The 72,089-nt window shown below is 44.7% G+C and overlaps 1 protein-coding gene across 1 annotated transcript; it reads right to left on the bottom strand.

Annotated features, from left to right (window-relative positions):
• Window positions 1-16,655: 16,655 nt before the first annotated feature.
• LOC125551431 (RNA-binding protein CP29B, chloroplastic) lies at window positions 16,656-19,946 on the bottom strand. Its single transcript, XM_048714680.2, has 4 exons — window positions 19,552-19,946; window positions 17,750-17,851; window positions 17,110-17,436; window positions 16,656-17,010 (listed from the first exon to the last, which is right to left on the bottom strand). Exons 1-4 carry the CDS (start codon window positions 19,855-19,857, stop codon window positions 16,945-16,947), a joined length of 801 nt encoding a protein of 266 aa, XP_048570637.1. The 5' UTR covers window positions 19,858-19,946; the 3' UTR covers window positions 16,656-16,944.
• Between the last annotated feature and the right edge of the window lie 52,143 nt (window positions 19,947-72,089).

The following is a 72,089-nucleotide window of genomic DNA, read 5'->3' as shown; positions in this document are numbered from 1 at the left end:
AAGTGGTAACAGATAGTTTTGTGATAAGGTAAATTGTAACGAGCAACAAGTAACAAAAGTAAATAAAGTGCAGCAAGGTGGCCCAATCCTTTTTGTAGCAAAGGACAAGCCGGACAAATTCTTATATAAGGAAAAGAGCTCCCGAGGACACATGGGAATATCGTCAAGCTAGTTTTCATCACGCTCATATGATTCGCGTTCGGTACTTTGATAATTTGATATGTGGGTGGACCAGTGCTTGGGTGCTGTTCTTACTTGAACAAGCATCCCACTTATGATTAACCTCTGTTGCAAGCATCCGCAACTACAACAAAAGTATTAAGGTAAACCTAACCATAGCATGAAACATATGGATCCAAATCAGCCCCTTACGAAGCAACGCATAAACTAGGGTTTAAGCTTCTATCACTCTAGCAACCCATCATCTACTTATTACTTCCCAATGCCTTCCTCTAGGCCCAAATAATGGTGAAGTGTTATGTAGTCGACGTTCACATAACACCACTAGAGGTTAGACAACATACATCTCATCAAAATATTGAACGAATACCAAATTCACATGACTACTAATAGCAAGACTTCTCACGTGTCCTCAGGAACAAACGTAACTACTCACAAAGCATATTCATGTTCATAATCAGAGGGGTAATAGTATGCATAAAGGATCTGAACATATGATCTTCCACCAAGTAAACCAACTAGCATCAACTACAAGGAGTAATCAACACTACTAGCAACCTACTAGCACCAATCCCGGACTTAGAGACAAGAATTGGATACAAGAGATGAACTAGGGTTTGGAGATGAGATGGTGCTGGTGAAGATGTTGATAGAGATTGCCCTCTCCCGATGAGAGGAGCGTTGGTGATGACGATGGTGATGATTTCCCCCTCCCGGAGGGAAGTGTCCCCGGCAGAACAGCTCTGCCGGAGCCCTAGATTGGTTCCGCCAAGGTTCCGCCTCGTGGCGGCGGAGTCTCGTCCCGAAAGGTTGCTTTTGATTTTTTTTCTCATCGAAAGACTTCATATAGGAGAAGATGGGCGTCGGAGAGCCACCAGGGGGCCCATGAGGTAGGGGGCGCGCCCAGGGGGAGGGGCGCGCCCCCCACCCTCGTGAGCAGGGTGTGGGCCCCCTGGCCTTCATCTTTGGCGATGATTTTTCTTTATTTATTTTAAGATATTCCGTGGAGTTTCAGGACTTTTGGAGTTGCGCAGAATAGGTCTCCAATATTTGCTCCTTTTCCAGCCAGAATTCCAGCTGCCGGCATTCCCCCTCTTCATGGTAAACCTTGTAAAATAAGAGAGAATAGCCATAAGTATTGTGACATAATGTGAAATAACAGCCCATAATGCAATAAATATTAACATAAAAGCATGACGCAAAATGGACGTATCAACTCCCCCAAGCTTAGACCTCGCTTGTCCTCAAGTGAAAAGCCAATAACAATAAATATGTCCTCATGTTTAGAGGTAGAGGTGTTGATAAAAATAAAATACGGACATGAAGGCATCATGATTGTTTCATAACAGCAACATATATAGATTTGTCATATGATTACTTATGTTCAAGTGATGATCTTTTCACAATGCAAAATTATGAATCAGAAACCTTATTAGGCGCTAACAAATTATAACCTCGGTCATTGAAGCAATTGCAATTTATCATAACATCGGAAGGAGTCTATGTCAGAGCTTAAAAGCATGTCCACATACTCAACTATCACTTAGTCCTTCATAATTGCTAACACTCACGCAATACTTGTGGTTATGAAGTTTCAATCAAACACAGAGAAAGATTGGGGCTTATAATTCTGCCTCCAAACTTATTCACCTTTGGGTGATGTCAACAATAATAGTTCATGCTAACGTACATCCAATTGGATATATATATCAGGATCACCCCACCATGAAGTGCTTGCCAAAGGATAAAATGAAAAAGGGAAAGGTGAAGATTACCTTGACTCTTGCATAAGATAGAGGATAATAATAAAAGATAGGCCCTTCGCAGAGGGAAGCAGAGGTTGCCATGCGCTTTTATGGTTGGATGCACAAAATCTTAATGCAAAAGAACGTCACTTTATATTACCCCTTGTATGTGAACCTTTATTATGCAGTCCGTCGCTTTTATTGCGTCCACAACAAGTTCGTACAAAGCTTATTTCTCTGCACTAATAAGTCATGCATATTTAAAGAGCAATTTTTATTGCTTGCACCGATGACAACTTACTTGAAGGATCTTACTCAATCCATAGGTAGATATGGTGGACTCTCATGGCTAAACTGGTTTAAGGGTATTTGGAAGCACAAGTAGTATCTCTACTTGGTGCTGAGAATTTGGCAAGCATGAGGGGAAAAAGCAAGCTCAACATGTTTGAATGATCCATGACAATATACTTTAACTGAGATGCGAGAAAACATAACCCATTACGTTGTCTTCCTTGTCCAACATCAACTCTTTAGCATGTCATACTTAATGAGTGCTCCCAATTATGAAAGATGTCAATGATAGTATATCTATATGTGAAACCTCTCTCTCCTTATTACTTCCTATTAATTGCCATGATGACTAAAGCTATATTTGCCAACTCCTAACAACTTTTTAATCATCATACTCTTTCTATGTGAAGTCATTACTCTCAATAAGATCAATATGAACTCTTTGTTTCTTTTTATTCTTTCTTTTATTCACTCAAGATCATGGCAAAATAATCAAGTCCTTGACTCAACACTAATCTTTATTATATATAGCTCACGGACTAGATTGCATAGAGGGATCATAAAGCAAACTTCAAAACTAGATCATGCCGTGACTTTATTCTACTAAATCAAGATACTACTAATAGGATCGAACTAAGAAAAACGGTAAAGATAGGAGTTGTGATGGTGATACGATACCGGGGCACCTCCCCCAAGCTTGGCAGTTGCCAAGGGGAGTGCCCATACCCATGTGATGAGGTCTCCTTCTTTGTTGTTGGAGGTGGAGGTGTTGTTGATGACGCAAGCTTGTTGTCCCCTTCCATGGCATAGGCTCACCCTCATAGAAGGATGATCGAGTCTCCGTAATTCTCAAATCTGCAACGGAAACAGCTCGAAATGAAAACAGGGGATATTTGCGTGATACGGGGGTCAAAACCTTCGGGAGAATATATAATGAATTTTTACTGACCAAAATACGTATCGTGCAGGAAAATGGAGTCCGGAGGGCACACGAGGTGCTCACGAGGTAGGGGGCGCGCCCAGAGGGGTAGGGCGCGCCCTCCACCCTCGTGGAGAGCTCGTGTCCTCCCTGTACTGCTACCTATTTTTCTATTTTTCTAAATATTCCAAAACGGAGAAATATTGCCTTAAAAATTGTTTTGGAGTCGGTTTACTTACCGTACCACATACCTATTCCTTTTCGGAGTCTGGAACGTTCTGGAAAGTGTCCCTTATGTATTCCTCCGGGGTTACGGTTTCAATAACATTGGTTTCAACATTTATAGGATTACCTGAGATATAGTGCTTGATTCTTTGACCGTTTACCACCTTCGGATTTGTGCCTTCGAAATTGTTGATTTTTATGGCACCGGAACGATAGACCTCCTCGATAACGTAGGGACCTTCCCATTTAGAGAGAAGTTTTCCTGCAAAAAATCTTAAACGAGAGTTGTATAGCAATACATAATCGCCTACATTAAACTCACGCTTTTGTATCCTTTTGTCATGCCATCTTTTAACTTTTTCTTTAAACAACTTGGCATTTTCATAGGCTTGGGTTCTCCATTCATCAAGTGAGCTAATATCAAATAACCTCTTCTCACCGGCAAGTTTGAAATCATAGTTAAGCTCTTTAATAGCCCAATATGCATTATGTTCTAGTTCGAGAGGTAAGTGACATGCTTTTCCATAAACCATTTTATACGGAGACATACCCATAGGATTCTTATATGCAGTTCTATATGCCCATAATGCATCATCAAGTTTCTTGGACCAATTCTTTCTAGACCTATTAACAGTCTTTTGCAAAATTAATTTGAGCTCTCTATTACTCAATTCTACTTGACCACTAGACTGTGGGTGATAAGGAGATGCAATTCTATGATTAACGTCATATTTGGCAAGCATTTTACGGAAAGCACCATGAATAAAGTGTGAACCACCATCAGTCATTAAATATCTAGGGACTCCAAACCTCGGAAAAATAACTTCCTTAAGCATTTTAATAGAAGTGTTATGATCAGCACTACTAGTTGGAATAGCTTCTACCCACTTAGTAATGTAATCAACAGCAACTAAAGTATGAGTGTATCCATTGGAGGCAGGAAAAGGTCCCATATAATCAAAGCCCCAAACATCAAATGGTTCAATAACAAGTGAATAATTCATAGGCATTTCTTGACGTCTACTAATATTACCAATTCTTTGACATTCATCACAAGATAAAACAAACTTACGGGCATCCTTGAAGAGAGTAGGCCAATAAAAACCAGATTGCAATACCTTATGTGTAGTTCTATCTCCAGCATGGTGTCCTCCATAAGCTTCGGAGTGACACTTGCGTATGATCTGTTCCTGTTCATTCTCAGGTACACAACGTCTAATAACACCATCTACTCCTTCTTTATAAAGATGTGGGTCATCCCAAAAGTAATGTCTCAAATCATAAAAGAACTTTTTCTTTTGTTGGTATGTGAAGCTAGGTGGTATAAATTTAGCAATAATATAATTAGCATAATCAGCATACCATGGAGTGCTACGAGAAGTGCTTATGACATTTAATTGTTCATCAGGAAAGCTATGATCAATAGGTAGTGGGTCATCAAGAACATTCTCTAACCTAGATAAGTTGTTTGCAACTGGGTTCTCAGCTCCTTTTCTATCAACAATATGCAAATCAAATTCTTGCAGCAAGAGAACCCATCTAATAAGTCTAGGTTTAGCATCTTTCTTTTCCATAAGATATTTAATAGTAGCATGATCAGTGTGAATAGTTACTTTAGAATCAACAATATAGGGTCTGAATTTATCACAAGCAAACACAACTGCTAAAAGTTCCTTTTCGGTAGTATCATAATTTCTTTGAGCATTGTCTAGAGTCTTACTAGCATAATGGATAACATTTAATTTCTTATCAACTCTTTGCCCTAGAACAGCACCTACAACATAATCACTAGCATCACACATAATTTCAAAGGGTAAATTCCAATCAGGTGGCTGAACAATAGGTGCAGAGACTAATGCTTTCTTAAGTATTTCAAATGCTTCTACACAATCATCATCAAAGAAAAATGGTACATCTTTTTGTAATAAGTTAGTCAGAGGCCGAGAAATTTTTGAGAAGTCCTTAATGAACCTCCTATAAAATCCGGCGTGACCAAGGAAACTTCTTATACCTTTGATGTCCTTGGGACATGGCATCTTTTCAATAGCGTCAACCTTGGCTTTATCAACTTCAATACCTCTTTCAGAAACTTTGTGCCCTAAGACAATACCTTCATTAACCATAAAGTGGCACTTTTCCCAATTCAAGACAAGATTAGTTTCTTCACATCTCTGCAAAACTCGATCAAGATTGCTCAAGCAATCATCAAAAGAGGAACCATAGACGGAAAAGTCGTCCATGAAAACCTCACAACTCTTTTCACAAAAATCAGAGAATATAGCCATCATGCATCTTTGAAAGGTAGCAGGTGCATTACATAAACCAAAAGGCATACATCTATAAGCAAAAGTACCAAAAGGGCATGTAAAAGTAGTCTTTGATTGATCTTTAGCCGACACAGGTATTTGAGAGAAACCAGGATAACCATCTAGGAAGCAATAATGTGTATGTTTGCATAATCTTTCTAGCATTTGATCAATAAAAGGTAAGGGGTAATGATCTCTCTTAGTGGCTTTATTTAATTTGCGGAAATCAATTACCATCCTATAACCTGTAATAATTCTTTGAGGAATCAATTCATCTTTATCATTAGGGACAACAGTAATACCTCCCTTCTTAGGGACACAATGGACAGGACTTACCCACTGACTATCAGCAACGGGATAAATTATACCTGCCTCCAGAAGCTTGAGTATTTCCTTCCTTACCACTTCTTTCATTTTAGGATTCAAACATCGTTGAGGATCACATACTGGTTTAGCATCCGCTTCCAAATTTATTTTATGCTGACATAGAGTGGGACTAATGCCCTTAAGATCATCAAGAGTATATCCAATAGCGGCATGGTGCTTCTTCAGAGTTTTCAATAATCTTTCTTCTTCATGCTCTGAAAGGTTAGTACTAATAATAACAGGATATATTTTCTTTTCATCAAGATAAGCATAGTTAAGATTATCAGGCAACGGTTTAAGCTCAAAAACGGGATCACCCTTGGGTGGAGGAGGATCCCCTGGGATCTCAACAGGCAAATTGTGTTTCAGAATAGGTTCCTGTTTAAAGAATATTTCACCTATTTCCTTTCTTTCATTCATAAACATATCATTTTCATGGTATAGCAAATAGTGTTCTAAAGGATCACTAGGAGGTACAGCAATAGAAGCAAAACCAATAATTTCATCCTTAGTAGGCAATTCTTCCTCACGATGTTGTTTACTGAATTTAGAGAAATTAAACTCATGAACCATATCATCCAAGCCAACAGTAACAACATTCTTTTTGCAGTCTATCATAGCATTAACAGTATTCAAGAAGGGTCTACCAAAAATAATGGGACAAAAGCTATCTTGTGGAGAACCAAGAACAAGAAAGTCAGCGGGGTATTTGGTTTTCCCACACAAGACTTCAACATCTCTAACAATTCCCATTGCAGATATAGTATCTCTATTGGCAAGTTTAATTGTAACATCAATATCTTCTAACTCAGCAGGTGCGATATCATGCATAATTTCTTTATATAAGTCAATGGGTATAACACTAGCACTAGCACCCATATCACATAAGCCATGATAACAATGATCTCCTATTTTAACAGAAATAACAGGCACGCCTACCACAGGTCTATGTTTATCTCTATCACAGGGTTTAGCAATTCTAGCAGTTTCACCAGAGAATTCAATGACATGCCCATCAATATTATCAGACAAGAGATCTTTAACAATAGCAATATTAGGTTCTACTTTGACTTGCTCAGGAGGTGTATAAGTTCTAGTATTGCTTTTACGAACAACAGTTGAAGCTTTAGTATGATCCTTTACTCTAGTAGGGAAAGGTGGTTTCTCAACATAAGAGGTGGGAACAATAGGATCATTATAAGTGATGGTCTTTTCTTCAACTTTAATAGGTGCATCTACTTTTACTTCTATGGGAGGATGATATTTAAACCACTTCTCCTTGGGGAGATCAACATAAGTAGCAAAAGATTCACAGAAAGAAGCTACTATCTCAGAGTCAAGTCCATATTTAGTGCTAAACTTACGGAAAATATCGGTATCCATAAAAGATTTAACACAATCAAACTTAGGTGTCATACCTGACTCCTTACCTTCGTCAAGGTCCCAATCTTCAGAGTTGCATTTAATTCTATCCAATAAATTCCATCTGAATTCAATAGTCTTCATCATAAAAGAGCCAGCACAAGAAGTATCGAGCATGGTGCGATTGTTATCAGAAAGCCGAGCATAAAAATTCTGGAGAATTGTCAATTTTGAGAGCTCATGATTGGGGCATGAATATAACATTGATTTAAGCCTCCCCCAAGCTTGAGCGATGCTTTCTCCTTCGCGAGGCCAAAAATTATATATATAATTGCGATCACGATGAACAAGATGCATAGGGTAATACTTTTGATGAAATTCCAATTTCATTCTTTTATAGTTCCATGATCTCGTATCATCACATAGCCTATACCATGTCGATGCGTCTCCCTCCAAAGATAAAGGGAAAGCCTTCTTCTTAACGACATCATCGGGTATACCTGCAAGCTTAAATAATCCACAAATATCATCCAAATAGCGTAGATGCTCGTCGGGATGCTTTGTGTCATCTCCTGTAAAAGTATTAGCCAGCAGTTTTTCCATAATACCCGAAGGAAATGCAAAAGGAGTTTCATTTTCAATAGGTTCAGTAGGTTGAGGAGCAACTCTTTGCTCTACTGTACGGGGTGAAGATACCCCGAACAAGCCCCTCAGAGATTCAGTTTCCTTAGTAACAAGTCACAGAAAATTTCAGCACAATATAAATTTTTCCTTACCAAATTCCACCTACCAAAGGCGCTACACTCCCCGGCAACGGCGCCAGAAAAAAGTCTTGATGACCCACAATTATAGGGGATCTATCGTAGTCCTTTCGATAAGTAAGAGTGTCGAACCCAACGAGGAGCAGAAGGAAATGATAAGCGGTTTTCAGCAAGGTATTCTCTGCAAGTACTGAAATAAGTGGTAACAGATAGTTTTGTGATAAGGTAAATTGTAACGATCAACAAGTAACAAAAGTAAATAAGGTGCAGCAAGGTGGCCCAATCCTTTTTGTAGCAAAGGACAAGCCGGACAAATTCTTATATAAGGAAAAGAGCTCCCGAGGACACATGGGAATATCATCAAGCTAGTTTTCATCACGCTCATATGATTCGCGTTCGGTACTTTGATAATTTGATATGTGGGTGGACCAGTGCTTGGGTGCTGTTCTTACTTGAACAAGCATCCCACTTATGATTAACCTCTGTTGCAAGCATCCGCAACTACAACAAAAGTATTAAGGTAAACCTAACCATAGCATGAAACATATGGATCCAAATCAGCCCCTTACGAAGCAACGCATAAACTAGGGTTTAAGCTTCTGTCACTCTAGCAACCCATCATCTACTTATTACTTCCCAATGCCTTCCTCTAGGCCCAAATAATGGTGAAGTGTTATGTAGTCGACGTTCACATAACACCACTAGAGGTTAGACAACATACATCTCATCAAAATATCGAACGAATACCAAATTCACATGACTACTAATAGAAAACTTCTCCCGTGTCCTCAGGAACAAACGTAACTACTCACAAAGCATATTCATGTTCATAATCAGAGGGGTAATAGTATGCATAAAGGATCTGAACATATGATCTTCCACCAAGTAAACCAACTAGCATCAACTACAAGGAGTAATCAACACTACTAGCAACCTACTAGCACCAATCCCGGACTTAGAGACAAGAATTGGATACAAGAGATGAACTAGGGTTTGGAGATGAGATGGTGCTGGTGAAGATGTTGATGGAGATTGCCCTCTCCCGATGAGAGGAGCGTTGGTGATGACGATGGTGATGATTTCCCCCTCCCGGAGGGAAGTGTCCCCGACAGAACAGCTCTACCGGAGCCCTAGATTGGTTCCGCCAAGGTTCTGCCTCGTGGCGGCGGAGTCTCGTCCTGAAAGGTTGCTTTTGATTTTTTTTCTCATCGAAAGACTTCATATAGGAGAAGATGGGCGTCGGAGAGCCACCAGGGGGCCCACGAGGTAGGGGGGCGCGCCCCCCACCCTCATAAGCAGGGTGTGGGCCCCCTGGCCTTCATCTTTGGCGACGATTTTTCATTATTTATTTTAAGATATTCCGTGGAGTTTTAGGACATTTGGAGTTGCGCAGAATAGGTCTCCAATATTTGCTCCTTTTCCAGCCAGAATTCCAGCTGCCGGCATTCCCCCTCTTCATGGTAAACCTTGTAAAATAAGAGAGAATAGCCATAAGTATTGTGACATAACGTGAAATAACAACCCATAATGCAATAAATATTAACATAAAAGCATGATGCAAAATGGACGTATCAAGATCACTGGAACTGATTTCTATGATGAACTACTTTCAAATTCGGGAGAAGGTATAATTACCTCATCAAGTTCTATATTCCTCCCACTCACTTCTTTCAAGAGAAACTCCTCTAGAAAGGTTCCATTCTTGGCAACAAAAATCTTGCCTTCGGATCTGTGGTAGAAGGTGTACCCAATTGTTTCCTTAGGGTATCCTATCAAGACGCACTTTTCAGATTTGGGTTCGAGCTTATTAGGCTGAAGCCTTTTGACATAAGTGTAGCAACCCCCAAACTTTAAAAAATGACAGGTTAGGTTTCTTGCCAAACCATAGTTCATACGGTGTCATCTCAACGGATTTATACGGTGCCCTATTTAACGTGAATGCAGCTGTCTCTAATGCATAACCCCGAAACGATAGTGGTAAATCGGTAAGAGACATCATAGATCGCACCATATCTATAAAGTACGGTTACGATGTTCAGACACACCATTTCGCTGTGGTGTTCCAGGTGGCGTGAGTTGTGAAACTATTCCACATTGTTTTAAATGAAGGACACACGCGTAACTCAAATATTCGCCTCCACGATCAGATCGTAGAAACTTTATTTTCTTGTTACGATGATTCTCCACTTCACTCTGAAATTCTTTGAACTTTTCAAATGTTTCAGACTTGTGTTTCATTTAGTAGATATACCCATATCTACTCAAATCATCTGTGAAGGTTAGAAAATAACGATACCCACTATGTGCCTCAACACTCATCGGATCGCATACATCGGTATGTATTATTTCCAATAAGTCATTGGCTCGCTCCATTGTTCCGGAGAACGGAGTTTTAGTAATCTTGCCCATGAGGCATGGTTCTCAAGTATCAAATGATTCATAATCAAGTGATTCCAAAAGCCCATCTGCATGGAGTTTCTTCATGCGCTTTACACCAATATGACCTAAACGGCAGTGCCACAAATATGTTGCACAATCATTATCAACTTTGCATCTTATGGCATCAATATTATGAATATGTGTATCACCACAATCCAGATTCAACAAAAATAGACCACTCTTCACGGGTGCATGACCATAAAAGATATTACTCATATAAATAGAAAAACCATTATTCTCTGGTTTAAATGAATAACCGTCTCGCACTAAACAAGATCTAGATATAATGTTCATGCTCAACGCTGGCACCAAATAACAATTATTTAGGTCTAAAACTAATCCCGAAGGTAGATGTAGAGGTAGCGTGCCTATGGAGATCACATCGACCTAGGAACCATTCCTGACGCGCATCGTCACCTCGTCCTTAGCCAATCTTCGTTTAATCCGTAGCTCCTATTTTGAGTTACAAATATGAGCAACCGAACAATATCAAATACCCAGGCGCTACTACGAGCATTAGTAAGGTACACATCAATAACATGTATATCAAATATACCTTTGTTCAGTTTGCCATCCTTCTTATCCGCCAAATACTTGGGGCAGTTCCGCTTCAAGTGTCCAGTTCATTTGAAGTAGAAGCACTCAGTTTCAGGCTTAGGTCTAGCTTTGGGCTTCTTCCCGGGAGTGGCAACTTGCTTGCCATTCTTCTTGAAGTTCCCTTTCTTTCCCTTGCCCTTTTTTCTTGAAACTAGTGGTCTTGTTAACCATCAACACTTGATGCTCCTTCTTGATTTCTACCTCCACAGCTTTGAGCATTGCGATGAGCTCAGGCATTGTCTTCTCCATCCCTTCCATATTATATTAATCACGAAGCCTTTGTAGCTTGGTGGCAGTGATTGGAGAATTCTGTCAATAACACTATCATCTGGAAGATTAACTCCCAGCTGAGTCATGTGATTATGATATCCAGACATTCTGAGTATGTGTTCACTGACAGAACTGTTCTCCTCCATCTTGCAGCTATAGAACTTGTTGGAGACTTCATATCTCTCAACTCGGGAATTTGCTTGAAATATTAACTTCAACTCCTGGAACATCTCATATGCTCCAGGACGTTCAAAACGTCTTTGAAATCCTGATTCTAAGCCGTGAAGCATGGCACACTGAACTATCAAGTAGTCATCAGATCGAGCTTGCCAGACATTCAAAACATCAGCATCTGCTCCTGCAGCAGGCCTTTCACCTAGCGGTGCATCAAGGACATAATTCTTCTGTGCAACAATGAGGATAATCCTCAAGTTACGGACCCAGTCCGTGTAGTTGCTACCATCATCTTTCAACTTAGCTTTCTCTTGGAACGCATTAAAATTCAGGCGAACGGTAGCACGGGCCATTGATCTACAACATAGATATGCAAATAATATACTAAGTTCATGATAAATTAAGTTCAATTAATCAAATTACTTAAGAACTCCAACTTAGATAGACATCCCTCAAGTCATCTAAATGATATGTGATCCAAATCAACTAAACCATGTCCGATCATCACGTGAGATGGAGTAGTCAGCAATGGTGAACATCTCTATGTTAATCATATCTAGTATATGATTCATGTTCGACCTTTAGGTCTCTAGTGTTTCGAGGCCATGTCTGTACATGCTAGGCTCGTCAAGTTTAACCCGAGCATTCTGCATATGCAAAACTATCTTGCACCCGTTGTATGTGAACGTAGAGTCCATCACACCCGATCATCATGTGGTGTCTCAACACGATGAACTATCGCAACGGTGCATACTCAGGGAGAACACTTATACCTTGAAATTTAGTTAAGGGATCATCTTATAATGCTACTACCGTACTAAGAAAAATAAGATGCATAAAAGATAAATATCACATGTAATCAAAATATGTGACATGATATGGCCATCATCATCTTGTGCTTTTGATCTCCATCTCCAAAGCATTGTCATGATCTCCATCGTCACCGGCTCGACACCTTGATCTTCATCGTAGCGTCGTGGTTGTCTCACCAACTATTGCTTCTACAACCATTGCTAACACGTATTGATAAAGTAAAACAATTACATGACGTTTGCATTTCATACAATAAAGAGATAACCATAAGGCTCCTGCCGGTTGTTGGATATCTTACAAAACATGATCATCTCATACAATAACGTTTATTACATCATGTCTTGACCATATCACATCAGAACATGCCTTGCAAAAACAAGTTAGACGTCCTCTAGTTTGTTGTTGCAAGTTTTACGTGGCTGCTACGGGCTTCTAGCAAGAACCGTTCTTACCTACGCATCAAAACCACAATGGTGTTTCGTCAAGTTTATTGTTTTAACCTTCTTCAAGGACCGGCCATAGTCAAATTTGATTCAACTAAAGTAGGAGAACAGACACCCGACAGCCACCTTTATGCAAAACTAGTTGCATGTCTGTCGGTGGAACTGGTCTCATGTGCGTGGACATGTAAGGTTGGCCGAGGCCGCTTCATCCCACAATACCGCCAAATCAAAATAAGACGTTGGTGGTTAAGTAGTATAACTATCACTGCCCACCACTCTTTGTGTTCTACTCGTGCATATCATCTACGCATAGATCTGGCTCGGATGCCACTATTGGGAAACCTTGCATGGAAAAACAAAAAAAATCTACGCACACGCAATGATCTATCCATGGAGATGCATAGCAACAAGGGGGAGAGTGTGTCTACGTACCCTCGTAGAATGAAAGCGGAAGCGTTTGACAACGCGGTTGATGTAGTCGAACTTCTTCTAGCTCCGACCAATCAAGCACCGAACGTACGACACCTCGGAGTTCTGCACACGTTCAGCTCGGTGACGTCCCTCATCTTCTTGATCCAGCAAGACATCGAGGAAGTAGATGAGTTCCGTCAGCATGACGGTGCGGTGACAGTGATGGTGAAGTGATCCGCGTAGGGCTTCGCCTAAGCACCGCGAGAATATGACCGGGAGGTGTAAACTATGGAGGGGGCGCCGCACACTGCTAACAATTGATGATGTATATTCTAGGCCCCCTCCCCACATATACATAGGTGGGAGGGGAGGAGAGGCAGCCAGGGGGCGCCCCAAGTAGGATCCGAATCCTACTTGGGGTTTCCCCAAGTGGCGCCCCCTTTCTTTTTTTCACTGAAGAAAGGGAAGGGGGAAGAGAGAAAGGAAGGGGGCCGAACCCTCATTTTTCCTTCTCCAATTAGGCCACACGCCATAGGGGGGCGCGCCACCCCTTGTGGGCTGGTGTGCTCCCCTCTCATGGCCCATATATTCCCCCTGAGGGTTCCGGTAACCCCTACGGTACTCCGATAAATACCTGATACACTCCGGAACACTTCTGTTGTCCGAATACTATCGTCCTATATATCAGTGTTTGCCTCTCGACCATTTTGAGACTCCTCATCATGTCTGTGATCCCATCCGGGACTCCAAACAACATTCGGTCACCAAATCACATAACTCATATAATACAATATCGTCATCAAACGTTAAGCGTGCGGACCCTACGAGTTTGAGAACTATGTAGACATAACCGAGACACCTCTTCGGTCAATAACCAATAGTGGAACCTTGATGCTCATATTGGCTCCTACATATTCTACGAAGATCTTTGTCGGTCGAACTGTTATGACAACATACGTTATTCCCTTTGTCTATCGGTATGTTACTTGCCCGAGATTCGATCGTCGGTATCTGCATACCTAGTTCAATCTCGTTACCGGCAAGTCTCTTTACTCGTTCCGTAATACATCACCTCGTGACCAGCTCCTTAGTCGTTTGCTTGCAAGCTTATGACGTGTATTACCAAGAGGGCCTAGAGATACCTCTCCGGTATTCAAAGTGACAAATATTAATCTCGATCTATGCCAACTCAACAAACACCTTCAGAGATACCTGTAGAGCATCTTGATGATCACACAGTTACGTTGTGACGTTTGACAGCACACAAGGCATTCCTCCAGTATTCGGGAGTTGCATAATCTCATAGTCGAAGGAATATGTACTTGATATGAAGAAAGCAATAGCAATAAAACTGAACAATCATTATGCTAAGATAACGGATGGGTCTTGTCCATCACATCATTCTCCTAATGATGTGATCCCGCTATCAAATGACAACTCATGTCCATGGTTAGAAAACCTTAACCATCTTTGATCAATGAGCTAGTCAAGTAGAGGCTCACTAGGGATATAGTGTTTGTCTATGTGTTCACACATGTATTATGGTTTCCAATCAATACAATTCTAGCATGAATAATAAACATTTATCATGAATAAGGAAATTTAAAATAACAACTTTATTATTGCCTCTAGGGCATATTTCTTCAGTAACTAAGGATTTAATTCACCACTAGGCGGAAGTGGTATTGCTAGGATGGTTTCAAGAACATCATGGTTTATACCCTCTGAATGTAAGTGGAATGCCGCCCAGGTTGAAAAAGATTAGACAGACTTAGTGACTAGTAGCTTCCATGTACGGCCACTGGCTAAATGGGCTTTGGGTTAGTTGATCATTTGCAGAAACCTTACCCTGATGTGCCAGTAGATGTAGATATGATAATTGGGATGGGCCTCCTATGGGACTAGGTGACTGTTTCTGAAAGACTTCGTCTGAATCTTCGGATTGGGTCTAGTGGGTAAAGCGTACTAAACTCGGCAGAGTGTTAAAAATTAATTAAGATTAACCATGCCTCCGGTTATGGGCAAATTTGAGCCACTATGCCATTACAGTTGTTGGATGATCTTGACAAATGTGACACTTAATAAATTTGTGGGAAACTTAATAATGGGTAGGTTGGAGTTGGACTTGCCAATTCAACCTAGTAACAAATAAATTAAATGAAAATTGACTATTAGGTAGTTACGAGGACAAAATCAGCTTCCTGCAAAAATAACTATCAAGGCTTTCTTTTGTTATACTATGCAAATACATATAGGTCTGCTTTATTATTACCCCTATGTAACTTGCCAATACATTCAAAGTATTGACCTATACGGCTGCAACGTCTCATGTTGCAGGATTTTCAGACGAAGAGTAAGGTACCGTTAGGGTCGCGAGTCTGCACTCAGCATCGCCAGTGGGCTATGATGGGACTCGTCGTTATTTTCTGCTACTTTTCGTTGTTTGATTAAATAAAACTAGCTATGTGCTATGCAGATTGTTTTATTTTTATGCATTCTGGATCATACGTTGTAATAAATGATGCACTTGTTATTCTGTTATTCATCTATACTGTGTGTGCTTGTGAATCGATCCAGGGACTAGCACAGTAAGCACAGAGACTCAAATTCTTTGAGGTTTGATTGTTACATTAAAGATGCTAGTTTTCGATAGGCTAGGCTTTCCCCTTCTCTTTAGGCATTTTTGTAGTTCAATCCAAAGATAGAGCCCAATTTCTTTGATACCGATGCATGCTTAGTATAGTTCTGATGTAAGTCTTGCAAGTACTTTAGATGAGTACTCACGGTTGCTTTGCTACCTCTTTTCCCCATACCCGATTGTTGCAATTAGATAACGGATCTTAGGAGCGAGATGCCGCCACCGACTACTATTACTACCACCCTGAGGGTGTCTACTACTACGTGGAGACCGCCGACGACCAGGAGTAGTTAGAAGGTTCGAGGCATAAGGTAATGCCGTTTCGATCATCGTAGATGTTTGTGCTAGTCTTCTTAAAGTAAACTTGTTTAACTTATGTCTGTACTCAGAAATTGTTGCTTCCGCTGACTCATTTATATCCAAGCTTATGTATTCGAGCCATCAAGGCCCCTGGCTTGTAATATAAAGTTTATATTATTTTATTTGTGTCTAGAGTTGTGTTGTAATATCTTTCTACGAGTCTCTGATCTTGATCGTACACATTTATACATATAATTAGTGTACGATTAAATGTGTTACAATGATGGGCGTTACAATGATGGGGCCAGAAGCAATATGATGGTTGAAATCAAATCATACATATCTCATATGTTACACTAGAATGAATGACAATGAAGAACAAAAATATAATTCGTACCTGACACTAACCACAGGCTTAGCGGCATCTTCTTTTTTTGAACCGGGTGCATAACAGAAAATTAGCAGATTCTGTTACATGAGACTAGGAAGGACACTAACCACAGGCTTAGCGGCATCTTCATTTGTTGAACCGGGTGCATAACAGGAAATTAGCAGATTCTGTTACAGGAGACCGGGAAGGAGGGAAGGGAGTCCACGCACTGCGAGGAAACCAACTCTACAGGCTCGTCACCGAAACGTGTACTAGAGGGCAAAAACCTGGCAGCATTACATAGTTCCGCTTCGCTTCATCTAAAATAGGATTTTTAATATTCTCGCCTAGGTTGTCTCACTTCTGCTACTGTAACACGGATCTGTCTTCCATCCAAGTCCTGTGGAACAGGAAAAAGAAACTCATTTAGCACCACGCTGAAAGAACAATAATGAAGGGTCACAGGTGTAAGCAGCCAGTTAAATGAGTGAAAACTCACAGAGCCGTCAAGATTAGATACTGCTTTCTCAACTTCATCACTGGTACCATATGTGACAAAACCAAATCCCCTTGACCTCCCACTCTCCCTGTCATAGATGACTCTGGCCCCCAAGACACTCCCTTGCTGATTGAATAAGTTTGCAAGAGCTGAGTCATCGACATTCCAAGAAAGATTACCCACATAGACCCTATTGTCCCCACCACCAGGCCCACGTGAGGATTGCTGCCTGAATCCGCCTGATTGCTCTCTAAATCCTCTTGGTGAGGATTGGTCCCTGGGTGGTGGCGGCCCTGAATTCACCTTCAAACTTCTCCCATCAAGTACCTGATATTAGAGATGAGGTCAGCCAATTACTCAAGCATACAACTACACATCCTAGTATAGAAATCGTACAGTTAGGTCAAGCAACAAAAGCTAAACTAACTAACAATTTTATCTAAAACTCTGAACTGTATTTCTCAGGAAGAAACAAGAGGTTGGAACTGCAGAACCAAGGAGAAACATAACAAGCTGAACCAATCAGTAAACCTGTAAAAACATAACGAAAGTAGCTTACAAACAATAAAAGATGAAACAAGAGGGCAAAAGCAGTAGCAGGTTAGAAACAATGCTTTTAAAGGAATAAATGAGTGCTCACATAGCCATTGAGCCGCTCAACTGCCTCCTCAACCTCTTCGACAGTAGACATAGTTACAAACCCAAATCCACGGCTTCGTCCAGTCAATTTGTCATAGATGACCTGTGACAATAAAGCAAAGCAGTTAAGCATGCTACGATTTGAATTGGGCTATAGGTCTGACATTTCTGATCCGCCATGTGCAATAATCAATCAGAACAGAGTGGAACTCCAAAAGTGGGCACCCAATCTGACCCCGCGTCGTCCCTAGGGCGGCTTGGGGGGCCATACCTGCTCTGGCGCCGTCCCCCCTTCAGTACGACTCCCCCCTCCCGCCGCCGCCGGATCAGTCCGCCGGGCGAAGCACACGCCGGAGGACGGCGGCGGCGAGGCTCTCCGCGCGCGCGACGGCCTCGGCTTGCGGTGTGAGCCCGTGGTGGTGGGACGCTCGTCCTCGGCTTCTCCGGCCAGCATGGTGGCTACCCGGCTCGGCGTCCTCTCACGGCTGATGGCCTGCCGGCTGCTCGTGGCTGCCTCGATGCGACGGCGTCCCGATCTAGCCCGTTGGCTCTGGCCGGCGGTGAGGTTGGTGGTCCTGCGTAGTGATTGCGCCATCGCCGTGCAGCAGGTGCTTGGGCTAGTGGGTTCGCATGCCGGCCGCGCTGGTGTTCCCCCATCTTCATCCGGCAGCGTGAGGGTGCGGAGGTACCGTGGCTCCGGGCGAAAGCCAACGACACGGCGTCTGCAGATGTCGCTTTCCTCCTGGGGGCCGTCGTGGAGCTCTCCGACCTCTTCAACTCTCGGGCCACTTTTTTCGGGTGAAAGCCTAGGTCCTGCGTTGCAGGGCCAGACAATGGCGTCGATTCACGTCATTTCCCCTCCCGAGGGCGTCGTCTTGAAGATCGTGATTCCCTGCGTGATTTCCGAGGGTTGGACTTGCATGGCATCACGGCAGGTGGCCGGCGATGCAAGAGGTGCTGACTGGAGGGGCTTAGAGGTGGAGCGGTGTTACTTCCTCCGCATTGACGACGTCGGATCTCGGCAACATGGCGCTATGGAGTGTCACCGTTCGATGCGTGTAGACGAACTCGCGCAGGAGGATTGCGCTGTCTGGCGTCATGGTGATGTCGATGGCAGACCTGGCAAGGTAGATCCGTCAATAACTGCTCTGAAGATGGATCAGTGGAAGATGGCGGCGGCCGCCTCTAAGAGTGCACCGAACCGGTGTGTGCCCCAGACCCGGCAATGTGGCTTGGTTGGGGCCTCCGGTTTTAGATGTTAGGCTTTGCTGCGAGGTCTATTTGGTATTCGGCTTGGACTATCGGCACCCCTTCATCAAGTGGATAGGAGTAGCGACAAATGGTGGCTTGAGACTTACTGATGTATTACTTTATAAGGTTTTTGTGAATAATTAATAAAGTGGCTGCATGCATCGTCGAGATGCAAAGGCCCGGGGTCTTCCTCCTTTATTTTTTTTATTAATTTGGCTTTTTTGACAAGGCTTTGCTTTATTGACCAATTTATTAGCACATTCTTAGACATCATCAGCGTGTGAGGAAACACCAATATTTTTGTTAATAAACTTCTATGTTTCGCACGCTAGTACTGCTATAGGTATTCAGAAAAGGCCTAAAATTCCCTCAGTTACACGCATGATTTCCCCTGAGCTAAATGTAAAGCACAAAAATTAGTTAATAAGACACCAAACGACCAAACCATTTCTAATTTCACACACACGGGCCCTCAACTTCCCTGAAGTAGGAACATATCGTACATATGAATCAGTGCCCAGAATGTAACGAGGCAACCAATCTATATAGTACCTCGACCATCTCAACGGAGCCAGCCTGCTCGAATAGGCCGGCTAGCTGGGCGCTGTCGACGCTGAAGGGGAGGTTGCCAACGAACACCCTTAGGTCCTCCGAGAACTCCTGGGCGACCTCCGTCTCGACATCTGACGACACGGACACGGCCAAGGAAGCGAGCGGGTGCCTCCAGCCAGCGGAGGCGAGGGCGCGGTGCTGCGGGGTCTTCGAGGGAAAGAATGCGGAGGGGGCCTGCTTAAATGAGGAGGAGGACGAGGGGAGGGAGAGGAACATGGGGGAGATGGAGAAGAGCGTGGCCGCCATGGGGACGATTGGGTTGATCGTGTTTGGGGGATAAGGTTTGAGTCGAGAGAAAAATAGAGAATGCAGCTCAGTGAAGAGAGAACGACAAGTCGGGAGGGTTTTATATGGGAGGGGTACTCATATATAATATAGCAATTCCGGCGAACTGCGTTTTACGGGACGGTTTACAAGACGAGCCTAAAAACAGGCTCGATCAGAGCAACTAAATGCATTTTGTCTGCTTGTGTCTGTTTGGATTGGCATGAATAAAAGTGAAGATCAAACACATCAACCCAAACACAAATCATGTTGGCGTTATATTTGCATCGATCCATTTTCGATTTAAAATGGTGCCTGAAATGCGTCGGCGCGGACGCGAAGCGGACGCGCCGCGCGTCTCCTCGGCGTCCGCCGTATCCCCACTTGTAGGCCACCCATCCGCCGTCCGTTGTCTTATTTATAACGACCACCAACAGCGGGCCCATTAGTCAGCTAGTGAAAGCGTCCTTTTTTAAGCACGCGTGCGGCGGGGACCGGCCTCCTCCACTTCCATCCACATCTGGCCCCTCACCAGTCCCTTTGCTTCCTCGCCGACGACAGCAAACCCTAGTGCGCCATGGGCCTCTTCGGCAGCAGCAACGGCAAGGGCAAGGGCAAAGGCACCCACGGCGCCTCGTCCTCCCATACTTTCCTCCCCCTCCTCCTTAGACGCTGGCGTGTTTCCGCCCAGGTCGCCGGTGCCTGCACATCCCGGTGCATCAAGCGTGGTGGCACTGGGAGTACAGGCAGTCGCTGCCCTACCCCGACGTCACGCTGCCGCACCATTGGCACCTGGATCCGCAGCGGAGCCCGGTGTCGGCGGTTCCGCGGAGCCAGTGGGCGCACGACGAGGAGGTGCGCAGGCGCCGCGCGCAGCTCACATTGGAGCAGCGTCGGCTGCCTGAGTACGCCGCGGACTCTCCCAACTGGGAGGCTTGGTTCGCCCTCGAACACGAGGAGCAACGGCGTGTAGGCGTCGACGTCGTCCCGCCGTCGTTCCCACCGCCGCCCCCGCAGGTAGAGCCGGAGGACATGGAGGCAGGGGCGGAGTACCAAGCCGCCCTCGAGGAGGCCCTGCAACACGCGTTGGAGGCTAGCCACCTCGAGGAGGACGCGCACTGGGATGGGCTGGAGCAAGCCCTTGCCCTATCGGTGGCGGGGGACTCCGTCCACACCCCGCTGTTCTTGCCGCCGCCATCGTCGCCGCCCGTCGAGCCCAAGCCAGAGCCGGAGCTGGAGCCGACGCGAAAGCGCTCCCTCCTCCATCCACTTGGCCGGAGGAGGCCTACTCATGGACGTGCCAGTACCGCGAGTGGGTGAGCGCACCTCCTGTCCACTTCGCCGCGACGCCGGCGCAGGAGGCCGCCCACCATAGCGCTGGAAGACGCACTGACTCCGCCAGGAGAAGATCAACGACGAGAAGCAGATGCGTTGCGAGGCCATGCTCCAACGCGACGTGGAGGCGCTCCGGCTCGAGGAGGAAGAGGAGGAGGAGCGCGTGCAGCTAGCCACAATGCCGCCACCCAACAGACGCCGGAGGAGGCTGCCCTAGCAGCGTACCAGGCGGCGTTCGGGTGGGCTGGCCCTGCTCCCGTCTTCATCGACCTCACCGGCGATGGCGACGGCGCCGTCGACGGCAAGGGCAAGGGCAAGGACGACGATGTCTAGGGCAGCGTGTGGGGCGCCGAAGACTTTTTTATGTTTTAATTAATGTTTAATTAGGTTTAAGTGGACTTTGGCCGGCGGTTGACCGGCCACTTATGTTTAATTATGTTTATTTTGTGCGAGCTGTTTTTTTTCACGCTGGCACATTTGGGTCAGCCTCTCCGTTGGGCGGTCAAGCCGTCCCATTTAAGAATGCGGACGCGCACGTCCGCCTGGCCAACCCAAACGGACGAAAAAGCGGACAAAGCGCATGTTCGTTTGGGTCGCCTCGTTGGAATTGCTCTCAGATCCGTTAAAAAAGGGCCGGCTCGTAAAATTTCTAGAGGAGGACTGTAACCACTCCCGTTTTCTCCGACGCAGTTTAGGGTTCCCGTCCCACAAACCTCCCACCCTCCTCCGCTGCAAAGCTCCTTCCTCCGGCATCAAATCCCTTCTTCTCCGGGCACCTTTTCCTTTGCATTTCTCCGCCGGATCTTGCCGGAGATGTCGTCTGTGGGTTCTGGGTATGGCGACCGCAAGCGCCTCCACAATGACAAGGCTGGCAGCTCCTTCGTCCGCCCTCCCACATCAGACAGATAGAGGGAGGCAAGGCACACCCGCGGCACCAGCTCCTTCGCGACGAGTAGATCTATGCTATGCGTGTTTAATTTCGGACTGTATTAAAAACTCCCCTATGCTATGCATGTGATGAACTCTCGTATACTATGCTATGCTTGTGACAAACTTTGGCGAGATGTTTTAGCGCAAACTAGTATGTTTAAATTTGCAAGATCGATATACAAGATATGTTCTAGCTGTGCGCCGGTGTCCTACAAAGAACGTTTATGGAATACCGTAAATGATTTTCTGGAACGACATGTTGCGGGATCTGCTAGAGATGCTCTTAGCCTAGGCATTTGTTTACTGAAGCAAAACAAAACCAAACAATCGGTTAGTTTGGTTAGGAATAAAATAGATGAATCGTCGTTACCAAAGGGGAGTGTTGTTCTTGTTTGTTCCTTGGCACAAGCTAATTTGAATGCTCCTCGGAGTGGCACAAGCTAATTAATTTCCTTGTAAGTCCTTATTTGTTCAGTTACTCCCTCCTTTTCGTTTATAAGGCTTAAATCTGAAATCTCATCAATCAAGGTAGAAGGTGAATGGAGGACTGTATATCGTAGTTTACAAAATTACTCAAACTTTAATATGCATTAACTACTGTGTATGCATGGATGACAGGATGTTAGACTAAGTATATAGTAGATATACGTATTGTAACCTAACCTGTATTTGTACGGTTCCCTCTTATAAATAAATGACAGCCGTACCTACCAAGGGTATCGAGCATTGTTCCAAACCCTAGTTTGTCTAACATGGTATCAGACGACGCGTTCGATCCGCGTCGTGCTTCCGCCTCCTCTGCCGCTGCCGCGTCGGCCGCCGTCGCCGTGCCGCCTCCGTCAACCCTGGCGACGGAATCGCCGTTCATGGCGTCCACCCCGCTCGCCTGGGCCCGTCCGACTACATCGGGATCGCGACCACCAGCGCCCCGATCGCCCACGATCCATCCTTCGCTCGCCCGTGATGCGTCGCTCTCCTGTGATGCGTCCCTGGCGCCGAACTCCTATGATCCCGCACAGCTGCCCCGTGATGCATCCTTGGTGTCGAACTATGGCGCCTCTACGCAGCTGCCTTACGGCGGGACTCCGTCTCATGATGCGCCGCCGGCTCCAAGCCCCCGTGGTGCCGCCGTCCAGGTGCCCTACGGCGGGCCGTATCCGGCGCCGTACGTCGCGCCGGCCCCGTATCCTCTGTCCTCCGTGGTGCCCTACGGCGGGCCGTATCTAGCGTCGTACGTCGTGCCGTCGCCGTATGCCCCATCCTCTGCGGCGCCCTACGCTGCCTCTGTGCCATACGTCGCGCCGCTGCAGTCCTACGACGTACCTCCTATGACGCCCTACGGTCATCATCAACACTACCGTGTGCTTCCGTCGGCCGATGCGCTGATTCCATATAGTGCTCCTCCGACATATGACTCGCAGCTCTCCGCATCGGTGGCTGAACCAGGACCGTTCCACTTCGCTTACCTGGTGACGGTGAAGCTCTCTACTGATAACTACCTTCTGTGGCGCGCTCAGGTGTTGCCGCTCATGCGTAGTCACTACCTTGAGGGGTATGTCGATGGTACGCTGCCGTGTCCTCCGACCATGGTTCCGGTGCCCTCGGCCGCTGGTGGCTCCGTCATGGTGTCCAACCCTGCCCATCGTCGGTGGATCGCTCAGGATGAAGCTATTCTGGGTGCCATTCAGTCCTCGCTCACTCCCTCCGTGGCCGGCATGGTGGTTTTTGCCGCGACGTCGAGGGATGCATGGGCCACGCTCGACTCCAGCTTCTCCTAGCAGTCGCTGGCACGTTCTTCTTCCATTTGTAACCAGCTGGGTGAGGTCAAGAAAAATGATCTCTCCGTCACGGCATTCTTTAACAAGGTCAAAAATTTGGCTGATACACTGTCGTCCATTGGGAAACCTCTCCGTGATGAGGAGTTTACTTCGTTCATTCTCACTGGGCTTGATGAGGACTATGATTTTCTTGTCGAAAACATCAATGGACGTGACACGCCAATGCCGCCTCGCGACCTCTATGCGCGCCTCCTCAACACCGAATAGCGGCTCGCTGCCCGCCGCTCCGTCGGAGTCTACATGGAGTGCCCTTCTGCGAACGCTGCTCTCCACGGGGGTGCCCGTGGTGCCAAGCCGAAAATGCCGCCGTCCGCGGGCAACCAGCCCCGTCCGCCCGCTCCACCTCCTCCGACGGCTAGCCGCAAGCCGCTACACTGCAAGGCATGTGGTGGTGGGGTTGAGTGTCAGCTCTGCGGCATTGAGGGGCACTTGGCATCTCTATGCCATCGTCGCTTCAAACATGATTTCCTTGGCATTGGGAACAATGGGAAGGGTAACGAGAAGCAAGCTGCTCTCGCTACACAGGAGCCTGGGTTCACTCCTTCATATTCTGTGGATCCTGCCTGGTACATGGACACATGCGCCATGGACCATTTGACGAGCCAGCTTGACAAGCTGACCACTCGCCAGTCCTACACCAGTCATGATCAAGTCCACACTGCCAATGGATCAGGTATGCCCATCTCACATGTTGGTCAGGCATTTCTTCTTTTGCGTACCACTAAAACCTTGTGTCTTCTTGATGTCCTTCGTGTTCCTTCAGTCACACATAGTTCACTCTCGGTTCCTAAATTAACTTGTGAAAACAATGTGTTTGTTGAGTTTCACCCTTTCCAATTTTTTGTTAAGGACCGGGACACGAGGAACGTTCTACTTAGTGGTCGAGCTCACGATGGATTATATGCGCTTGATGTGCCATGAGTATCTCAAGTTTTCAGTGGTGTTCGGGTGTCATCATCGCAGTGGCATTCTCGCCTTGGCCACCCTGCCACTCCCATTGTGCGCCATGTGCTTCATCGTCATAGTCTTCCTGTTGAGTCAAGTAATAAGGAGTTTCTAGTGTGTGATGCCTGTCAACAAGGCAAGATTCATCAGTTGCCTTTTTCTGTATCAAGTCATGTTGTCAAGGCTCCTCTCGAACTTGTGTTTTCAGATGTGTGGGGCTATGCCCAAACTTCTGTTAGTGGTCACAACTATTATGTCAGTTTCATCAATGCTTTCAGTCGATTTACTTGGATTTATCTTATTAAGCGCAAATCTGATGTGTTTCATGTCTTTATTGAATTTCAAGCATATGTTGAGTGGTTGCTTAAGCACAACAGTATCAATGTTCAATTTGACTGGGGGGGAGGGTGAATATCGTAATCTTAACACCTTCTTTCAGAAGCTTGGCATCTCATGCCATGTGCCTTGTCCTCATACACATCAGCAGAACGATGCAGCTGAGCGCAAGCACCGTCACATAGTTGAAACTGGTCTAACACTTCTTGCACATGCCTTTGTCCCTTTTCGGTTCTGGAGTGACGCTTTTGTTACTACTTGTTTTTTGATAAACATGATTCCCACAAGACTTCTTCACATGAAGTCTCCTCTAGAAGTGTTGCTTCATGAAACTCGAGATTACTCCTTTCTCAAAGTGTTCGGTTGTGCGTGTTGGCCGCATCTTCGTCCATACAATAAGCATAAACTTGAGTATCGATCAAAAAAAATGTGTGTTCCTTGGGTACAGTCCTCTCCACAAAGGTTACAAGTGTCTCCACATTCCGACGAATCATGTTTACATTTCCCGTGATGTTGTGTTCGATGAGACCGTCTTCCCTTTTTCCACATTCACATCATCCACTGATACTCCCATCATCGAGTTGCACTCTTTTCCAGTTTTGCCTGATCAATTTGTGGATGTTGCATATTCTCCTCTGTTGTTGCCTAACCATGGTGCAGGGACTGGATGAGGTGCTCGACTTGAGCTTCTTGATGATGATAATGAGGCCTCAATTGCGCCAGCTGCCACTACACCGGTTGCTCCCGCTGCTACGCTGGCTGTTCCCGGCGATGATCGGGCGTGCATGTCCCATGCACGTGGATCCGATGGGGCGGCCCACGTCGCCTGGGTCGGCAACCTCACTTTTGCCTGGGCCGGCTGACCCCGCGGTGTTGTCCCCTAGGCCGGCTGACCCCGTGGCGCTGTCGCCTGGGCCGGCTGACCCCGTGGCACTGTCACCTGGGCCGACGGCCTCACCGCTCGATGCTTCGGGTGGGTTGTCATCGCCTGGCTTGTTTTCGCCGATCACACCCGGCCTGTCTTCGCCGATCACTCCAGGCCCGGCGTCGACCCTGACCATGCCATCGGACGCGATCGTTGGCTCGCCCACAAGCGCGTCCTCCTCGCCGCTGCTGGACAGTGGCTCCTCTGTGGTGGCTGCTCCACCGCCACCTCCGCCCGTCATCCTGCGTCCTCATACTCGCAGCAAGAGTGGCATCTTCCAACCGAAGAAGCGCACTGATGGCACTGTCGCGTGGCTTGCGGCCTGTATGGCGCATGCTGAGGCCGATCCTACGACTGAACTGCAACATTTTCAGGCAACACTTGGCATTCCACACTAGCGTGCTGCGATGGAGCAGGGGATCCATGCTCTTCAAAGAAACAACACTTCACGTTTGGTTCCACCTCCATCTGGTGTCAATGTCATTGACTCTAAATGGGTATTCAAGGTGAAGAAACATGCTGATGGCTCCACTGAGAGATACAAGGCACGCCTGGTTGCCAAGGGATTCAAACAACGGTATGGCATTGATTATGCAGACACATTCAGTCCTGTTATTAAACCAACCACTATTCATGTTCTTCTCTCCTTGGCTATTACTCGAGGATGGTCACTTCGACAGCTTGACGTTCAGAATGCTTTTCTCCATGGAGTTCTGGAAGAAGAGGTTTATATGCGTCAGCCGCCAGTTTTTGTTGATCCTGCTCAGGCACATCATTTGTGTCGTCTTGTCAAAGCTCTCTATGGTCTGAAGTAGGCCCCTCGTGCGTGGCATGCACGTCTTGGCGCTGCTCTTCGTGCGCATGGGTTTGTGCCTTCTGCAGCGGACACGTCTTTGTTTATTTTTCAGCGACCGGAGGTGACTATGGACATTCTAGTCTATGTTGATGGCATCATCCTTGTCAGTTCGTCTGCTGCTGCTACGAATCGGCTTGTGTCCTCTCTTGGTGCTGAGTTTTCTGTTAAGGATCTTGGGAGACTACATTATTTTCTGGGTCTGGAGGTTCTTCATTCTCATGGTGGCTTAACTCTTACTCAGAAGAAGTACTCCCAGGATCTCCTACGTCGTGCAGGTATGTTGCAGTGCAAGGCTGCTATGACTCCTATGTCTGCCACAGACAAACTAATAGCTCTTGTTGGTGACTTGCTCTCTCCCGAGGATGCCACTGAGTACGGCAGCATTGTTGGTGGGTTGCAGTACTTGCTCATCACTTGACCAAACATATCATTTGTAGTTAACCGTGTGTGCCAGTACCATCATTCACCGTGTGATCCTCACTGGTTAGCCGTTAAGCGCATCTTGCGCTATGTTCGTCACACTGGTTCATATGGTCTCCATCTTCAGCCTGCACCTTCTGGACTAATCTCAACATTTTTTGATGCCGACTGGGCTAGTAGTCCTAATGATCGGCGGTCCACAGGGGGACATGCTGTGTTCTTTGGACCTAACTTGATCGCCTGACAAGCTTGCAAGCAAGCTACGGTGTCTCGGAGTAGTACTGAAGCTGAGTACAAAGCGGTTGTTAATGCCACAGCTAAGATCATGTGGGTGCAATTGTTGCTTCGAGAGTTGAAGGTCTCTCCAACTCAGCCGCCTATCCTTTGGTGTGATAAAATTGGTGCCACATATCTTTCAACCAATCCAGTATTTCATGCACGAACGAAGCACATCGAAGTTGACTATCACTTTGTGAGGGAACGTGTTGCTCAGAAGCTCCTTCAGATCAAGTTTGTTTCTTCTAAGGATCAACTTGCTGATATTTTCACTAAACCCTTACCCTTGCCTTCGTTCAAAGGATGTCAACGCAATCTTAACCTTCTGAGTGTTTCAGGACATAGTTAAGATTGAGGGAGGGTGTTAGACTAAGTATATAGTAGATATACGTGTTGTAACATAACCTGTATTTGTACAGTTCCCTCTTATAAATATATGACAGCCGTACCCACCAAGGGTATCGAGCATTGTTCCAAACCCTAGTTTGTCTAACACAAGAATGGCTACATGCATTGGTTAGTTTCTTTTAACCCTTCCTTGCATCAATTTAATGCACCTTAAAATGTGAACATGTGGTGGAAAGAAGTGAAAATGAGACTTATAATATGGAAAACCAAGAAAATAAGATGAGCCCAATAAACCAGAAAGGAGGGAGTATTAGTGTATGAGTTGTTGTTTTTAGTGTACAAATTATGTTTAGGAGGATCCAAGGGAATCGCATGACCCTTGGGGGTGTGTGTACATCTCTATATATATTGCATGTGTTGGTATAAGAAGATATATATGGAAGGTTAAAAGCTACAGTCGTATACAGTCTGAATTCTAACACCCTCCCAGAATCTGAACCGGTGTCAAGAAGGTTAAGTTTGCGCTGACATACTTCAAACAGGAATTGGCAATGGCTTAGTAAAGATGTCAGCAAGTTGATTTTTAGACGAGATCAACTTGATTTGTAATAGCTTCTGTGCAACATGTTCCCTTACAAAATGAAAGTCTACTTCAATATGTTTCATCAGTGCATGGAGAACAGTGTTGGATGAAACATAAGTGGCGCAGTATAATCACATCAGAGAACTAGAGGCATGTCTTGAGGGATACCCAACTCTTGCAGCAAGGACTATACCCAATTAAGTTCAGTAGTAGAACTGGCAACAACTTTGTGCTCAGCTTCTATGCTACTCCGAGAAATGGTGGCTTGCTTCCAAGCATTCTAGGCGGTCAAGTTTAAGCCAAAAAACACAGATCCACCCATGGATTGCTGATCATCAGGACTCACCACCCAATCCGCATCAGAAAAGGCAGACAACACACCAGAGGAGGCAGGCTAAACACAAACCAAAAGAAGCAGTGGGTCTGACATAACGCATAATGTGTTTGACCATGGACCAGTGTGTGTCGCGAGGCGCATGAAGACACCGGCAGAAAAGATTAACTGCAAAGGAATATCTAGTCGAGTGATGGTGAGATACTAAAGACCACCAACAATGTTGCAATACTTCGTAGCGTCATCAGAAGAGAGAAGCACACCAACATCAGTATAAATCTTCTTAGTTATAGCCATGGGCGTAGATACGGGCTTACACTTCAACATGCCAGCCCGACGAAGGAGATCTTGGGAATATTTGTTCTGAGTGAGCGAGAGACAAACAATAGTATGAGTATCTTCCAATCCCAAAAACAATGAATAGGTCTGAGATCTGTGGCAGCAAAATCATGTCGAAGATTTAATATTAGCTAGTCAGCTGCAGCAGATGAAGAATTGATTAGAATAATATCATCAACATAAACAAATAGATACATCATGACCTTAGGGCATTGTAAAAGGAACAAATATGTGTGCAGCAGACGAAACAAATCCATGTGACCGAAGAGCTGAACTAAGATGGGCATGCCAAGTGTGAGGGGTCTATTTGAGACCATAAATCACCTCGATCAGCTGACAAAGATGACGTAGTTGATCAGCATCAACAAATCAAGGAGGTTGCCCCATGTAAACATCTTCCTCTAAGACAACATGAAGGAATGCATTCTGAACCTCCACTTGACGAAGGGACCAACCACTGGTGCAGCGACATCCTATACAAATGGTTCTTACCCTTTTCACGACAGAGTTTTAAACCATTGCCTTACATGTGTGCTATAGGGGGTTCCATCTCACACGATCCAGAAAATCAGCGGTCCTAGGGAGCAAGTAAGCTTACATTTGGTAGAACTAAGCGTATGTGATGCCCGCATCTACCCTGAACATGAGTCGTCACACAACCATTTGTGATATATCAAATTTCCCAAATGATCCATCCTTGCTAGTCGTGTGGGATGGTATTACCATCGCACACGATATTCTGTTGTACAACATTTATGAAGCACGTCCCATGACAAATAATGCACGGTTATAAAGCATGTATGGTAAGGAGACTATTGCACACATTTACTTTTGTCGCACCGTTTGTGATTTATATTAACAAGATAATTTAATCATCGTACATGTGTCAGATAAGTTTATAAAATGTCCGACAGGTGTACTCGTGTCGGATGGGATAATGTAGGATCGAAAGTATGTCTAGAGGGGGGGGTGATTAGACTACTTTACCAAATAAAAATCTAGCCTTTTCCCAATTTTACGTCTTGGCAGATTTTAGCAACTTAGCACTAGTCAAGTAAACAACCTACACATGCAAGTCTAAGAGTATAGTAGCGGAATGTAAAACATTGCACATGAAGGTAAAGGGAGGTGTTTGGAGGGAGCAAACGCAATGTAGACACGGAGATTTTTGGCATGGTTCCGATAGGTGGTGCTATCGTACATCCACGTTGATGGAGACTTCAACCCACGAAGGGTAACAATTGCGCGAATCCACGGAAGCATCCACCCACGAAGGGTCCACGAAGAAGCAACCTTTTGTATCCCACCATGGCCATCGCCCACGAAGGACTTGCCTCACTAGGGTAGATCTTCATGAAGTAGGCGATCTCCTTGCCCATACAAACTCCTTGGTTCAACTCCACAATCTTGACGGAGGCTCCCAAGTGACACCTAACCAATCTAGGAGACACCACTCTCCAAAAGGTAATAGATGGTGTGTTGATGATGAACTCCTTGCTCTTGTGCTTCAAATGATAGTCTCCCCAACACTCAACTCTCTCTCACTGATTTGGAGGTCACTGGTAGCAAGGAGATGATTCGGAGACTCAAACTCATACTCTAGCCATGAAGCATCTTCCAATTCCTTCATTTGGTGACTCAAATATGTCGTAGGAGTTGGTTGACACAAGTGCTAGACCAGCAACACCTTCATCTTGAGTATATTCGGAGTCGGAGTGATAACTTCTCTCAGAGTGATTGTCGAAGTCGGAGCCGGATACCCATTCACTAACATGAGCTTGATGTCTTCGTTTTGTGTAGCTCCTTGATGATTTGTCCTTCCTTTCTGATTCCTTGCTTCTCCGTGATGTTCTTCATTCATAACGATCATCTCTACTCCTTCTCTCTCTTAGTGGCGATTCTTCTCTTCTACTTCTTTTGGGAGAATCTTCTCTTCTTTTGTAGGGATCCGTACACTCATTGGAATAGTGTCCCGGTCTACCACAATTGTAGCAATTACATTCACGACTTGAAGATCTTTTGTCATCGTAGGACCTTGACTTGGAACTTCTTTCCTTGCTTCTACTCTTGTAGAACTAGTTGAAATTCTTCACCATTAGGCTCAATTCTTCATTGAAGGCTTGTTTCTCACTTGATGATGTGGGAGCATCACATGAGGCTTTGTAAGCACCACTTGACTTGTTGTGAAGCTCTTCCTTATCCTTGAGTGACATCTCATGAGCAACAATTCTTCCAATGACTTCCGTTGGCTTGAAATCTTTGTAATTGGGCATCATTTGGATCAATGTGCACAGGGTATCATACTTTCCATCCAAGGCTCTTAGGATCTTCTTGATGATGAATCTATCGGTCATCTCTTCACTTCCTAAGCCGGCAATCTCATTTGTGATGAGAGCAAGCCTAGAGTACATTTTAGCGACACCTTCACCATCCTTCATTTTGAACTTGTCAAGTTGACTTTGAAGCACATCCAATTTGGATTCCTTGACAGGGTCGGTACCTTCGTGCATATCAATCAAAGTATCCCAAATTTCCTTTGGATTCTCAAGACGGCTGATTTTGTTGAATTCTTCGGGGCACAATCCGATGAAGAGAATATCACAAGCTTGAGCATTGTATTGTAGCATCTTCAAGTCTTCCACGCTAGCTTCACAGTTGGGTTCTCTCCCATCAAAGAATTCACCTAGCAAGCCAATACACACAATAGCCCAAACGGCAGGGTTATGTCCAAGAATATGTATTTTCATCTTATGATTCCAACTAGCAAAATTTGTACCATCAAAGTAAGGACCTCTACGGTGATAATTTCCCTCGCTAGATGCCATACTCTCCTAACTTGTGAAACCAAGGCTATGATCACCAAAAGCTATGGAAATCAAGGCAAATGGAGACCAAAGCTCTGATACCACTTGTAGGATCGAAAGTATGTCTAGAGGGGGGGGGTGATTAGACTACTTAACCAAATAAAAATCGAGCCTTTTCCCAATTTGAAGTCTTCGCAGATTTTATCAACTTAGCACTAGTCAAGTAAACAACCTACACATGCAAGTCTAAGAGTATAGCAGCGGAATGTAAAACATTGCACATGAAGGTAAAGGGAGGAGTTTGGAGGGAGCAAACGCAATGTAGACACGAAGATTTTTGGCTTGGTTCTGATAGGTGGTGCTATCGTACATCCACGTTGATGGAGACTTCAACCCACAAAGGGTAACAGTTGCGCGAGTCCACGGAGGGCTCCACCCACGATGGGTCCACGAAGAAGCAACCTTGTCTATCCCACCATGGCCATCTCCCACGAAGGACTTGCCTCACTAGGGTAGATCTTCACGAAGTAGGCGATATTCTTTCCCGTACGAACTCCTTCGTTCAACTTCACAATCTTGACGGAGGCTCCCAAGTGACACCTAACCAATCTAGGAGACACCACTTTCCAAAAGGTAATAGATGGTGTGTTGATGATGAACTCCTTGCTCTTGTGGTTCAAATGATAGTCTCCCCAACAATCAACTCTCTCTCACTGATTTGGATTTTGTGGAAAGATGATTTGAGTGGAAAGCATCTTGGAGAAGGCTAGAGATCAAGATTCATATGGTTGGAATGGAATATCTTGACCTCGACACAAGTGTAGGTGGTTCTCTCTAAGAAAATGTAAGTTGGAAGTGTAGGCATGTTCTGATGGCTCTCTCCATGAGTGAAGAGTGGGTGGAGGGGTATATATAGCCTCCACACAAAATCTAATCGTTACACACAATTTACCAAACTCGGTGAGACCGAATCGTGAAACTCGGTCGGACCGATTCAGTTCAAAATGTGAACATTAGGATTTTCGGTGGGACCGACTCGTTAACTCGGCGGTACCGATTTCATTAGGGTTAGGCATAACGTATTCTCGGTGAGGTCGATTACACAAACTCGGTGGGACCAATTTTGGAAATAAGCTAACTAGAGAGTTGGTCAGGCAAACTCGGTGGGATCGATTCGCTCATCTCGGTTTGACCGAAACATTACAAAGGGGAAACAAAGAGTTTGCATTGCGAACTCGGTGGGACCGATCGCTCATCTCGGTTAGACCGAAACGTTATGAAGGGAAACAGAGAGTTTGCAATCCCATCTCGCTGAGACCGAGATCCCTATCGGTGAGACCGAAGTGACTAGGGTTTGTGGCAGTGGCTATGTCAAATGAACTCGGTGGCGCCGGATGGAAAGTTTCGGTGGGGCCGAGTTTGGCTTTTGGTTTGGGACATATGTGGATATGAGAAAGTGGTTGAGGGTTTTGGAGCATATCACTAAGAATTTTGAGCAAGTAACCCATTAAGCAACACCTCATCCCCTTTTAGTAGTATTGGCTTTTCCTATGGACTCAATGTGATCTTGGATCACTAAAAGGTAAAATGTAGAGTCTTGAGCTTTAGAGCTTGAGCCAATCTTTTGTCCTTAGCATTCTGAGGGGTTCACATTTCTAATCCATGCCATGCCAATCATTGAGCTTTCCTAAAATATTTATCTTGAAATAGTATTAGCTCAATGAGCTATATGTTGTTAGGAATTACCAAAACCACCCAGGGATAGTTGCTCTTTCAGATAACTATCACACAAGCTATTATGTGGTGCAACGTTTACGATGCGAACAACATCACAAACAATTCATGATTGTAAAGCGTGTACGATAGAGACTATCACAAATATTTAGTTCGGTTGCACCATATGCGATATTATCTGACGTCACACACGGTTTGAAAACGGCAAGTGTGTGCATGGTCCACAAGTTTTCTCTTTGTGAAACGTGTCAGAATATTTGGTTTTTTGGTATATCACACACACTATGCTTTATAAACCGTGTGTGGCGTAATGACCCGCAGACCGTATTTTCTCCCTAATTTAATCGATGTAATTTAAAATTGTACATAAATTTAATTAAAAAGTAGGCAATAACTTTTTTCATATCCATCAGGTTCAAAACCATTGCATTATTCAATTCACACGTACATATGTTCAAGAATTACATAAGCACCAAATAAAGAATGATGAACTAGGGTTGTATAATATATTAAAGACGGTAAAGAAAGAGGCAAAAGATGTTCTGGTTGTTGTAAAAGGTAAAGCTTAATGCTCATATTATGCCCTCCATTATGACGAATGCATGCACGACTCTAGTCCAACCCCTTGTGAGGGCCGACCACCCATCCTTCACTGTCTTCATGAGGACTTCTAGATATACATTATAGTTTGGTAGAAATACTTTAACCTTTGCATGACCACCAATCATGTAGTTTAAGAGGAAATCTTGAATAAACTGCTTTGAGAACCACTTCAAATAAAAAAGATTGAAACATTGTCATCTAACAACTCATTATGGGTAGTAAAAAGAAGGCTATAGAGTTCTTAGTTATTATCCTGCAGTTCACTGTTGTCTTGGATAAAGTATAAACAAATATGTGCCTATGAATATCTCTTTACTAACAATCTTTATTAGTTTCCTCACTTGATGCTGCTTCATGAATATCTCATTGCCCCATACGCACAAAGTGTCGAAGCACAGATCTTTACCAGTAACATATGTGCCTATAGGAAACAAGTTAATTTGAGAAGCTAAACTGCAATTGCACAATGATGTAGTACAATACTCCCTTCGTCTCAATATATAAGATCTTATTACATCCAATAAACTCACATATTGGATGTATTAACATCTTATATTATGGGGCCGAGGGAGTATACATAAGCCATCAGATGAAACTAACCTCGATGGAAAACAATATTCATTCCCAATATTTTCCTATCTAAGAACATCGAAAGGCATGTTAAGTACAACATTGTAAACATAAACCAAATATATCCATGGTAAACAACATGATCTCCAAATGATATCTTCAGTATGTAGGCTGGAGCACGCTAGATAAGCAAATAAGAAGTGGAAAGGTGTGTTAACTGCAATAGTGTCGGTGTATTGAACATGGGTGTTCATACCCGAACTATGCACATACAGTTGCATCCTTCCTGATGACAAGGTCTTGTCAGAGAATGACCTTCTAAACACTCAATACTTGGTAATCAAAACCATGAAGATCAATACTCAAGTTGTTGTCAAGCTTCGGGCTAACATCCTCAAGACCGATAAGCTTCCTCCCACCGTTCCACTATGGTAGTTGTCAAGAACTTGCCGATAGGTGTCGAGCGGGCAGGTGGTTAGGTAGGGCTTTTTGGGACATGATAACCCACAAGTACAAGGGATAAATTGTAGTTTTTTTTCGATAAATAAGAGTGTTGATTCCAATGAGGAGCTAAATGTAGAATTTATACTCTCTTCAAGTTCTATTGACCACCGATACAACTCTACACACACTTGAGATTTGCTTTACCTAGAATGATGTCTACTACACAACTTTATTCTTGTAGAATCATGTTGGGCCTCCAAGCGTAGAGTTTAGTAGGACAATAGCAATATTCCCTTAAGTGGATGACCTAAGGTTTATCAATCCGTGGGAGGCGTAGGATAAAGATGGTCTCTCTTAAACAACCCTGCAACCAAATAATAAAAAGTCTCTTGTGTCCCCAACACACCAAATACAATGGTACATTATATAGGTGCACTAGTTCAGCGAAGAGATGGTGATACTAGTGTAGTAATGATAGTAGATATTGATTTTTGTAATAGGAACAATAAAAAACAGCAATGTAGCTATTGATAAAACAGAGCACAAACGATATTGCAATGCTTGAAAACAAGGACTAGGGTCCGTACTTTCGCTAGTGCAATCTCCCAACAATACTAATATAATTGGATCATATAACCATCCCTCAACGTTCGATGAAGAATCACTCCAAAGTTCTTATCTAGCAGAGAACATTAGAAGAAATTGTTTGTAGGGTACAAAACCACATCAAAGCTATTCTTTCCGATCAATCTATCCTAGAGTTCATACTAAAATAAAACCAAGCTATTCTTTCCGATCGATCTATCCAAGAGGTCATACTAAAATAACACCATATGATACAGAACAACCAACTCTAATGTTGCCTAGACACCCAATGTCACCGCGAGTATCCGTGAGTTGATTATACGATATGCATCAAACAATTTCAAATTCATAATGCTCAATCCAACACAAATAACCTCAAAGAGTGCCTCGAGATTACTACCGGAGAAACAAAGACGAGAATGTGCGTCAATCCCTATGCATAGATTACCCCAATGTCACCTCGGGGATCCGCGACTTGAGTGCCAAAACACATATCAAGTGAATCAATATGATACCCCATTGTCAGCACGGGTATTCATAGCAAGACATACATCAAGTGCTCTTAAATCCATAAAAGTATTCAATATGATAAAACAAAATCCAAAAGGGAAAACTCAAATTCATCACAACAGGATAGAGAGGGAGAATGTAGGATCTAGAAGTAGATGTGTCTAAAGGGGGGGTGATTAGACACTAGGTGCTAAAGTTGCAATTTTTAATCTTTTTCGATTTAAGTGGAGTTTAGGCACAATTTCAACACACACAATACATATCAAGCAAGCATGCAAAGAGTATATGAGCAGCGGAATGTAAAGCATGCAACTTGCAAGAATGTAAAGGGAAGGGTTTGGAAATATCAAACGCAATTGGAGACACGGATGTTTTTCTCGTGGTTCGGATAGGTGGTGCTATCCTACATCCACGTTGATGGAGACTTCAACCCACGAAGGGTAACAGTTGCGCGAGTCCACACAGGGCTCCAACCAAGGGCAACGGTTGCGCGAGTCCACGAAGGGCTCCACCCACGAAGGGTCCACGAAGAAGCAACCACCCACAAAGGGTCCACGAAGAAGCAACCTTGTCTATCCCACCATGGCCATCGCCCACGAAGGACTTACCTCACTAGCGGTAGATCTTCACGAAGTAGGCGATCTCCTTGCCCTTACAAACTCCTTGGTTCAACTCCACAATCTTGTCGGAGGCTCCCAAGTGACACCTAGCCAATCTAGGAGACACCACTCTCCAAGAAGTAACAAATGGTGTGTAGGTAATGAACTCCTTGCTCTTGTGCTTCAAATGATAGTCTCCCCAACACTCAACTCTCTCTCATAGGATTTGGATTTGGTGGAAAGAAGATTTGAGTGGAAAGCAACTTGGGAAGGCTAGAGATCAAGATTCATGTGGTAGGAATGGAATGTCTTGGTCTCAACACATGAGTAGGTGGTTCTCTCTCAGAACAAATGAGTTGGAATGATGTGTGTGTTCTGATGGCTCTCTCACTGAATGAGAAGGAGGTGGAGGGGTATATATAGCCTCCACACAAAATCCAACCATTACACAGTTTTCCAATCTTGGTGGGACCGAATAAATAAACTCGGTCTGACCAAAGTAGTAAACTTAGTGACCATTAGGAATTTCGGTGGGACTGACATGCAACTCGGTAGGACCGATTCGGTTAGGGTTTGGGCATAACGTAATCTCGGTGAGACCGATCACACAAACTCGGTGAGACCGAGTTTGGTAATTAGCTAACCAGAGAGTTGGTCAGGCAAACTCGGTGGGACCGATTTGCTCTTTCGGTGGGACCGAGTGGAACTCGGTGAGACCGAAAAGTTACAAAGGGGAAACACTGAGTTTACATTGCAATCTCGGTGGGACCGATTGCATATCTGGGTGAGACCGAGAATATTACAATAGGCAACAGAGAGTTTGCAATCCCATCTCGGTGAGACCGAGATCCTTATCGGTAGAACCGAATTGCTAGGGTTTGGTAGTGGCCAATGACAAATGAAACTCGGTGGCGCCGGATAGGAAGAATCGGTAGGACCGAGTTTGGCTTAGGGTTTAGGTCATATGTGGATATGGGAAAGTAGTTGAGGATTTTGGAGCATATCATCAAGCACATGAAGCAAGAGGCTCATTAAGCAACACCTCATCCCTCCTTGATAGTATTGGCTTTTCCTATGGACTCAATGTGATCTTGGATCACTAAAATGTAAAATGAAGAGTCTTGAGCTTGAAGCTTTAGCCAATCCTTTGTCCTTAGCATCTAAGGAGTTCCCACAACCTTTAGTCCATGCCACTCCATTGTTGAACTTATCTGAAACATGCTAGATAGAAGTGTTAGTCCAACAAGAGATATGTTGTCATCAATTATCAAAACCACTTAGGGAGCACTTGTGCTTTCAATATCCCCCTTTTTGGTAATTGATGGCAACATACATCAAAGCTTTAGATAAAGATATACAGAACAGCAAGTAAAGCTTTGGAAGAACATGTAGCAAGCATAGGCTCCCCCTACATGTATGCACTCATGTAGATATGAAATATAGAGGCATGTGAGAGCATAATCATGACAGAGTAGGCAATGTGTTACATGTATCTTGGCCATATGCATCAGAGCAAAAGATTATTAAGGAAAATACCTTCATGATCATGAGTCCTTCTTGCAAACAGTATGTACATAAGCAAGAACTCCTCATACTCATGATTTTGATGCATATACTTACCTTGTGGTCTCGAGTTGGCTTAGGATGGAATGAACCTGCAAACAAGGTTAGATAACACAGGTACGTCCACTAGCCAGAGCAAATAAAAGAAACCACAAGAATGCCAAGATTGGGATGACATGTAGAGAGTGATATCATTGGATTCAACATGTCCCCAAAAATAAAGATATGCAATGAATTTGGCTGATTTCTTTTCCCTTAGGTGTCTTGCTCCCCCTGAATCTTACATGGGATATTGGGAGAAGATAGGAAACAGAAAATCAGAGCTGAATAGAACTTAATTCAAATGAGTTCATATGAACATGTCTTTCCCCCAAAAAGACATGTGGCATCTCTCCTCGTGAACATCAAGCATCTGGGATCCTTGAGTATTTTTCTCTCCCTGGAGATCTCTCTCTCCCCCTTAACAACATCCGGGATCCTTGAGACTTTCTCTCCCCCTTAATACTTTTTCTCTCTTGGTGTGATCTCTCTTTCCTACAAGCTTTGATGTGATCTCTCTCTCCCCCTTTGACATCAATTTCCAAGAAGGTTTTCCTGGAATCCGTCGAATGGGTTTGGTCCTTGAGATTCGGCACAAAGCAGAGGATAAAATTGTGATGCTTGTGGAGGACAAGATTCATTGAGTGGAGCTGGATCATAAGAAATATAGAACAAGTGGCAAACTGTTTTTCTGATTGCAAAGTCGGTGGCACCGAGTGGCACATTTCGGTGGTACCGAAAAGATTCGGTTGGACCGAAATTTGCAAGTCGGTGAAACCGAGTTTACACAGAGAAAAAACACTTGTCACCTCAGCTCACTAGTCAAGTAAGATCTCACAAAGATTTGCAAGGAATTTGATGCAGAAATATGCAGAACAAAAACAAACAGGAAAAAGTGAAAGTTTCTAGATGAAGTTTTTTTTGTTTTTGAGAGAGAAGGAAACAAATATGCAAGGAACAAATGCAATAACTCAGAAAAGGACACAAGAGAATTTCATCTAGAATTGGGCGGTGACATAGTCACCTATGTTAGAGTATATTGACTTAGGAGTCAAGTGAGGACACTTGATCATAGGTCATACTCATCGTTTAAGCTCAAAATGGGGTTACCATTTTTCGTTTAAGCATCTTGATGTGTTCACATCTTGTTGAGTTGCTTTGACTCATGTCTTGAAGTAAAGCTTCTCTAAGATGGAATGACATACCATGGGTGGTGATGTGGTTCTTGCTCATGTAGTTGAACTTGTGTGGGTGCTCAGGGTTGATGTAGTTCATCAAGAGTTGGGAGCACCACTTGGAGTTTGAGTTCATCTACCTACATGGGTTAGTTCTTGCAAGGAAGAGCACTAGTGTATCCAAAAATGACAATCATGAAGCTTAACATAGAATTTGTCAAAGGATATGTTTGAATGGTTTTGTGCTTCCTTGTCTTCAACCACTATTGTGTAGAGTCTTGGTGATGTAGAGATTGCTCAAGATATGAGTGAGTCGCAATCTCATGGAATTAGATTCAACCAAGCACCTACATGGGTTAGAAAACATGCAAGGTGCAAATATATCCAAGACATAAGATAGTTATCATAAGAGATATATCATGGATTAGTCATAAGCTCATGTCTTGCATGTATCCAATGAAGTTTCTACTCCAAGTTCGAGGCATCAATGATGTTCAATTCTCCTCTCAACCTGCAAAACACTTTCTCATCAAGCGGTTTAGTGAATATATCCGCTAATTGCTTATCGGTGCAAACATGCTTAAGATTGATGTCACCCTTAGCAACGTGATCTCGAATGAAATGATGACGAACTTCAATATGCTTAGTTCGAGAATGTTGTACAGGATTATGACCAATTTTGATAGCACTTTCATTGTCACAAAGCAGTGGAACATGTCTCATATAAATCCCATAATCTTTAAGAGTTTGGGTCATCCAAAGTAATTGAGCGCAACATGAACCAGCGGTAATGTATTCCGCTTCGGCGGTGGATAAGGATACCGAGTTTTGTTTCTTGGAAGACCAAGACACAAGAGATCTACCAAGAAATTGACAAGTACCCGAACTGGACTTTCTATCAACCTTGTCTCCGGCATAATCTGAGTCGGAGTAGCCAACAAGATCAAAAGAAGACCTCTTAGGATACCAAATGCCAAAATTTGGTGTATGGATTAAATATCTCACTATCCTTTTCACAGCCTTAAGATGACAATCTTTAGGAGCAGCTTGATATCGAGCACACATGCACACACTTAGCATAATATCGGGACGTGAAGCACATAGGTATAACAATGAACCAATCATAGAGCGATAAACCTTTTGATCAACAGGTTCACCATCTTTGGTCAAATCATTATGTCCACTAGTGGGCATGGGTGTAGACATACCTTTGCATCCTTGCATATTGAACTTCTTGAATAAGTCCTTGGTGTACTTTGTTTGAGAGACAAATGTACCTTCCTTAGTTTGCTTGATTTGCAACCCGAGAAAGAATTTGAGTTCACTCATCATAGACATCTCAAACTTCTCTGACATTAGCTTTCCAAACTTTTCACTAAAGAGAGGGTTAGTTGAACCAAATATGATGTCATCAACATAAATTTGGCATACAAATAGTTCTTCATTAACCCTTTTAGTAAAAAGAGTAGAATCAATTTTACCAATTTCAAAACCACTTGTAGTAAGGAACTTGGTCAAGCATTTATACCATGCTCTAGGAGCTTGTTTAAGACCATAAAGAGCTTTGTGAAGTTTGTAAACATGATTTGGTTTCTTAGGATTGACAAAGCCGGGAGGTTGTTTGACATAAACTTCCTCCTCTATTTCTCCATTTAGAAAAGCACTTTTAATGTCCATTTGGTACAAGGTGATATTATGGTGACTAGCATAGGCAAGTAAGATGCGAATGGACTCAAGTCTAGCAACAGGAGCATACGTCTCACCATAGTCCATACCTTCGACTTGTGTGTATCCTTGGGCGACGAGACGTGCTTTGTTGGGGACCACTTGTCCATCTTCATCTTGCTTGTTGCGAAACACCCATTTGGTACCAATGATGTTGTGGTTGTTGTCGGGCTTCTCAACCAATGTCCAAACTTGGTTTCTCTCAAAGTTATGTAGCTCTTCATGCATAGCGTTTATCCAATCCGGATCTTCCAATGCTTCTTCAACCTTCATTGGTTCAATGCTAGAGATGAATGAATAGTTTTCACAAAAGTTAGCTAAACGAGTTTTTGAGCGAGTGATTCTCCCGGTTTGTATATCATTGAGGATTTGCTCGACGGGATGATCTTTGGCAATTCTTGCTCGGACTCGTGAGAGCTTTTGCTTGGGTCTTTGTTGAGCATCTTCTTCATCTTGTTCTTCTTCTTGGCCTTCTTCATTGTTGACGTCGTCGTTCTCTTGTCGTGGTGGAGAAGGAGGTTGTTGATGTTCATCTTGACGTACTTCCTCGTTTTCTTCATCTTGGTGTGGCCCACTTGTGGATGCTTCCGTGTCGATTCTTGGTTCACCTTGTCGTGAAGTAGAAGCTTCCACTTGGACGGATGAAGTACTCTCCTTCACCTCCGTTGGACGAATTTTGCCAATGGACAAATCTTGAATTGCTTCTGAAGGGTCTTTGTCTCCTACATCAATTGGCAATTGCTCTACTTGCGAGCCATTAGATTCATCAAACTTCACATCTACCGTCTCTTCAACCTTTCGGGTGAAATTGTTGTAGACACGGTAAGTGTGAGAGTTTGAGCCATAACCAAGTAGAAAACCTTCATGAGATTTAGGAGCAAACTTTGAACGACGATGCTTATCAAGAATGTAGCACTTTGAGCCAAATACTCGAAAGTATCCAACTTGAGGCTTGTTACCGGTGAGGAGCTCATATGCCGTCTTGCCGAGTAGCTTGTGAAGATATAAGCGATTTGTTGCGTGACAAGCTGTCTCAACCGCTTCTGCCCAAAAGTGCTTTGGCGTCTTGTATTCATCAAGCATTGTTCTTGCCATTTCGATGAGCGTCCGGTTCTTCCTCTCAACAACTCCATTTTGTTGAGGTGTGTATGTAGCCGAGAACTCGTGTGAAATCCCTTCTTCGTCAAGAAAGGTGTCCACATTTGCGTTCTTGAACTCTGTTCCGTTGTCACTCCGAACCTTCTTGATCTTCACATCAAACTGATTTTGGGATTTCCTAGCGAAGTTTCTGAAGATCTTCTGGACCTGCGATTTGTCATTAAGAAAGAACACCCACGTAAATCTTGAAAAATCATCAACTATAACTAGACCAAAAGAATTTCCACCGAGACTCTTGTAGGCATTGGGACCAAAAAGATCCATGTGAAGCAGCTCGAGTGGCCTCCTTGTGGTCATGATGTTCTTCACGGGATGTCTTCCTCCAACCTGTTTACCTGCTTGACAAGCACTGCAAAGTCTATCCTTATCAAATATGACATCGTTAACTCCAAGGATATGATTTCCTTTAATAAGCTTGTCAACGTTTCTCATGCCAACCTGACCTAGTCGTCTATGCCACAACCAGCCTTTTGAGGATTTAGCAACAAAGCAAGTTTTAGGTTGTGCCTTTTTAGAGAAATCGACAATGTAAAGATCACCTCTACGCATACCCGTAAAGACCATTTTATGATTGTCTCGACGAAATACTTGGCAATCTACCTCAGTAAATAGAACGTTCAAACCAAAATCAGCAAGTCTAGATACTGAAAGTAAGTTATAGCCAAGAGATTCAACGAGCATGACATTTTGAATGGAACTATCATGTGAGATGGCCACCTTACCAAGGCCAACCACTTTACCCTTTGAATTATCACCAAAGGTGACATATTTTTGAGGGTCGTTGTTTTCAGCAAGCTCATGAAACATCTCTTCATCTCCGGTCATATGATCAGTGCATCCACTATCAAGAACCCATCCCTTTCCTCCTGATTCATATCCCCGAAGATTTGCCATAAGACCAAAATGTCTCATTGCATCATCAAGATCGGAGTCACTGTCATCATCATCATAATATTCATGTTCATCATGATCTTGTGACTCATCATTTCCTAGAGAGGGTAATTCATTAGATAAATGATCAAAGTGGTTACTTTTATGAATTCTTATAGCTTTGAGTATGATATCATTAATGATTCCAACATCTCCTTTAGCATGCTTAAGATTGGCAAGTTCAAGAAGACATTTACCAAAACTAGGATCACTAGAGTTCATCTTACTCAAGGCAATGGATTTATGGAGAATTTCATCCAAAGTTTTCAAGGAATGATTGGGAAATCGTTCCTCAAGAAATTTCCATATAGCATAGGCACAATCTTGAGTAGGCAAACAAGCAATCAGATTTTTGGGCAATCCTCTAATGATGAGCTCAATAGTTCTAAGATTGCGAATCATGTCAATATCTTCATCTAGGGTAGGATGCAAGGGATCAATATGGGGTGCACAAGGGCTAGCAATATACTTGTTCAAATGATATTGATTAAAGATTACAAGCATCTCATTTTTCCACTCATGAAAATACTTTCCATCAAGAATAGGCACTCTATGTCTAAGACTCCCTAGAGTAGACACATCCATCTTCCTCCAATGGTGATTAAACCAAGGCAATGGAGACCAATGCTCTAATACCACTTGTAGGATCTAGAAGTAGATGTGTCTAAAGGGGGGGTGATTAGACACTAGGTGCTAAAGTTGCAATTTTTAATCTTTTTCGGTTTAAGTGGAGTTTAGGCACAATTTCAACACACACAATACATATCAAGCAAGCATGCAAAGAGTATATGAGCAGCGGAATGTAAAGCATGCAACTTGCAAGAATGTAAAGGGAAGGGTTTGGAAAGATCAAACGCAATTGGAGACACGGATGTTTTTCCCGTGGTTCGGATAGGTGGTGCTATCCTACATCCACGTTGATGGAGACTTCAACCCACGAAGGGTAACGGTTGCGCGAGTCCACACAGGGCTCCACCCAAGGGCAACGGTTGCGCGAGTCCACGAAGGGCTCCACCCACGAAGGGTCCACGAAGAAGCAACCACCCACAAAGGGTCCACGAAGAAGCAACCTTGTCTATCCCACCATGGCCATCGCCCACGAAGGACTTGCCTCACTAGCGGTAGATCTTCACGAAGTAGGCGATCTCCTTGCCCTTACAAACTCCTTGGTTCAACTCCACAATCTTGTCGGAGGCTCCCAAGTGACACCTAGCCAATCTAGAAGACACCACTCTCCAAGAAGTAACAAATGGTGTGTAGGTAATGAACTCCTTGCTCTTGTGCTTCAAATGATAGTCTCCCCAACACTCAACTCTCTCTCATAGGATTTGGATTTGGTGGAAAGAAGATTTGAGTGGAAAGCAACTTGGGAAGGCTAGAGATCAAGATTCATGTGGTAGGAATGGAATGTCTTGGTCTCAACACATGAGTAGGTGGTTCTCTCTCAGAACAAATGACTTGGAATGATGTGTGTGTTCTGATGGCTCTCTCACTGAATGAGAAGGAGGTGGAGGGGTATATATAGCCTCCACACAAAATCCAACCGTTACACAGTTTTCCAATCTCGGTGGGACCGAATAAATAAACTCGGTCTGACCTAAGTAGTAAACCTAGTGACCGTTAGGAATTTCGGTGGGACTGACATGCAACTCGGTAGGACCGATTCGGTTAGGGTTTGGGCATAACGTAATCTCGGTGAGACCGATCACACAAACTCGGCGAGACCGAGTTTGGTAATTAGCTAACCAGAGAGTTGGTCAGGCAAACTCGGTGGGACCGATTTGCTCTTTCGGTGGGACCGAGTGGAACTCAGTGAGACCGAAAAGTTACAAAGGGGAAACACTGAGTTTACATTGCAATCTCGGTGGGACCGATTGCATATCTCGGTGAGACCGAGAATATTACAATAGGTAACAGAGAGTTTGCAATCCCATCTCGGTGAGACCGAGATCCTTATCGGTAGAACCGAATTGCTAGGGTTTGGTAGTGGCTAATGACAAGTAAAACTCGGTGGCGCCGGATAGGAAGAATCGGTAGGACCGAGTTTGGCTTAGGGTTTAGGTCATATGTGGATATGGGAAAGTAGTTGAGGATTTTGGAGCATATCATCAAGCACATGAAGCAAGAGGCTCATTAAGCAACACCTCATCCCTCCTTGATAGTATTGGCTTTTCCTATGGACTCAATGTGATCTTGGATCACTAAAATGTAAAATGAAGAGTCTTGAGCTTGAAGCTTTAGCCAATCCTTTGTCCTTAGCATCTAAGGAGTTCCCACAACCTTTAGTCCATGCCACTCCATTGTTGAACTTATCTGAAACATGCTAGATAGAAGTGTTAGTCCAACAAGAGATATGTTGTCATCAATTATCAAAACCACTTAGGGAGCACTTGTGCTTTCAGAGAAACACCATATGACCCAAATATATATTAACAAAGCTCGCGATATACCAAGATCATGCCATCTCAAGAACATAAGAGAGAGAGATAGAGAGAGATTGAACCCATAGCTACTAGTACAAACCCTCAGCCCCGAGGGTGGACTACTCCCTCCTCGTCATGGTGGCCATCGGGATGATGAAGATGGGCCCTGGTGATGATTTCCCCCTCAGGAAGGGTGCCGGAACGGGGTATAGATTTGTTTTTCATGGATACAGAAGCTTGAAGTGGTGGAACTTCTGATCTAGGATTATTTCTAGAGGTTTCCGTATTTATAGGATTTTTTGGCGTTGGTTTCACGCGAAGATGGGCTTCGAGGGGCCCATGAGACACCAGCACAAGGTAAGGCACCAGGCATGCCCTGGTGGGTTGTGCTCACCTCCTTCACCTTTTGGTCCTCCCACAAAGCTTCTAGTGCCTCTTTTGTTCCAAAAAAATCGTTAAAAAGTTTCGTTACATTTGGAGAATTTTTATTTTCGCACAAAAACAACACCATATAAAATTATACCAAAACCATATAAAATTATTGTAAACATGGCATGAATACTTCATAAATTATAGATATGTTGGAGATGTATCAGCATCCCCAAGCCTAATTCCTACTCATCCTTGTGTAGGTAAATGATAGAAGAAATAATTTATGAAGTGTGAATGCTAGCATAGTGCATAAGTTTGATCAACGATAATTTCAATCACTTTTCCTATCATCATAACAACAACTCTTTCTTATAAAACTCATCATGATAAAGTAGCAGTTGAAAACGAATTTTTTGATGTGGAATGCTAACTATCATATTCCTCATATACTCTTTCCTTTTATAGCATGGACATTTGGACTTGCATGATTCAAAGAAATAGTCTATAATTTGACATGAGGACATCAATACTCAAAGATATCAACAAGCAACCATGTCTTTCAAAATATCAACACTAAAGAAAGCTATCGCTAGCCCATTATGCTCAATCATTGATCCATTCGTGAAACACACTCGAATATTAGCTACATCCAATGCACAAGTATGACAATAGTGTTCCCTAGTTGGTTCTTTGTATGATAATATGGACACTCAAAATAAAAAATAAAAATAGCATAAAAGTAAATAGATAGGCCCTTCGTAGAGGGAAGCAGAGATTTGTATTGGTGCTAGAGCTCAAAGTTATAAATTTATTCCTTTTTCCACCATTATTTCACAATCCATGGCTAGTTGTATCCACGGGTGCCTTCCATACCAACACTTTCCATGGAATTTATTATTGACAACATAAATAAAATTTATTTTCATTTCGGAACTGGGCATCCCTATTACCTTTGGCACACTCTCATGCAATGACAAGTGAATAAACACTCATCTTGAGAATAATGCATCTAGCATGGAAAATATTGGCCACCCTGCCGCTTCATGAGCGGTACGGGCACACAAAAAGGAAATTTATTTTGAAAATTAGAGTTGGCGCATACAAATTTACTTGGAACGGCACAAAAATACCGCATATAGGTAGGTATGGTGGACTCATTTGGCACAACTTGGTTTAAGGAGTTTGGATGCACAAGCAGTACTCCCGCTTAGTACAAATGAAGGCTAGAAAATAGATTGAGAAGCGACTGAGGGAGTCCCGGATTAAGGGGTCCTCAAGTGTTCGGGATGTGTCACGTGGGCCGGACTGGTGGGCCGTGAAGATACAAGTCAGAAGGCTTTCCCTCGTGTCCAGATGGGACTCTCCTTTGCGTGGATGGCAAGCTTGACGTCCGTATGTGTAGTTTCCTTTCTCTGTAAACTGACTCTATACAACCCCTGGCTCCTCTGGTGTTTATATAAACTGGAGGGTTTGGTCCGTAGAGGCTATCAGAATTTACATAGGCTAGATGGCTAGGGTTTAGACATTACGATCTCGAGGTAGATCGACTCTTGTAACCCCTATACTCATCATAGTCAGTCAAGCAGGAAGTAGGGTATTACCTCCATTAAGAGGGACCGAACCTAGGTAAACATCGTGTCCCCCTTGTCTCATGTTACCTTCGATCCTCAGACGCACAGTTCGGGACCCCCTACCCGAGATCGGCCGGTTTTGACACCGAAATTGGTGCTTTCATTGAGAGTTCCACTATGCCATCGACAGAAGGTTCGATGGCTCGTTCGATCATCAACAACGATGCCGTTTTGGGGGAAACTTACCTCCCCGGTCAAATTTTTGTGTTCGGCGGCTTCGCTCTGCGTGCCAACTCAATTGGCCACCTCGAACAGATCGACAGCTATGCCCCTGGTCATCGGATCAGTTTTGGGAACCTAAATTATGTCGCTGATATCCGAGGAGACTTGATCTTCGAAGGGTTCGCGGCCCCGACCACCGCTCTGGCCCTAGATCCGGAGCAAACTGTCGGGTTCGCAGATGGGAGTTTGGAGCCGGCCGGACTCTATGCTATGAAGCTCACTACCGGAGATCTAGAGGTGATTGTGTCCTTGGCAAGCCCAGAGTCAGACTGGGTTCCCCCTATCTTTGGAAGGCCGGACTTGCCCACAGACTCTAGCTCTGAACTCTCAAAGTCCATGCCAAGTGAGCATGGCTAGGAGGCTTTTGCCCTGGCTAGCTCCGCAGACTCTCATTTCCCCATCCAATCCTCGCTTTTAAACGAGTTTATGGACTTAATGCGATCCCTTGACATTACAGAGGGATCACCTTTGAACTACGCCCAACCCGGATTAGGGGCTGAGAGCAGGGAATTTTACATCCCACCCACCACCCACTTCATAGCTACCGTCGAGGACTTAACCGACATGCTAGATTACACCTCCGAAGACATAGACGACATGGACAACGATGCCAGAGACAAACAAGGCCAAGACCCGCCGTTTACCGGACCTTGGACGGCCACCTCCACATACGACGTGTGTATGGTCGATACACCCAAAGAGGACGACGGCGAAGATAGGAAGAATCCGGTTTAGGAAAAGCCTGCTGAGGCACCATCGAAGCGTCTGACGCCAACGACGCCGCTCAAAATCGCGTCGTGAAAAAGACAGTAATACTGGCACTGGAGACAATAACACTCCAGAGAACGCGGAAGACCCCGAAACCCCCATCGAGCCCGCATTTGAACAAGATTATGGGGAGGAGGGGCAAGTTAACCCCGGCGATCCGGTCGGGAACGAGGATTCGGAAGATAGAAACTATCTACCGATCTCCGAGGATGATGTCATCCTCGACGATGAATATTTCATCATTCCAGAGGAACCCCTCGAGCAGGAGCGCTTTAAGCGCCAACTAATCGCGACCGTGAGAAGCCTAAAAAATAAGCAGCAACAGCTCCAAGCCGAACATGATACACTCAAAGAACAGATGGACCCAGGTCCTAGCTGCCGAAGAATATGGCCTCCAACGCCCGACAAAGAGTTATCTGAAGTGGCGGCCACTACCACAATTTGATGACGATACCCTCAATCCAATACCATCAAGACATGACCGCGCTAATGAACCAGACCGGCCACCACATGGGCAAGATAAAGCGGCCACCTACGCCACCAACCCGCACCACCTCGTCATAGAGGCAGAGAGACAACGGCTCCAGGATACACCTACGACCTACAACAGGACCTGGACAATAGAGCAGGCCAAGCCAGATCAATATATGGGTCAAGGGGGCATGCCCCAATGCGAGAAGACGACCATCAGGCCTGGCGCGAGAGGCACAACCTCACCCGGGCGGAAAACTGCATACGGACGTCATCCGAACTCCGTCATGACGTCGCCCGATACAGAGGCGTCGCACACCCCTATGCTTCACTGATGAGGTAATGCACCACCAGTTCCTAGAGGGGTTTAAACCCGTAAATATTGAATCATACGATGGCACGACGGATCCCACGGTATGGATCAAAGATTTCCGTCTCCATATCCACATGGCTCGCGGTGACAATCTCCATGCCATCAAATATCTCCCCTTAAAACTGAAAGGGCCAGTGCAGCACTGGTTAAATAGCCTCCCAGAGAACTCCAATGGTAGCTGCAAAGATTTGGAAGATGCCTTTAGAGACAACTTCCAAGGCACGTCCGGCCTCCGGACGCCGATGACCTTAGTCATATAGTCCAGCAACCCGGAGAGTCAGACAGAAACTCTGGACTAGGTTCTTAATTAAAAAGAACCAAATTGTCGATTTCCCAGACGCCGAAGCCCTCGCGGCCTTTAAACACATAGTCCATGATGAATGGCTCGCCCGACACCTCGACCAAGAAAAACCAAAGTCTGTGGCAGCTCTTACCACACTCATGACCCACTTTTGTGCGGGAGAAGACAACTGGCTAGCTCATAGAAGCAATAGCACCAGCGACTGTGGCACCTTTGAAGCCAGAGATGGCAACGGTAGGCCACGATGTAACAAACACAAGTGTCGAAGCAACAATGAAGATACCGAAGACACGGCGGTCAACGCCGGACTCAGTGGCTCTAAACCAGGTCAGTGGAAGAAGCCATTCAAAGGACACAAAGATGGTCCATCCAGTTTGGACAAAATACTCGATCGGCCTTGCAAGATTCATGGCACCCCTGACAAGCCTGCCAATCGTACCAACAGAAATTATTCAGTCTTTAAACAGGCCGGTAAGCTAAACACCGAACATAAGGGGAAGGAGCCGCCTAGCGAGGATGGCGATGAGCCTCGCCCACTGAACACGAGGGGGGGGAAGAAATTTCCCCCTGAGGTAAAAACAGTGAATATGGTCTACGTCACTCATATCCCTAAGCGGGAGCGCAAGCACGCACTAAGGGGCATCTACGCCATTGAGCCAGTCACCCCAAAATTCAATCCATGGTCGGCTTGTCCGATCACTTTTGATCGTAGGGACCATCCAACCAGTATCCGTCATGGAGGTTCAGCAACATTGGTCCTCGATCCAATCATCAACGGATTCCATCTCACTCGAGTCCTCATGGACGGCGGCAGCAGTCTTAACCTGCTTTATCAGGACACTGTTCGCAAAATGGGTATCGATCCGTCAATGGTCAAGCCTACTAAAACCACCTTTAAAGGAGTAATATATACCCGGCGTGGAGGCCTACTTCACAGGGTCTATAACGCTGGAAGTAGTCTTCGGCCCACCAGATAATTTCAGAAGTGAAGATTTGCTCTTCGACATCATCCCCGTCCGCAGTGGTTATCATGCACTACTCAGACGATCCGCTTTCGCCATTTCAATGCAGTCCCGCACTATGCCTATCTAAAGCTCAAGATGCCTGAACCACGCGGTGTTATAACAGTCAATGGAAATATGGAGCGCTCCCTCCGTACTGAGGAGCATACCGCGACCCTCACAGCTGAGGTACAGGGTGGCCTTATAAAGCCAAATACTTCATCGGCCATCAAGAACCCGGACACTATCAAACAAGTCTGGTCTACCTTGCAGAACGACAATTCGGTTCATCAAAATCTAGACTAGCAATTCGGCCACCGTAAAAAACCCCACCTAATCACGGCATACGTACCGCGTGTGCATAACTACGCACTAAAAATACCATGGGCAAAGACGGAGGCACGCTAAGGACAAGATCCACAATACGGCTCGACCCTATTCGGAGCTTAATCTTCCTCTCCATTTTTCTCTTTTATCTCTTATTTTAGGTTCTTTAAAACCTAGATCACTCTTCGGTGGTACAAGGGCCCTTTCCCAGTCCCCTTCTATATGTACGGTCGTTGATCCTCTCAAAGGATCCTTCACCAAGGTGAAAAGCGGCGCGGACGTGCGACAGGGTGTCCAAAGGATCTTCAAGACCACCTTTTTCAGGACCTGTATACAGCTTTCCCTTGCTCACAAATTCTTGGCATGTAAAATAGCCTTGATGCTTATGGCATCCTCTGTAAAAGCACATTTTGATGTATCAATCAGACTATAGTGGAAACAGTTTTGTCCAACCCTATTCGGTATTGGCTTATTTCATAATCTGTATTCCCTCTTCACGCCAGATTGACATATACACCTCAGCATAAATTGCCAGGGGCTCTATTCAGTCACATATATTTTTCAAAAACAAAAAAGTTCGAACACTTTTATAGTATACTTCGGCGTCTCGAATACTTCATTATATGCATCGGCTCCGAATCATGTCTTTGGTCAATAGTTGGGTTGCCCGGCTCCTGTGGTTACCACCTTACGTTCCGCTTGTTCGGCTAAGGTAGTAAAGGGAGAACTACTACGATTGTGTTTCTGGTTCGTCCGGTCAAACACCTCAGTAGAGAAAGCCGAAAACTGACTGTCATGATATAGCGACAGCTGGTTAGTGGTTCAGCTACTTACTAAATCTTTTGCAATTTTCTTTCCGTATTATATGAAGGACTGGCCTTCACCTAGTCACGCACCTCAGACATCCAAGTTCGGATAGCAACACATGCACCAGGGGCTAGCTCATAGTCCCATTGTCAAACTCCTATGGCTAAGTGAAAGTACTAAAGCCGCATAGTCTGATTACCTGGTTCGCTACGCAGACACCTCTTCCATGGACCAAGACGTTGGGTCAAGAGTGATCATGCATTATTCCGAACAACTCCGTGGTATCTACGTGGGGACTAAAGCCGACGACTGGCAAACTTTCAAGATTAATAAACAGCCGCACATGAGGAAAGTAATTTCAGATAACAGGCATATATACATTACAAAGCCTTGGTTCATAAAACAAAGTCTCGGCAGCCCGGATACATTCATTCAAACATGACATCCTTCGAGCATTGACCCTCTATCAAATGGGCACTGATACATCTCCAACGTATCTATAATTTTTGATTGTTCCATGCTATTATATTATCAACCTTGGATGTTTTACCAGTCAAAAAAAACCTTGGATGTTTTATATGCATTTATATGCTATTTTATATGATTTTTGGGAATAACCTATTAACCCAGAGCCTAGTGCCAGTTTCTGTTTTTTCCTTGTTTTAGAGTATCACAGAAAAAGAAAATCAAATGGAGTCCAATTGACCTTCACGTAACTTATTTTTGGACCAGAAGAAGCCCACGGAGTATCGGAGATGGAACAGGAGAGTCCCAGGCTGCCCACGAGGGTGGGGGGCGCGCCCACCCCCTGGGCGCGCCCCCTACCTCGTGGACAGCCCGGAGATCCACCGACGTACTTCTTCCTCCTATATATACCCATATAACCTAAAAACTTCGAGGAGCACAATAGATCGGGAGTTCCACTGCCAGAAGCCTCCGTAGCCACTGAAAACCAATCTAGACCCGTTCCGGCACCCTACTTTAGGGGGAATCCCTCTCCGGTGGCCATCTTCATCATCCCGTTGCTCTCCATGACGAGGAGGGAGTAGTTCTCCCTCGGGGCTGAGGGTATGTACCAGTAGCTATGTGTTTGATCTCTCTCTCTCTCTCTCTCTCTCTCTCTCTTGTTCTTGAGGTGATACGATCTTGATGTATCGCGAGCTTTGCTATTATATTTGGATCCTATGATGTTTCTCCCCCTCTACTCTCCTGTAATGGATTGAGTTTTCCCTTTGAAGTTATCTTATCGGATTGAGTCTTTAAGGAATTGAGAACACTTGATGTATGTCTTGCGTGGGATACCCGTGGTGACAATGGGGTATTCTATTGATCCACTTGATGTATGTTTTGGTGATCAACTTGCGGGTTCCGCCCATGAACCTATGCATAGGGGTTGGCACACGTTTTTGTCTTGACTCTCCGGTAGAAACTTTGGGGCACTCTTTGAGGTTCTATGTGTTGGTTGAATAGATGAATCTGAGATTGTGTGATGCATATCGTATAATCATACCCACAGATACTTGAGGTGACATTGGAGTATCTAGGTCACATTAGGGTTTTGGTTGATTTGTGTCTTAAGGTGTTATTCTAGTACGAACTCTAGGGCTGTTTGTGACACTTATAGGAATAGCCCAACGGATTGATTGGAAAGAATAACTTTGAGGTGGTTTGGTACCCTACCATAATCTCTTCGTTCGTTCTCCGCTATTAGTGACTTTGGAGTGACTCTTTGTTGCATGTTGATGGATAGTTATGTGATCCAATTATGTTATTATTGTTGAGAGAACTTGCACTAGTGAAAGTATGAACCCTAGGCCTTGTTTCAACGCATTGCAATACTGTTTACGCTCACTTTTACCATTAGTTACCTTGTTGTTTCTATATTTTTAGATTACAAAAACCTTTATCTAACATCCATATACCACTTGTATCACCATCTCTTCGCCGAATTAGTGCACCTATACAATTTACCATTGTATTGGGTGTGTTGGGGACACAAGAGACTCTTTGTTATTCGGTTGCAGGGTTGTTTGAGAGAGACCATCTTCATCCTACACCTCCTACGGATTGATAAACCTTAGGTCATCCAGTTGAGGGAAATTTGCTAGTGTCCTACTGTAACACCCCGGATGTAACTTACCCAATATGTACTCCAACTCTTGCCGTTTCCGGCGTTAAGTTATTTTATTTTCTCGGGTTCGGGTCTTTGTCTCCGTGTGTTGTTATCATTGTCATGCATCTCATATCATGTCATCATGTGCATTGCATTTGCATACATGTTCATCTCATGCATTCGAGCATTTTCCCCGTTGTCCGTTTTGCATTCCGACGCTTCGTTCTCCTCCGGTGGTCATTTCTACCTTTCTTTCGTGTGTGGGGATTAAACATTTCCGGATTGGACCAATACTTGCCAAGCGGCCTTGGTTTACTACCGGTAGACCGCCTGTCAAGTTTTGTATCATTTGGACTTCGTTTGATACTCCAACGGTTAACCGAGGGACCGAAAAGGCCTCGTATGTGTTGCAGCCCAACACCCCTCCAAGTTGGCCCAAAACCCACCTAAGCCCTCTCCATCATCTAGAGCGTTCGATCACGATCGCGTGGCCAAAAACCGCACCTCATTTGGACACTCCTAGCTCCCTCTATGCCTATATATACCTCCCCCATTCCAAATCTCGGATCCCCTCTCTCTAAACCCTAAAAATCCCAGATCCGCCGCTCCGGACGTGTCCGGGCGGAGCTGGACAACGTCCGCCGCCACCGCCGCCCAACCAGGACGCGCCACCTGTCCCGGGGCGGGACCGCTTCGCCGCCGACCGCGCCAGGCCCGCGAGGCCCACGCGCGGCCCTCCCTGCCGCCGAGCCGGGCCTGAGGCGCCCGCCCGCGCCGCCTCATCCCCTTCCTCGCCTCCGCCGCGAGGGGCCATCCCCGCCGCCTCGCCAGCCGGAGTTCGCCGCCAGCCAGCCCCGCGGCTCCCCGCGCCTCCGCAGCCGTCGCCAAGGGCCGCCCGCCGCCACCTGCCGGCAATGCCGCCCCGACCGCCGCACATCGCCGCCTCCTCGACGCCGCCGCATCCCGTCTCCGGCGAACCCTCTCCCTCCGGCGTACAGGAGCTCCGGCGACCTCGACTCCATCTCCCGCGAACATCGGGAAGCGTGCCGCCGGATCTCAGATCCAGATCCCGTTTGGGTTGACTTTTGCCCCGAAACCCTAGCTCATATGCTCCTGTTCATTGCATCGTATCTCCGCATCCGTAGCTCCGTTTTTGGCATGTAGCATATAAAAATGTTCATCTCAGAGAGTACATCATTTCGTCTCATTGCATCATTTTCATTTGAGTTCATCTTGATGCCCGAAATGCTGTTAGAAGAGTGCTATTTGAGATAATTGTCAGATCTGCTACTCCATTTAGATATTTGTCATTTTTGCCATGATTAATGTGTACATGATATGCCCATGAGCTCTACATATGTTTTGTTAAGGGTTTTGCCATCTTTCCAGAGGTGCAACCCATGTATTTTTGTGATGTGTGTGGTGACTAGCACAAGCTTGCAAAGCGAGGCACTTGGTAATGCTGATTTCAGGGACAGCAGTTCCACTAAGTCCTTGATCTGTTTTTTCTCATGATGCCATATGTTCATGTTGTTTCCTAGTGATCCGTGCCTCTCTTGAGGATGATCAGTAAGGATGTTTTGTTAATATTGTAGTGCTCTATCCATCCATGTCTTTGTTTGCAATTATGGAGCACCCTAGCTTGAGTCAATCGAGCTCTACTTTTGCTATTTCGTGAACCTGGGTAGATTGTCTACTTGTTAGCGATTTTGCCGAGGTTGTTGTAGTTGATCCGTGCATGCTATGTTATTGTTCTTTCCATGTCTAGCTTAACTTGTCATGACTTGCTCCGTAGTGAGTGCATCGAGCTCGTAAACATGCCTACTTGATATCTGTTTTCAGCATGCTCCAGTTTTCACTAAGTCTGAGAACTGATTATGTTTTTGCCATGTTCACATGCTTGCAATGGTATTTTCTGATCCCTTTTGGCTCAAGGTCACCAAGGGACTTTTGTTAAGATCCTTGAGTATCTCCATGCCATGCTTTACTTTGCCATGTTCAGGTCCTTTAGCATATAGTTTTGTTGCTCCAAAGAGTGCTATCTGATCTGAAATTCCAGACAAGTGTTAATTTCACTAAGTCTGAAATCTGTTTGTCATATGCATTTTTTGCCATGCTTGTTTGAACCTGTTAATGGATGTATTGGCCATAGCTCAGTGCTATAGTTTTGTTAAGCGTCACGATTGCATCCCTGCCATGTATTTTGTTGTCTTGTTTGGGTGCTGTAGCATGTTCATCTTGTTGCATTTAGATGACTACTTGCTGTAAATCGCAGAACGTGGTCATATTTGAATCGCTTGCCATTTCCAAATCGTAACCCCGATTCCGGCGTTCTTTATATCGTTTTCAAGCGATTTCATCTCATCTTTCCAGTGGCATACTTGGATTCCTAAGTTGAGGCCAGGTTCATGCGTTCCTTGTCAAATCTTGCATATGCATCCCGCATCGCATCCCGCATAGCATACCATGTTTGCATCATATTGTTTGATCCTTGCACGTGGTTGATTGTGTCCTTGTTGCTTGTTTGTCTTGTTTGGGTAGAGCCGGTAGACGAGTTCGCCAACGGGGAGCCCGTTGAGTTTGCTTTCGAGGATCCAGTCAACTCTGACAACTTTGCAGGCAAGATGATCATACCCTCGAAATCACTACTATCTTTGCTATGCTAGATGCTCGCTCTTTTGCTATGCCAATGCTACGATGCCTACCACTTGCTTTCAAGCCTCCCAAATTGCCATGTCAAACCTCTAACCCACCATGTCCTAGCAAACCGTTGATTGGCTATGTTACCGCTTTGCTCAGCCCCTCTTATAGCGTTGCTAGTTGCAAGTGAAGATTGGAGACCGTTTCCTTGTTGGAACATTTATTTACTTGTTGGGATATCATTATATTGCCATGTTATCTTAATGCATCTATATACTTGCTAAAGGGTGGAAGGCTCGGCCTCTCGCCTAGTGTTTTGTTCCACTCTTGCCGCCCTAGTTTCCGTCATATCGGTGTTATGTTCCCGGATTTTGCGTTCCTTACACGGTTGGCTGATAATGGGAACCCCTTGATAGTTCGCCTTGATTAAAGCTTTTCCAGCAATGCCCAACCTTGGTCTTACCATTTTCCACCTAGACTCTTTTTCCCTTGGGTTTCCGGAGCCCGAGGGTCATCTTATTTAAACCCCCCCGGGCCAGTGCTCCTCTGAGTGTTGGTCCGACTGTGCTGCCTGCGAGGCCACCTCGGGGCAACTTGAGGGTTGGTTTTACTCGTAGCTAGTCTCATCTGAGTGTGCCCTAAGAACGAGATATGTGCAGCTCCTATCGGGATTTGTCGGCACATTCGGGCGGTGTTGCTGGTCTTGTTTTAACCTATCGAAGTGTCTTGAAGAACCGAGGTACCGAGTCTGGTCGGAACGTCTCGGGAGGAGGTCTATTCCTTCGTTGACTGTGAGAGCTTGTCATGGGCTAAGTTGGGACTCCCCTGCAGGGATTTGAACTTTCGAAAGCCGTGCCCGCGGTTATGGGCAGATGGGAATTTGTTAATGTCCGGTTGTAGATAACTTGAACCTTAACTTAATTAAAATGAATCAACTGAGTGTGTTACCGTGATGGCCTCTTCTCAGCGGAGTCCAGGAAGTGGACACGGTGTTGGAGTAATGCTTGCACAGGTTACTCTCTAGTTTATCGCTCACGCTTTGCCTCCTCTTCTCGCTCTCTTTTGCGAACAGGATAGCCACCACTTTTTGCTAGTCGCTTGCTGCAGCTCCACATATTTACCTTGCCTTACCTATAAGCTTAAATAGTCTTGATCGCGAGGGTGTGAGATTGCTGAGTCCCTGTGGCTCACAGATTACTATTACACCAGATGCAGGGCCTGATGATTCCGCTCCAGGTGACGCGCTTGAGCTCAAGTGGGAGTTCGACAAGGACTCTCAACGATACTATGTTTCCTTTCCTGATGATCAGTAGTGGTGCCCAGTTGGGGGTGATCGGGACCGTGTCGCATGTTGGGTTATCTTTTATTTTGGCGCCGTAGTCGGGCCATGAGTGTTTGAATGATGTAATGTTATTTATGTACTTGATTGACATGGCGAGTGTAAGCCAACTATGTTATCTCCCCTTTTATTATCTATATTACATGGGATGTTGTGAAGATTGCCTAACTTGCGACATATGCCTTCAATGCGATTATGCCTCTAAGTCATGCCTTGACACGTGGGAGATATAGTCGCATTGAGGGTGTTACACCTACAAACCTCTGCACTTGGAGGCCCAACAACGTCTACAAGAAGAAGGTTGTGTAGTAGACATCAAGCTCTTTTCTGGCGCCGTTGCCGGGGAGGTTAGTGCTTGAAGGTATATCTTTAGATCTTGCAATCGAATCTTTTTGTTTCTTGTTTTAGAACTAGTTTAGTTTATAAAAGAAAATTACAAAAAATGGAATTAAGTTTGCCTCATACGCTTCATATTTTTAATATGTTTCATGAATATGATGGAAAGGAAACTTGTGCCAAAGTGTTAGAAGAAGAATGCATTAAAATGTTTGGCACTAAATATTTGAATGATGAGCATGATTGCAATGTTGTTAGTATGAATTCCTTGAATATCCATAGTACTAATGATGATTACACTAGTTATGATGAAAATGTCTCCTATAAACATGTCAATTTTTTTGGAGTGCATTGGGTTTGAAAGTACACACCAAATAGGGAAGATAGATATTGCAAGAGGCATAAGTACTTAGAAACTAAATTGTTGCAAGAAAGGCTAGATGTTTGTGCTGAAAGATTCAATATTTATTGCCATCTTTGCGAACTTTGCAATGAACATGGTCATTTAAAACTCCAATGCTATTTGCTTCATGATCAAGTCGTGTCCAAAATTTGTGATAACTTGATTACCCTTGAGCATCATAAAGTGCTTAGTCTTCTTTTGGGTTATGAAAAAATGAAACGTATAACTGAGGGTATTCCAAAATTTAATCTCGATAAATTTCTTGATTTTGATCTAGAGGAAATTTATATGTATTGTGCGGTGAATTGTATTGAAAATCCTTATATTGCCAACTACATAAAGAAAAGAAAACAAATAGAAGATGAAGAGAATACTAATGAAAGGGAAGAGACTTCCCAATACCCTCCTATTATTTCTTATGATGAATCAGGTAATGAGGAGGAGCCTCCTATTCAACCAATCTCATTAATAAGGAGCTCCAAAAAGAGGATTGAACCCACACATGATGTGGTGAAGAATAAGAAAAGAAAAAGGAAGAGAGGTAAAAAGATATCTCTCCCAAATAATGCTTCTCCTATTACTATTGTGCCTCATAAAAATATAATTGTGGCAGATAATGATACTTCTTATGATCTTGAAAATCTTTTTGGCACTTGCTTGGAAGAATATGATAATTGCTATACTATTGGTGCTATCCATACTATTAATGATGAGAGTTATTATGCTTATGATATGAAAAGGCCCAAGCTTGGGGATGCTATGCTTGATGAAGATGATGTTTTTGAGAATATATTTGCTGCAATTAATGTTTGTCCCAAGCTTGGGGATGCTACGTTTAATGAAGATGATATTTTTAGTCTCCCAAGTTTTGATATGCAAATTTATAATGATGATAGCATGCCTCCTACTTATGATGATTATTGTGATGATACTTATGCTATAAAAAGTAGTGATTATATTTATAAAACTTGTCATGATTATGATTACCCCTTTTCTGAACATTACTCTTTTAATGTGGAAACAATTTATAGTATCCGAGTCTCTTATGATACTCCCACTATTCTGAATGAGAAGAATTTTGCTTATGTGGAGAGTAATAAAAATTCTATGCTTGTAGATCATGAAAATAATGCTTTAGGTGCTGGTTATATTGTTGAATTCATTCATGATGCTACTGAAAATTATTATGAGGGAGGAACTTATGCTTGTAGGAATTGTAATAATATCAAGTTTCCTCTCTATGTGCTTAAATTTTTGAAGTTATGCTTGTTTTACCTTCCTATGCAAGTTGATTCTTGTTCTCATAAGTTGTTTGGTCACAAAATCCCTATGCATAGGAAGTGGGTTATACTTAAATGTGCTATTCATATTCTTCATGATTCTCTCTTTATGTTTCAATTCTTATCTTTTATGTGAGCATCATTGAAATCATCATGCCTAGCTAGGGGCGTTAAACGATAGCGCTTGTTGGGAGGCAACCCAACTTTATTTTTGTTCCTTGATTTTTGCTCCTGTTTAGTAATAAATAATTTATCTAGCCTCTGTTATGATTGATTTTTATGTTTTAATTAGTGTTTGTGCCAAGTAGAACCTTTGGGAAGACTTGGGGAAAGTCTTTGCGATCTTGCTGTAAAAAACAGAAACTTTAGCGCTCACGAGAATTGCTGCCATTTTTTACTAGAGAGTGCTATTTAGTTAATTCTTTTTGCAGATGATTAATAGACAAATTACTCAGGTCCATAAATTTATTTTAGAATTTTATGAGTTACAGAAGTATATGTTTGATACAGATTACTACAGACTGTTCTGTTTTTGACAGATTCTGTTTTCTATGTGTTGTTTGCTTATTTTGATGAATGTATGAGTAGTATCGGAGGGTATGAACCATAGAGAAGTTGGAATACAGTAGATATTACACCAATATGAATTTAGAATGAGTTCATTACAGTACCTTATGATGGTGATTTGCTTTCTTATACTAACGGAGCTTACGAGTTTTCTGTTAAGTTTTGTGTTGTGAAGTTTTCAAGTTTTGGGTAAAGATTCGATGGATTATGGAACAAGGAGTGGAAAGAGCCTAAGCTTGGGGATTACCAAGGTACCCCAAGGTAATATTCAAGGACAACCAAAAGCCTAAGCTTGGGGATGCCCCGGAAGGCATCCCCTCTTTCGTCTTCGTTCATTGGTAACTTTACTTGGAGCTATATTTTTATTTACCACATGATATGTGTTTTGCTTGGAGCATCATTTTATTTTATTTAGTTTTGCTTGCTGCTTGAATAAAATACCAAGATCTGAAATTCTTAAATGTTAGAGAGTCTTCATATAGTTGCATAATTGTTCGACTACTCATTGATCTTCACTTATATCTTTCGGAGTAGTTTGTCATTTGCTCTAGTGCTTCACATATATCTTTTTAGAGAATGGTGGTGGTTTTATTTTGTAGAAATAGGTGAACTCTCATGCTTCACTTATATTATTTTGAGAGTCTTTAGAACAGCATGGTAATTTGCTTTGGTTATGAAATTAGTCCTAATATGATGGGCATCCAAGGGGGATATAATAAAAACTTTCATATAGAGTGCATTGAATACTATGAGAAGTTTGATATTTGATGATTGTTTTGAGATATGGAGACAATGATATTAAAGTTATGCTAGTTGAGTAGTTGTGAATTTGAGAAATACTTATGTTGAAGTTTGCAAGTCCCGTAGCATGCACGTATAGACTATTTCTTGCCATCGACCTACGGGATGTACCCCACATACCTGACTAGGCCATGGACTTCCCGAGAGATGTCTACCGGCACCATTGCCATATCGTAAACCTTGGAGAACCTAATAGAGTAGTCTTACCACTCATAAACATGACGATGAGGATAGTCCGCATCAGATTTGTCGGAAAGCTTTACAAGAACCACACCCTTCATAATCGAAGGCATAGCTAGGAAATTGTTGTGGTGAAGTACACTCTCGATAAAACGCCTGACAACAATGCTAAATGAAAACACTTGTTCACGACACGTGGCGACAAGGACACAACAACTGGATAGTTTAGTTGTAGAACTCATCCTCAGGTCTTCTAGTTCACATGGCATGACTTTGAGAACTTCATCCTCACCGTGGACCTGGTTCTAATTCAAACAGAAACCAAATATTTTATTACTACCTCCGTCTATAAATATAAGATGATTTTCAATATTTTACTCCATATAAGACTACATATACGCACAGAAATGACTGAACAAAGATACTAGAACATGTCTTCAAAGGCACGAGCATAGAGGGATTACTTGCAATATCCATAACACAAGTTACTGAGGCTACTATGCTCTCTTCAAAGGCATGAGAGCTAAAATCTTGCATTTCCAACAGCTAGCATTGATGTTCATAAAGTAGTCGAAAGTAATCTATGAGAAGTCAGTGTTATGTGCAATAATCATATGTATGTCAAACTCTCCCATGTTTTGGTCAAACGAGCAATTTAGAACCATGATTTGGCACACAAAAATCACATGCAAGATCACCCAAAAAGTTGTACTACTAGTACTAGTACTGTGTGTTAGATGAAAAAACACGATCAAGATTGCCAAAAAGAACGTCAAGAAGAGATCTTACCTGGACTGGTTTAACGAGGGATCCTGGAGAGGGGGGGGCTTGGACAGGGCGATGGCCTTGAGCTTGTCTGTGATAGTCTTGCCAGGGTGCTTGCGCTTCTTCGTACCCTGAGCCACGACAGTTTTGGACGGAGCCATAGACATCACTTCGGCGGGTGCTCCAGGGTCCATCAAGAAACTGTCAAAATGGAAATAAAAGAAAGAAACCATAATCACAAACCGAAAAGAAGAACAGAGAGTGAGTTATAGGATCAGTCGTGAGCTTGCAAGACCGGGCCTTGGCCAGAAGCAACACCATTGGTGCGTTCACCTTTCCTTCTTTGGGAGAGAAGAACAATGGCAGAAGCACGTCAGGGTTTTCTTGAAGAAATGAGGAACATGATGAGGGAGAAGCGACTTGGGGTTTTCTTCAAGAGAGGAAGATGATGGAGAGCGTGAAATGATGGTTGCTTCGTCCATCCAACTTACTGCTGGAAAGGAGGGGGTTTCGTGATTTTACATCTCCTTGGGCATTACTGTGGCGCTTCGACCAGTGTAGTCTACCGTGCAGTTGTGCACTCCATATAGTCTACTATGCAGTTGTGCACTCTAGTACGGAGTAATTTAGTGCATGGTAAGTGGACCCTGATGCTGGCTATCCCAGACGTTGGAGAAAGTGAGTAGCAAGGTTCCCGACGACCGTTGACGAGGATCTGCACGGTAGAGCGTATCCACTGTTTCTAAAGAAAAAAATGATTACAGCAAGCGTTTCCACTCTTATGACAGAGGAGTGCGAAACATGGCAGCCACTTGAACTTACACAATACTCCTACTACTAGGCATGTGCAGTGGTTCATACTCAGTAGTATATAATCTTGTTGCTAGTGCAGTAAGATATGACGATAACAAATGATGTTGTGCGCATGTCAACTATATGAACAGTAATGTAACATACCCCTTTCTTGACTGTCCGATCTGTTGGGGGATGTTGCATGGAAAACAAAATATTTTTTACGCACACGCAAGATCTATCTATGAGATGCATAGCTATGAGAGGGGGAGAGCATCTACATACCCTTGTAGTTCGCTAAGCGGAAGCGTTTATCAATGTGGTTGATGTAGTCGTACTCTTCGCGATTGATCTAGTGCCGAACGGACGACACCTATGAGTTTAGCACACGTGTGGCTCGATGACGTCTCCTCCTTCTTGATCCAGCAAGCGGGAGAGGATAAGTATATAGGATCACAACCAACACGATGGCGTGGTGGTGATGGTGCTAGTGGAGCACCGACAGCGCTTCGCTAAGCGTCGCCGGGACTATGCGGTGGAATTATGAAATAATGAGAGAGAGAGAGGTGCCAAGGGCTTGGTGTGTCCTCTTGGGGCAGCCCTCCCCTCTATATATAGGTGCAGGAGAGTGGGAAACAGCCCCTCCAAGCCCTAGGGTGCAGCTAAGGGCGAGAGGACTTGGACTCCAAGTCTAATCCTATTCCTTTTTTGCCTTCCCTAGCACATGGGCTTTTGAGGACTTGGTGTGCCTAGCCCAAAAAGGCCAGGGCGCCTCCCCGCAGCCCATGCTTGCCCTTGGGTCATGGTTGACCCACTTGTGGACTTCCGGACACCTCCAGAATCCTCTGGAACCTTCTGGAAACTTCCCTATATGTCGGTGCAACAAACCCTGGGTCCGTTTCCCAGACTGTGCATAGGCCTAAGGACAAGATTACAGCACCAAGATCAGACGAAGCACAAGAAATCATGCCTTTGAGGGATCAAAGATGAAGATCAAGAGACCAAGACAAACCAGAGAAGCAAGATATCACTAGGGAAAGAACCTCCCTTGCCGGGAAGGCGAGCCTAGCAAGTTTGGGATTACCCCTGAAGCAAGCCTCCAGATTGACTCAAAAGGCCTGCCGGGGCTCGCGGAAGCAAACCACGCCATCGCACCACCTCACCGCGACGCACGTCGTCAATTAGTGCGGTGTCAAGCTCCTAAGTGACTAAGTGGCGGCCCCCTGCCACATGGCAGCCACTTCCTACAGAAAATACCTCCAAATGACACTTGTCCTGAGATGTGTCATGCAAGTAGGCGCGAAGCTGGCAAAACAGCCCGGCAGGGCCTGCCGGGCAAGCCATGATGTCACACTGAGCGGCGCATTTAATGCACTCTGTCAGCCTGCAGAGTTAGGTATGATATCACTGTTTGCTATGTAATCAGTATGTAAAGACTGATTTGCCACTGTGGTGACCACTTGATCTATAAAAGGAGGCCCATGGTAACCATAGAGAGGGGTCAGACCTCAGACATTCATACGCGCGTAGCCACTCTCGCCCCGAGGCAACATTGACGGGCAAGAGTGCTACGGTTTTCCACCATTCTCCACCTTCAATCCACCAAAGCAGGAGTAGGGTTTTACGCCTCGCGGCTGACGGTGTCCTGGACTAGGGGGTACTCACTACGTCGTCTCCAGACCAGTGGGTTGGTCCGAGGACCCCCATGGTGGTTCACTATTGGGCCAGTTCGGATAGCCCATGCCGCATACAAGGGAGATCCCACAAGACTTGACGCCCAAGATGAGGACTCTCCTAAACCCTAGGCCTCTGGTGTGTTATATAAACCGAGGCCAGGCTAGTCAATAGACATCTCATATTCATGAGAACAATCTCGTGGTAGACATATGTATTCTGTACTACACCCATATGAATACAATCAAAAGCAGGATGTAGGGTTTTACCTCCATCAAGAGGGCCCGAATCTGGGTAAAACCTGTGTCCGTGTTACCATCGCTCCAAGACGCCTAGCTTAGGACCCCTACTACGAGATACGCCGGATATAGAACGAACATTGGTGCTTTCATTGAGAGACTGTTGGGAAATCGTTGCGGATTGATGGGACAATCAGGTGATATTCTTTCAGTTAGATCTGTTTTATGTAAATCATCACTTTTCGCAAATTGTTGCTGCTGAAGTGGGCTACTTTGTTCACAGTCAAATCAAGATCAGGAAAATTTTAACGACGATGGTCATACCCGTCGCCTGACAGTGTGTTAGATCCGGACACTACTGCGGTTATAGAAAGCAATATTAATCGCAAAGATTGCTACCCCGCGCGCCATGGGAACTCCCGAAGAAACGTGTGCATGCAGCGGCACCTTGGGGTTGCAGATACACTGCCTGGGTCAGTGCAAAAACAATGGCGATCCAGCTGAGGAGCACATCGGCCGATCACACCTCGCCTCTGTCGGTCATATCAGGGAAGATTCCTTTCCTTTTGTTTTTTATTCCAGCCCTTAGTTTGGCCGCTGGTCCTCCTCTGCCTTTTTTTGAAAAGTGCATGGACTTGGGGCATTGCTAACCTGGTTGGCTACTAGTTTTACAGTGCGGTACCCTAGATTTGATTGGTGGATTCTGGTAATTTGAGTACTACTACTCCACGTATAAGGTCAAAACCAATATATTCTAGGTACTACTTGATACTAGTTTTGTCCAGATCACTTTTGTTTTCTCACCTCGGTCTGGTACGGTCATCGTAGTCGAGCATGTTTATTTCTTCCTAACTATTTGATCAGCACGTAAAATTATTAGACGCAGGGTATTTTTTGTCCGTTTATACTGCATTATTTTCTACAGAGATATTTTAATGACGCATGTACAAACGCTTTCTGTCCATGTCAATCGGGCAGGCCAACCTACGTGTCAAATCCTTCGTAAGACCAACCTTCACGTTCAGATCGGCCGTTCTATATATTGGTCAGCTCGATGTAGTCTTGAGACACTCCGGCAGGGGCAACGGCCATCCAGGAAGTCCTTTCTATTTCTTTGTGCTCTTTCCTTTTTTTAATTCGGCACAATTGGTTGCTATCGTTCACTGGTAGTGGTTTTCTCTACTGTGTGTATTGGCCAAAGTACTAATGCAAAAGTGCTAGTTTTTGCAGCACAGTTTTTAAAGTCTAATTTACAAACAGTGCAAACTAGCCTTGCACTAGCACTTCATCATCACATGGATGTGGAGTTTTTGTCCGCAGTTTGACGAACGCCGTATCTGCAACCGGATATGCCCTATAAAAAATACGTCGTCACTCCTCCGTCTTCGTTGACCTAGGCGCCAGGCTATGTTTCTTTTATCTACTTCGCGTAAACTTAATTATGCAGATTTTTTTCAATTATTATTATTACTTGATTGCACTATTCCATGTGTGCAGGTAATCAACTTTGACTGCATCACGTGGTCTTCGTCCTGCCACCATCGATCAAGTTGCGGTGTCGCCTGAGCACGCGTCCCCATGTCAGCATGTCCACGGCCATTCTATCGGGACGACCTCGATGTTCAGGCCATATTTCTTTAATTACCTACTTTACTTAAGTAATTAAGTAGAGGATATTTTTTTATAAAAAACATATATATTATCATCTCTGGCCTTGCACTATTTTATATGTGCAGGCAATTAACTTACACCGTGCATTTCCTGGCGCAACGGCGCCCTTTGAGGCCGAAGAGAGTTCGGTTCGGCGCAACCACAGGGAGATTTGACCTTCTTTTTCCTTTCTCCCTCTATATTATTTAATTAAGCAAGTCCACCACACTTTCTCTAATGGTTTATCTTGCATGCAATTCCTGTGATGCAATGAGTACTTGTACTATAGATGAGCCACGAGCTAGCCTACCTAGTGACTCCCGTGTGAAGCTATATAGTCACTTTAGGGCAGTTCTCTCGCTCCTCTGGTTACATCCAGATCAGGTGCTATTATTTCTTACAAACATTATGAATTATTTGTGCCATCATATTTTCTGTTGGTTTGCACTCTTTTGTGTATGCAGACAACTGTTTGGCCTATTTGACGCCACATTTGGGATTTGGACCACCCTGCGAGTTCAGGCTTTATCACGCCGACGCCCCGTATCAACATTGGCTTCGACGCCAGGCCACATCTCTTTAAAAAAATTGTGTAAAATAATTATGCGAGGTTTTTCTATATTTATATTATTATTTTTTGGACTGCACTATTATACATGTGTAGGTAATCGACTTCGACTGTGCCACGCTGTCACTTCGGCGTCACACTGCCGGCCTATTCCGTCGCCTCGCCCGGACTAGGGGTTCAATCTCGCCACATTGGCCGTGCTATATTGCCACTTTGGAGTGCCGAGCTCTTCGCTCGGCCACCTCGGGATGGGCATGGGGGCTGGGACCTCGATCCTTCAAAGGATCATGCACTTTAGGAGGACGACTCAATGGCGATCTAGATCGGTGGAACCATACAGCGAAGATTCCATCTATCTTTCCTTTTATTTATTATTTACCATTTAATTATAAAGGTTGAACGAGGCTGTACTTTTGGCTAGTCCATCCACCTTACTTGCACTTTTCAGTTGTTTTGTCCTTTAGTTTGATTAAGAAAGGGGGGTGATATGTCTGGCAACCCATTTGAGGAGACTGCGCAAAGGCCATTCCACGTCAGGATGGAATTCGGTACTGGTGCTGCTTGTCAGCACCCAACCGCGGTATGTTGTACCGTCTTCAGCGTGGATTTCGAGGTCCACTTGATCTTCATGCAAACGCAGTGCCAATCGCTCACTTCGGGTTTTAATGTCCTCTCGCTACCCTACGATTCAGGTTGTATTTCTCCTAATTACACATGTTGTATACTACTTTCAATAGAATTTTGTTTTTCTTTTTTGCTGGTTTGCATGGTTTTTTCCGTGCAGATTTCCTGCGGTCGGTTACATGTCGGTCCATTGTCGATTTCGACTGCGTCATGCGGTCACCTTGCCGACCTACTCCGCCAGCTCGGCTAGACTGAGGGCTTCGCCTTACGACATCGGCCGAGCCATGTCACTACTCCGGAGTGCCGAACCCCTTGCTTGGACACCTCAGGCATGGGGGCTGGGACCTCGGCCATGCCAAGGACTACGAACCTTGTCGGGTCTGTCAGAGATCAATGGGTGTCTTCGTCCCACCAAAAGCCCGGATCATGTCATCGACACTGAGCACATTAACCAGCTAAGTCATTTTCATGCTCAAAAACTTTCAATTTTAAATTTTGTTCGGTTCGACCAAGCATTATACCTTTTTGGCAAAAAGTTGTTTGTGAAAAACTTCCTTGTCAAAACTTTGTTTGTGACACACAAATTCAAATACCCCGTTTACTTGGGGGCTTCCTTCATGAAGCCTTTCCTCTTGCATATGATTATACTTGTATGGCTTCATTCCTTGTTAGTGTGTTATGCCACAATATGCACCATGTTGACTTAAGTGTTCCGCAAGCTGGGTTGCCTTGCTCCGGTGTTTACCCCTATGTTCCCGCTATTCCGCTAGGGAGTAAAGGGAGCACCTCTGTGATTGTCACGATCGGGTCATCCGAGCTCGGACCTCAGACTGGGTGAAGCCGAAAGCTAGCGCTCTTATTGTTTTCAATCATGGTCGGCACACAACGGAACTCATGAGTACAAAAAATCTATTGCACCAGTCTCATAGTAACAATGAGCAACCGAAGAAGGGTATCGCTGGGGGTACTATTTTCAATTCAATGCAGAAAATTTAAGTGCAATACAGTTTCCGAGGAGATTACCATCCTCGGGTTTGTCTGCCACACCCAACCTGAGTCTCGAGGTCTGTGGACACTGCTTTTGTGTTCTGAAGTATGCTGCCGAGCTAGGATTTGATCCTCAAGCCGATTTCGCAAATTGACCTGAGTCTCCGGGGCTATTGGGATCAGCGGTCTTATGTCATCCATCAGGTGCATCTCGGGTTTTAGACCGACACACACCTTGAGGGCTACCGACTATATATCTCGGCAGAGAATAAATCGCACACTTCAGAAGCAGCCTGGCATAGAACTTGGATGTGAGTGGCTGGCTTCACCAAGGATGTTTTTGGCATTAAGATCGGCTGAACTCCTCCAAACTTTTCATGACCAAGGTAGTCTATGACACCTCGGATGCCGAACAACATTGGACTTCAGTTATAAAAATACACCTCGGATACAGTCCAACGTTGGAGCCCGGATACAGTTTGGCGTTGGTGCTCGACTGCAAAAGATACCTCGGAAGCAGTCTGGCAGAAAGCTCGGTTGCAAGTGGCCGGCTGCATAGAGGGCATCTCCGGCATATTTTTTCAAGACCGAGGTAATCTATGACACTTCGGATACATTCTGGGGTTAGAGCTTAGATACATTCCGGCGTTGGAGCTTGGAAGCGGTCCGGCGTTGGTGCTCGGCTGCAAAAGATATCTCGGATGCAGTCTGGCGTTGGAGCTCGGACGCAAGAGGACACCGCCACACGGGAATTACTTCAAACCCGAGGTGTGGCGTAAAAAATAACAAGGCATTTCTAAAGGCCGAAAACTTAAAGGGGCTCCTCGAATACCCAACGTGTAGACTCTTCGGATTCACTTCGGCGATCCTCAAGATCGAAGATGAGAAGATTTGTTGAACCAGTTTTCAAGACCGGCGACTGAAGATGAAGAACAGTTTGGAAGAATCGAGGAGCATCCCCGACTTGAAGACCGGTTCAGGTGGTTACTGACGGTGTCCTGGACTAGGGGGTACTCACCACGTCATCTCCGACCAGTGGGTCGGGCCGAAGACCCCCATGGCGGTTCACTATTGGGCCAGTTCGGACAGCCCATGCCGCATACAAGGGAGATCCCACAAGACTTGGCGCCCAAGACGAGGACTCTCCTAAACCCTAGCCTCTGGTGTGTGTTATATAAACCGAGGCCCGGCTAGTCAATAGACATCTCATATTCATGAGAACAATCTTGTGGTAGACATATGTACTCTGTACTACACCCATATGAATACAATCAAAAGCAGGATGTAGGGTTTTACCTCCATCAAGAGGGCCCGAACCTGGGTAAAACCTTTGTCCATGTTACCATTGCTCCAAGACGCCTAGCTTAGGACCCCTACTACGAGATACGCCGGATATAGAACCGACATCAGCAGCCCGAACCTGGGTAAAACTACTCGTGTGATCTCTGCCGCGCTGTATCATGCTTCTCCGCTCTTTGTGCAATGTGCCCATCCCCTCGCCAAACCAAAAGGGGCTCGTAGCCCCATTGGTGGCCGTGGTTCCCCATGACATCTTTGGAGCGCCAGGTAGGGGGCCACTTGTGCGAACATGAGAGCGTGAGTAGTGTGTCATCTTCATCGCCATCTTCATCGACGATGGCACCCAAGAAGAAGTCCACTGCTGCAGCTCACCAGTCCACCTCGAAGGCCCCGCCGCCCGCGATCGCCGACACAGCGGGGGATGCAGAGGCGTGTGAGGATGCGGGCGTTGCGGGAGATGTGGTCGGCACAGGCAGTGTTGTCACCACCTCCCCCGTAGCCGAAGCAGGAGCAGGAGGCACCGGAGAAGGACAGCACCAACGACATCCCGACGAACATGCTCTGCAAGGTATGGGTAGAGAGATTATTCCTTCTATCCCTCCTGGCTTGGCCGAGGGGCATAGCCATGGAGGTGACGTTCATCCCGAGGCAAATCGCAATCCTACGGCCGCCCCCGCCGTGGGCGCGATCGCAAGACATGCGCCACCACCGGAGCAGACTGGCCCGGCCAATGCTCCAATGGGAGTCATTGGCCCCCAGTCACCATCACCTTGTCACCACGCCATCCTAGCAACTGGCTCCCGATGATGAGAGCCCGACGCAACCACCACTAGTACCGTCAGGAGCCTGGCGATGCTGCGGTCTACCTCATCATAACCAATGCCAAGCACCTCTTCGGAGGCCATGGCGCGGGCCCAGCTATTGCTGAGGTTTCCGCCGGCAGCTGATTAGATTGCTGAATGGACAACCACCATCCATTGTCTAATTGGCTTTGCCAAGGCAAGGACTCAGAGCGAGCTGTCCCACCACGACCTTCCCAGGCGACAACGGTGACCCACACTGCTGGCCACACGGAAGGAGCCACCCCCATGGTGTAGTCCCCCCCGCGGCAATCAGTGCGAGGGCCACGAGACCAAGAGCTTGATGATGTCTCGATGGCTTCGTCTGATCCTTGAACCATCAAGGCCAACGGCGATCCCCGGAGGACAAGCAGGTGGAGGGCGCGCGCCTCACCATCGAGCGATGTCGCGACGGCCACCACCAGTCCAGTGGGTGCGATGGCCTCATCGTCGATGAGCCTGCGCCCGGCAGTGGCGGATACTTGCCTTTCGAGGCCGGGTGCCCTGTCTTCACCCAT

Source organism: Triticum urartu, chromosome 4A (genome assembly GCF_056163025.1).
Source record: "Triticum urartu cultivar PI428250 chromosome 4A, HENAU_Tu73, whole genome shotgun sequence".
Classification (NCBI taxonomy): domain Eukaryota; kingdom Viridiplantae; phylum Streptophyta; class Magnoliopsida; order Poales; family Poaceae; genus Triticum; species Triticum urartu.
The sequence above is the reverse complement of the archived record's forward strand: the minus strand, read 5'-3'. Positions and strand labels throughout refer to the sequence as shown.

What these genes read in the sequence shown, in the direction of transcription:
- LOC125551431 (XM_048714680.2), bottom strand. Translation starts at nt 19,857, where the DNA reads ATGGCGGCCACGCTCTTCTCCATCTCCCCCATGTTCCTCTCCCTCCCC. An exon ending in TTGAGCGGCTCAATGGCTAT is followed by an intron (nt 17,437 to 17,749) that starts GTGAGCACTCAT and finishes CTCTAATATCAG; the next exon opens with GTACTTGATGGGAGAAGTTT. An exon ending in TATCTAATCTTGACGGCTCT is followed by an intron (nt 17,011 to 17,109) that starts GTGAGTTTTCAC and finishes CCTGTTCCACAG; the next exon opens with GACTTGGATGGAAGACAGAT.